The 70,343-nt window shown below is 40.2% G+C and overlaps 5 protein-coding genes and 1 long non-coding RNA gene across 9 annotated transcripts in view; 3 read left to right on the top strand and 3 right to left on the bottom strand.

Moving 5' to 3' along the window:
- The window catches only part of LOC109788157 (cell division cycle 20.1, cofactor of APC complex), a 6,748-nt gene extending 994 nt beyond the window's left edge, over positions 1-5,754 (top strand). Inside the window, exons 3-7 of one of the 2 annotated variants that reach the window (XR_003802950.2) lie at positions 23-354; positions 725-825; positions 1,110-1,166; positions 1,262-1,406; positions 1,914-5,754. Coding sequence is in view for 1 of the 2 variants with exons in the window: in XM_029269194.2 (XP_029125027.2) it covers positions 23-130 (108 nt within the window). In the remaining variant the exon portion in view is untranslated. Of the gene's footprint in view, positions 1-22; positions 526-724; positions 826-1,109; positions 1,167-1,261; positions 1,407-1,913 lie in introns of those variants that run through there. The other variant, XM_029269194.2, reaches the window with a different exon arrangement.
- An 8,070-nt stretch (positions 5,755-13,824) lies between these two features.
- LOC145955791 (uncharacterized) lies at positions 13,825-48,061 on the top strand. The gene is made up of 2 exons (XM_083070973.1): positions 13,825-21,274; positions 21,348-48,061. The coding sequence occupies exons 1-2, from the start codon at positions 20,993-20,995 to the stop codon at positions 21,621-21,623; spliced, it is 558 nt and encodes a 185-aa protein (XP_082927099.1). The 5' UTR covers positions 13,825-20,992; the 3' UTR covers positions 21,624-48,061.
- A 605-nt stretch (positions 48,062-48,666) lies between these two features.
- LOC114915369 (uncharacterized) lies at positions 48,667-51,065 on the bottom strand. The gene is made up of 5 exons (XR_014432485.1): positions 50,966-51,065; positions 50,728-50,783; positions 50,582-50,611; positions 49,753-49,818; positions 48,667-48,779 (listed from the first exon to the last, which is right to left on the bottom strand). It is a non-coding gene; the product is annotated as an uncharacterized LOC114915369 (long non-coding RNA).
- A 2,172-nt stretch (positions 51,066-53,237) lies between these two features.
- Positions 53,238-56,972, top strand: LOC109788159 (uncharacterized). 3 transcript variants are annotated; one of them, XM_029269191.2, is made up of 3 exons: positions 53,238-55,306; positions 55,387-55,725; positions 55,804-56,972. In XM_029269191.2, the coding sequence occupies exons 1-2, from the start codon at positions 54,466-54,468 to the stop codon at positions 55,488-55,490; spliced, it is 945 nt and encodes a 314-aa protein (XP_029125024.1). In that variant the 5' UTR covers positions 53,238-54,465; the 3' UTR covers positions 55,491-55,725; positions 55,804-56,972. The 3 variants fall into 3 exon arrangements, with proteins under 3 accessions (XP_029125024.1, XP_082927097.1, XP_082927098.1); XM_083070971.1 differs by having other exon boundaries at positions 55,786-56,972; XM_083070972.1 differs by having other exon boundaries at positions 53,327-54,404.
- A 1,557-nt stretch (positions 56,973-58,529) lies between these two features.
- On the bottom strand, positions 58,530-59,300 carry LOC145956332 (uncharacterized). Its single transcript, XM_083071916.1, has 2 exons — positions 59,097-59,300; positions 58,530-59,036 (listed from the first exon to the last, which is right to left on the bottom strand). The coding sequence occupies exons 1-2, from the start codon at positions 59,298-59,300 to the stop codon at positions 58,530-58,532; spliced, it is 711 nt and encodes a 236-aa protein (XP_082928042.1).
- Positions 59,301-61,561: 2,261 nt separating this feature from the next.
- LOC145956331 (uncharacterized) lies at positions 61,562-62,665 on the bottom strand. Its single transcript, XM_083071915.1, has 2 exons — positions 62,490-62,665; positions 61,562-62,408 (listed from the first exon to the last, which is right to left on the bottom strand). The coding sequence occupies exons 1-2, from the start codon at positions 62,663-62,665 to the stop codon at positions 61,562-61,564; spliced, it is 1,023 nt and encodes a 340-aa protein (XP_082928041.1).
- Positions 62,666-70,343: the final 7,678 nt, after the last annotated feature.

Genomic DNA, 70,343 nt, shown 5'->3' with positions numbered 1-70,343 from the left:
AAATTGAACTCTGTTGACACAGGCTCGCAGGTGTGCGCTTTGCTGTGGAACAAGAATGAGCGTGAGTTGCTTAGCTCGCATGGTTTCACCCACAACCAGCTCTCTCTTTGGAAATACCCTTCAATGGTGAAGATGGCAGAGCTCAAGGGTCATACCTCCAGGGTGTTGTTCATGGCGCAAAGTCCACATGGGTGTACTATGGCCTCTGCAGCAGGGGATGAGACGCTGAGATTTTGGAATGTTTTTGGAACGCCACAGGCTTCCAAACCAGTGCCTAAATCTGACACTGAGCCCTTTGCTCATGTGAACCGTATTCGTTGAATATGCATGTAGAATTTTTGCGAGCCCGAGACTGTGAGTTGTGCAGATATTCTAGACATTGTATTAATTTTTTTATTTTTTAACTTTCAATATTACCTTGAGCATTTTTTTGTACACATTATTTCTATCATGTTGTATTTCTAATTATGACTACCAGCAATAAGTATTTTTTTTTCCAGCAATAAGTATTTCTAATTATGACTACCAGCAATGTCACTGTGATGATTTTATTCTTGATGATTTTTAGTATTTACTGCTGGTATATTGTTCTGAATTCAATGGCAATGGTGATGGGTGTGGAGTACACCTGTTAAATGGACCATTCCATTTTTACTATTATCTACTTTTCGTGTTTCATGAAGTCACTAAGGGTGTGCTTATTGTGAATTTGTTGGAGTAACAGAGCTCTATTATGTTGGTAGTCATGGGATGGACATTATTTGTCCTCGTAGACAATCTAATTCTGATAATCACCCAGAGTGCATTAGTTCTGCTGACAAACAGGTACTAGTTTCAATGTTTTTAAGTGACATATGTTTCTGAATATATGTCTAAGGGTATGCGTTGATAAACTTTTTGAAACTAAAATTATCTTATGTATAACTTAATTCTTACAAGCTTTCTGATATTATCTCCCTTAAAAGCTAATTTTTAACTTGTGGAGAAGTTAATTTTAGCTTATGAGAACTTATTTTATTTGTTCTTCTTCTAGAAGTGCTTATGGAAAAGTTTAATCAAAGATGATTTAATGTGCCTCAATTTTGATTTATAATCTTTTGAAATTATAGGGTATTCAAGTCAATTAATTCCAACCTGCTGTTGAATTCCTCCCCATGATTGAAGAGGCATGTATATTTGAAAAATAAAATACAATGAAACACTTTTCAATCTTTTTTTCTGTATCGGAAAGTTGTATGCTGATCAACTAATGTTTGTGCAGGTACTTGAGTTGCTCAAGGAGTGTACAAAAGACATTGAAGGAGAATTAGTTGAGAACACCCATTGATGGTGTCCATTGTGTACCTGATGTTGTGGAGTTACTTCCACGTCAGCCAGATATGCAAAGAGCTCGTCTTCGCATTGTGGTAAATTTATCTATTTTTGTCTGCTATATCAGTTACATTGCCCAATACAAGTTGTAAATTTGGTGTGTAAGGTTGACAAAGTTGCCTTTTTAATGCATTTTTTAGTTTTGTAGGATGTGTGGTATAGCATAGGTATGGACCTATTGACTTTGTTTCAAATAATGCTACTTTGGATCAATCTTAGGAGAGTCTGGAAACATAATTGGATTTCTCTATCTAAAAAGAAATATAAAATTATGAACGTCGCTGGTTGTAGTCTTGCTCGTAAGTAGAATATGTTTTAGTTGGATAATACTGAATGATTTAATTTGTGCTCATCTTATAGAAACTTATCAAAGTAATCAATAATGTAGGATATTGACATCCTCATTATCTCAAAATGGCTTCATTTTAGTTTGTTGAATTTTCTCTATCTACTTTTTAGGGCACGGGACTTATATGATCAACATGATCATGAAGAAAGTACAACTGACATTTGTTTGCTTCATTTAATTTGGACTCACACAGGTTCATGAAGGGAGGAAACATGAAGTTCGTGAACTTGTAAAAAATGTTGGACTTGAGGTTAGCTTAAATCATATAAATTAAATCCTAATATGCTCTATCTAACTATCCCCAGAAACCGAAAGTTACAATGCTTAGGCATATGCAATATGCGAAACACGAAATTTAGTGAACCCAATTCCAGTCAAACTGGAGACTGTGTCTTTGCTTTAAATTTCTTAGGAGTTTATTTAATTTTGGTAATTTAGGCATAACTAATAGATATAAAGTGGTGTGATTAGAATTTTTCATGTTAGTATTGTCCACTTTTGATGCACATGGGTTTTCTCACATACATCATTACATATTATCAAACATCCAAATGGCTAAATCTTCAACATAGTTTCATGCTTTTAGAGGAAGAATATATTGGAAATTCCTTATTTATTGTATTTATACTTGTGTATATTTGGTTTATGTGATTGTTTATACTTGTGTGGTAGCTGTAAATTCCTGGCTGAGAATTATATATATTGGAAAGATTAAGGAAAATATGCTCAGAGGGTTTATACTTGTGTGGTAGCTATATATATGTTTGTTACAGGTAATCAGAAATAATCCAAAAATAAGCATGATTTTTTTTAAAATGCAATCTACATCGGTTCTCAAGAAAACCGATGTAAAAATGTATACATTTTCTACGTCGCTCTATCCTACATCGGTTTTAGAACCGATGTAGATGACTTTAGATAACCAATGTAGAATATGCATCTTGTAGTAGTGTTGCCACCGCGTGACTTTTAAGATCAGTCATCTTTTAACCGATCTTAAAATCCCGATTTTAAAACTAATTTTTGCACTAGTGCACCAACGCTAGTATTCTTTAACCACTTATGGTTCTCCAAGTATTCTCGACCACTCCTAGCCTGCCAACTTCACTCACCAGCGCTAGTATTCGTAAACCACTTCTAGTTCTCCAAGTATTCTCGACCACTCCTGGCCTGTCAGCTTCACTCACCAATGCTAGTATTTTCTTATCAGCCACTTCTGGCTAGAAGTGAGTATTCTTTGGCAAGCCCCTCCGGGCTTTACAAGTATTCTTTTCCTAGCCTCTTTAGGCTTTGCGATGTTGGCTAGAGAGTTTTGCTTTGAGTGTATACATAACTCTCACAGAGAGGATTGGGAAATTTCCTACACTCACTAAGGTTTGCTACCTTAGTTTTACAGAGATTTTAAGTGTGTGGGCTACTCTCATGGAGAGGATACATAAGTTTACAAAACTCACTAAGGTTTAGTCCATCACTGACATTTCGAACACCTTAGTCTATAGAGATAAAAATACAATATAACATTGTACATATGACTATGTATGCTCATCTCTGGTCTCTGTCTCGTGGGCTTGATATCACTCTTTTTCTTCCGATAAAAAAGCCAACCTCTTAAGGTTTGAGATAGTGATATATATATATGGTCTAGTGGAGATCTTCCCGTTACTTGATTTTTAATATGTCCATTAACGCGGAGCTTCCCGTTGCATATTTCCGTTGAAGTTGATATAGTCGTTCACGACTAGTTTGATCCTTTCATTTAATTCTCAGATTCGTGCATTAAATGTTGCTTCTCGTTTATAGACAATGCGTGAAGTTTCCTTACTCTGTTAGTAGCTGTGTCTGAATAAAGCAGAGTCCTAGGAAACTGTTTGTCCTTTTTTTATCCTATAGCTGTGGAACTTTTGTCCTTGCCTGAAAAAGTGATGTACTTTTTCTGACATATGCATGATTTAGTGTTTGAGCATGATCTTCTTATTTCTTCTTCTCTTCTAATAATTCGAATGACTTCATGTGTTCTTCTATGAGTGTAGACGATATTCAAATTCTCCTTTGAGGCTTGATTTCTCAGATGATTGCGTGACATTCTTTGTCTGCGTCTAGTAGTCGATATTTAATACTTCGACCTTTGTCTAATCATTAGCGTTTTCACTTTTCCTTTCGTCTTGGTCAACCTTGTATATGGTCAGACTTTCCATTTCTTCTGGAGTTTCTTCTTGGTCATTTGACCATCTTCTGTCTGAGTCTTTATGTGCTGCCTTAGATTGTGCTTGACATGGTCTTGTTCCTTTTTTGGCTTGTTGAGTGCTTATGTTGGCCTTTCATTTTGTAGCGTCTGATGCTTATGCCTCTTCGTCATTTTACCTGTTCTTATGTCTTTCTGAAACACTAACTCACTTGTTAAAGATAACAACATATATTATATTTGTCTCACTTAAAACCTTTTTGGGAATTTCTTCGTCTGACTTAACAATCTCCCCCTTTTTAATGATGACAAATATAATTAATCAAAATTGTTTCAAATAAACCTTGGAAACTTGAGACAAAAACTTGAAGACTTGAACTTGAACTTGAAGTGCTCGATTTTAGTTGTAACCCTGTTGTTTATTATGTTATTCATTAAACATAACTCTTTCCCTGAGTGTATGATTTTCCCCTTACTCGATTATCCCTTACTTTTTATTCAATCATTAACACATATTTGATTAATTTCTTTTCTATCTCCCCCTTTGTAATCATCAAAAAAAATTGAAACAGATGAAAATACTAAGAATGAGGTGTGAAAAAAAATGTGCATTGAATAACAATAAGTGTGTACAAAAGAAATGTAAAAAAATGTCCTTTTCCTATCATGACTAATCCTGCACGAGCTGTCCTATCTTCCCTGAATATGATCCTCAAGAAGGAGGGGGATCCTTGGGAAGCTTGGATGCGATCAGATTAAACAAGCTGTCAAACTTGTTGTCTAGGTCAGTCCTAAACCTGTTGAATTCCTCAACTGAGACATATTGCTGTGCTAGTTCAGGGGTAGATGGAGGGCAGACACAGATATTGGTTTAGCAGAAATAGTCTCGGATGTGTGTGATTTGGACCGTGCATCTTCGGAAGAGGCATCCGAAGGCATAGGCATACTAGGTTTCCATGGTGGGATGTCCTTGCACCACATATACTCAACCTTATGTCATGTGTCTGTGACAACCTTCCACTCATCTTTGTATAGATCGATGTCGCCACCGGCCCGAAACGGGCCTCGGCGGTCGCGAAGACGGTCGAGCTCGCTTTTATTTTAGTTTTGAAAATGTATTGGATTATTAGAACGACTTGTTCTCAAACTGAGACCTTGTCGATCTTATCCAATTTATTTATTAAATGTCTCACCAATCCATATTAATCCCAAGCGGGACCCTCCATGGATTAGTGGTTTTCGCAAAAGGAGGGTTCGTGGAGTCGCCACCAATGTTTTACTCAAAACATTGGAAAAAGGGATAAGGCAATTGATTTTATAAATCAACTTTGGCCATTACAACCAGAGTTGGGTAAGGGAGTCGGTTACGCGTGGGGAAGGTGTTAGCACCCCACAGCGCCTCTTTCGGGTTCCCTATGACAGATTATTTCTAAAATAACAGTGTAAAATTACTAAATTACCCCTATTTATTCTAAGCAATTATAAATTAATTATCTACATGATGACAGTTTAAATATGCACACAGAAAGCAGTAAAAGAAGGGATTTTTAGAAAAGAAACCTCTTGAAGCGTGCTTTTATATTTCGTAAAACTGGGAAACTTTTTGGCGTTCCCTCGCTCTACAAGCCCGCTCACTCCTTCCTATAAAATTTTGACTATGGAAATCCGGAGGATTTCCCTTCGACTAGGTTCGAATCTCCAAGCTAAGTGCTCGGAATTCCAGAACTTCGTCGGATCGACTCCCAGAGAGATTTCTAGGGCAGAACACTGCTCAAAAACCCCAGAATACTCAAGGAGGGAGTCAAAACTGAGTATAAAAGTGTCGAATGACGTCCAATTGACGTCATATTTATAGGGAGCAGGCCCAATACGGGCCTTGGAGCCAATACGGCCGTATTGAAATTTTTGAACTTCAATACGGCCGTATTGAGTTCAATACGGGGGTATTGAAATTCAGAAATTTCAATACGGCCGTATTGAGTTCACTGCGGCTGTATTGAAGCTTCAATACGGCCGTATTGATTTCAGTACGGCCGTATTGAAGTTTCAGAAACTTCAATACGGCCGTATTGAGTTCACTGCGGCCGTATTGAAGCTTCAATACGGCCGTATTAAGTTCAGTACGGCCGTATTGGGCTTCATTCCCTCCACTTCCTTATTTTAAGCTATTCTAAGACCTCTAGACCTACAGAGAACCCTCCTAGGGCCTTCCAGGAGTCCTTCTGGCTGATCTTCCTTCAGTCTTCGAGAGTCTTCAAGCTTTATTTCCGACCCGGACAATTTTAGGGGTCTACAGCTGCCCCCCCTTTACTTAGTCAAACGGTCTTTTTGGTGTATCGATTGACAAGTAAAGGAGTTGACCCAATTGTCCGGGTAATACGCCAACCTTCTGACTTGTAGTGTCTTCCGGTGGAAAATTGTTGAGTAGCCTCTCCAGGTTGAGTATTAGTCGTCGCCTCTCCAGGCTCATGCATACCTCGGTGCTCTCGACAACTGGGTAGCAGAGTATTGCCTCTCAGGCTTGTGTATACCTCGGTGCTCTCGACAACTGGGTATCTGAGTATTGCCTCTCAGGCTTGTGCATACCTCGGTGCTCTCGACAACTGGGTAGCTGGGTATTGCCTCTCAGGCTTGTGCATACCTCGGTGCTCTCGACAACTGTAGCTGAGTATTGCCTCTCCAGGCTGGTGCATACCTCGGTGCTCTCGACAACTGGGCAGCTGAGTATTGCCTCTCCAGGCTGGTGCATACCTCGGTGCTCTCGACAACTGGGCAGCTGAGTATTGCCTCTCCAGGCTGGTGCATACCTCGGTGCTCTCGACAACTGGGCAGCTGGGTGTTGCCTTTTAGGCTTTGAGATGATTTTTGTCTCCACAGTCCACGATGCTGCTTCGACGGTTTTTCTGATTTTGTGCCGCTGAGGGCTGGATAACGCAGGGATCCGTCTAGGGGATGTGCAGTCATTCATAGGTTCCTGTGCCCCAACTTGCATTGCATTGTTGGTACCCATGGGGAATTTCTGAATCCTTGGGGTGTGGACACAGATGCTCTCTCTTTGAGTTGAGCGATGCCTTATGTTTGGCTGACGTCCTTTGACGTTGGTGGAGTATCCCGGTTGTCCTTATTCGGGTATCTCTTTTTGATTTTCTGATTTTTGCTGCCTCTGTGTAGGCTGTTATCCGCTGGGGATTCTGGATGTTGATTTTGTCTCCACAGTCCACGATGCTGCTTCGACGATTGTTTTTGATTTTTGTGCCACTGAGGGCTGGATAACGCAGGGATCCGTCTAGGGGATGTGCAGTTACTCATAGGTTCTTGTGTCCCAACTTTCCATTGAGTAGTTGGCGCCCATTGAGGAATTTCTGTTTCCTTGGGGTGTAGACACGAAGATGCTCTTTCTGAGATGAGCAGTGCCTTATGATTGGCTGACGTCCTTTGGACGTTGGTGGAGTATCCCGGTTATCCTTATTCGGGTAACTCTTTTTAATTTTTGGATTTTGTTGCCTCTGTGTAGGCTGTTATCCGCCAGGGGATTTTGTCATTGGTTTGTGATTGGCCTCTTCTGTTAAGCAGATCATCTTGATGTTCAATGATAGGCTGAGAGCCGGATTCCACTTGGGGAATGATTATTGATCTTTTTATGATTTTTCCTTTTGAAAGAGTGCCTCTGAGTAGGCGAATTATCTTGATGTTTGATGATTGGCTGAATGCCGAATTCCTCTTGGGGAATGGTTATTGATCTTTTTGATTTTTTCTCTTTTTGAAGGGGTGCCTCTTGAGTAGGCGACTGGGGATTTGAAGTTCAGTGTTCGGTTGAGTGCCAAATTCCGCTTGGGGAATGGTTATTGATGTTTTTTTTTTGATTTTTCTCCTTTTGCAGGGATGCCTCTGAGTAGGCGACTGGGGAATGTGGGATCTTATGTATCCCAGAGTATTATTTAGGAAGCCTCTGCAGGCTTAGCCTCACTCAGCGCTTGAGTCAGAGAGCTATCTTCCACTGAGGAAGTTTTAAGTCCTTTGACTAGATATACTGCTTGGGTGATCGTGCTTCCATTGGGAATGTCGTCGATCTTGCTTTGATAGCTCTCGCTGGGGATTCGTTCCGTGAGCTTGAGTTGAGGTTTCTCTGGGGAGTATTATTTCTGCGAGCCTCTCCAGGCTCAATTATTCTTTGATGTGAAGTATTATTTTGGCGAGCCTCTCCAGGCTCTATTATTCTGAATGAGTATTGTTTCGGCAAGCCTCTCCAGGCTCAGTTATTTCTGAGAGAGTATTATTTCAGTAAGCCTCTCCAGGCTCAGTTATTCTGATGAGAGTATTATTTCAGCAAGCCTCTCCAGGCTCAATTATTCTGTACAGTTGGGGGAGTATTATTTCTGCAAGCCTCTCCAGGCTTTAGTTATTCTGAGGAAGTATTATTTCTGCAAGCCTCTCCAGGCTCAATTATTCTGAAAGAGTATTATTTCAGCAAGCCTCTCCAGGCTCAATTATTCTGAGAGTATTATTTCGGCGAGCCTCTCCAGGCTCAGTTATTTTGTACAAACTGATGAGTATTGTTTCGGCAAGCCTCTCCAGGCTCGGTTATTCTGCGGGAGTATTATTTCGGCAAGCCTCTCCAGGCTCAGTTATTCTGTGCAATCTGTTTGTTGGATTTTCTATATCCTTGCCTTTTTTCATTTTCGGCTTTTTCTGTATTTTGCCTTTTCTTCTGATTTGGCTTTTTCTGTATTTTGCCTTTTTTATGTTTTTTGTCATTTTTTGGCTTTTTTCTGTATTTTTGCCTTTTCTGTTGTTTTTCGGCTTTTTCTGTACAGAAATGTCTCAGTTATTATGAGAGAGTATTATTTCGGCGAGCCTCTCCAGGCTCAATTATTTTGAAAGAGTATTATTTCGGCGAGCCTCTCCAGGCTCAGTTATTTTGAGAGAGTATTATTTTGGCAAGCCTCTCCAGGCTCAGTTATTCTGAGAGTATTCTTTCGGCAAGCCTCTCCAGGCTCAGTTATTCTGAGAGTATTCTTTCGGCAAGCCTCTCCAGGCTCAGTTATTTTGAGAGAGTATTATTTCGACAAGCCTCTCCAGGCTCAGTTATTCTGAGAGTATTCTTTCGGCAAGCCTCTCCAGGCTCAATTATTTTGAGAGTATTCTTTCGGCAAGCCTCTCCAGGCTCAGTTATTTTGTATGACGCTGTTGATTTTCTGAATCTTTGCATTTTGTTTGCTGCTGTCATACACAAGCAATTTTTCCTATTTTTTCTAATTTATGTAGTTGCCTCATGACGAGGTCTTTGAAAATTTCTTTATGGCCAATACGGCCGCATCCATTTCAGTACGCCCGTATTGAGTTGAAATTTTGTTCATAACCCTGATTTTAGTACGGGTGTACTGAACATGGTACGGGCGCATTGTTTTTTCTGAAATTTATATTTTTTATTATTATATTTTTTTTTGTTTTTTCAATAAACAGAGAATAAGTGATCTTCCAGTACACCTATCATCTGTATGCATGTATGCAGTATGATGCACCTAATTCTATTTGATTCTTTTTTCAAAAGAATTAACCGATGCGTTTTTGTGTTTGGATTTTGCCATTCCTCCAGACGGACTATGCTCTGCCGATTTCTGTTACCGAGGAATGATGCATATTTGATTTTGGTGTCATCAACCAAATGATCCTTCCCTTTCTTTAGAAGATGTGTCAACCCTCCTATTGACCACTATATCTCCATGTTTCCACTAGATTATTCAAAAATCGTTGGGACAAGAGAGAAAAGAAGGAAAGGATATATTTTCAAAAGTTTGTGTTTTAGAGGGGATTATTTTATTTTTGAAAAATTGTTTTTGTAAGCATGGATGGCCAAGGTAGGCTTATTGTGTTTTAGGTTTGTTCGATTAAACACTTATGAGGTTAAGCACATCTTTGTTATTAATGATTGTGCTTTGACAACTTGGATAGCTTTTCTTGAGCCCCTTTGTTGAATTCAATTGATGGTACCATCATGGATTTATTATTATTCTTTTTCTTTTTTGATGGCTCTTACTTTTGCCTAAAACACCCATTTGTGGTGTCTTAGCGGGCTTTTGTTTTTATTCATTATTTTGTAACCCTAATTTTTGCCTAGGTCACCCTTTTGTGAGATTCCTAGCGAGTCTTTTGCTCTTATTTTGTAACCCTAACTTTTGCCTAGGTCACCCTTTTGTGGGATTCCTAGCGGGTCTTTTGCTCTTTAGGATTTCTTTATCCATGATGGCACTTATTGAGGCCAAGAAAAGGTGCTCCAAGTTGACACACACACTTCCACATAAAAATGATGTGGGTTTATTATTATTAAGATGATTTTAACCTCATTCATGTTTATTCAAACAGGGTTAAATAATGTGGTCTAGAGATTTATTGCAAGCAAGAAAAGAAGCAATAAAGAATTAATGAAGAATGATTTTATTATAATCATAATGGAAACATGTGCCCTATCGAGGCTCGGGGGTCGGGCTGTCCCCGAGGAGTGATCTCTAATAGTTACTGAGTCTATACATCCCTATCGGAAGGAGAAACATTTGACGACGACGACCGGCCTTGACGTTTGTGAACCAGCCTTCTTAAAGATCTGGCTTAAAGAACATCGAGAAGGATCTTTGTTCCTCTTCGTTTTTTGATCTTTATTAGGGTTGTATCCTAACCCTTGTTTCCCCGGATTGTCCTTGATAATGGGTAGCTCCGGGATTCTTTGGGAGTCCTTGCCTAAACCTTGTCTTGGCAAGTATCCGTTCTTTGTGAGCATATGAGCTACCTTCTTCATTTCTCGGGGAAACGTCTCAACATTGGCAATTTCCAATGCTTGGAAGGCGGTTTCCAAAGCTTCCTCTGCTGCATCCACATAAGGTATGTTGGATGGCTTGCTGATGAGTATGTCATCTTCAGCTTGTACAGTCACCAGTTTGTCATCCACTATGAACTTGACTTTCTGGTGGAGCGTAGAAGGAACAGCTTTCGCATCATGAATCCAAGGTCGGCCGAGGAGACAGCTGTATGCGGGAGTGATGTCCATCACTTTGAAATTCGACGTTGAAGATAGTGGGTCCAATTTGGATTGGAAGATTGATCTCTCCCACCACTTCTCTTTTAGATCCATCGAAGGCTCGAACGATCATGTTGCTCGGGCGCATTTGGATTCCCTTGATTGCCACTTGCTCGAGCGCTCTTTTTGGCATTACATTCAAGGAAGATCCATTATCTACCAAGACTTTAGCGATGTGATACTCCTTGCACTTTATAGAGATGTGCAAGGGCTTGTTGTGGTTTGATCCCTCGGCGGGGATTTCTTCATCGATGAAGGTGAGGTGATCATTAGCCTTGATGTGACTAACAATCCCCTCAAACTCGTCTTGGGAGATAGTGTGCGACACGTATGCCTCGTTCAAGACTTTCAACAGAGCTTGCCGATGCGGTTCGGAGCATAGGATCAACGACAACAGCGTAATTTTTGCTGGCGTCCTATGAAGTTGATCCACGATGGAGTACTCGCTCTGTCGGATAAATTTTAACAGCTCGTCTGTCTCTTCCTCGGATTCTTTTTCCTCGGTTTTCTTTTCTTCTTTTTCTTTATTCTTGGGGGCTTTATCATGAAGATCTTCGGGAGTGTAGATCCTACCACTCCTAGTCATGCCCCCAAGTCCAGCGATGTTGGAGATATCGCTGTCGGCAGAAGAGTGGATGTCGTATATCCACGGCACAGCCTTATTTGATTTGTAAGGGAAAGGCCTTGGAACTGTGATCCTTAATGGTGTCGGACCTTCCCCTTTGTCTGTCTTGATTACCAACAACGGAGTTGATGTGTGCTCGATTGGCACGGTTGTTGGCTTACACTTGATAACGAACGACGTGCGATCCATTCTTTGAACATACGCATCGACTAATCCTTTCTTTTTATTAATGTTTATTAATGGATTACTAGGAGAGATGTATGAATGACTCCTAGATCCCTCCATGATCTATATGCATGATATGAGATGATGGTGGTGAATATGCATGCATAGTATTTATTCAACTAAGCATTATCATGTTTTCGGGATGTCCCTAAGATGATGCATGATATTGCTTGGTTTGGATAAATAACCCTTTTTCTTTATTTCTTTGGGTATTTTGTATCTTTTTTGTATTTATTTTTTGGGTGAAAAGGGAAACTACCTATATGAATGTGATGAAGGTAGATGTTAACACCATGCAATGGAAGATCCTTATTCCTATTTATTTTTATTTAAAAAAAAAAAGGAATGTTGTATGTTTAAATAATGCAATGTATGCTCATACAATGTCACATAATCAATGCACAAACAATTCACTCATCCACGAACAGTCACGAGCGAATCACGAGGTAGGGGTATCCTGCAGAAAAGTGCATATTCAAGGTGGATCTAACTGTTCTCACCGGTCTGAGGCCCCCAAGGTGCCCCCATTATAGGGACCCAATTCCTCTCATCGTAGGTCGATGGAAAGCTCCAACGCACCGTCGGACTCAAGTTCATGGTTATCACCTTGAGTGATGTTTTCCGACAACGGTCTACGGGCACCTATAGACCCATTCGACAACCGGCCGTACTAACATCCACTCCCTATGGTTAATCACTCATGCCCCCGGGTATAGAGGGAACTGTTGTGTGCAAAGGTTTGTGTACAGTTTGTATTTCAAACAATTGCGGAATTTAAACATACAACAGTTATTTAAAGCCATATAATAAATCATGTTATTATACAAGCAAGGGGTAATGAAGTAATTTTAACTATTATTTGTTAAAATAATCTGTCACTAAATGGGACTGACTCTCGAAGCTTCCCCAGTGGAGTCGCCATCTGTCGCCACCCGGCCCGAAACGGGCCTCGGCGGTCGCGAAGACGGTCGAGCTCGCTTTTATTTTAGTTTTGAAAATGTATTGGATTATTAGAACGACTTGTTCTCAAACTGAGACCTTGTCGATCTTATCCAATTTATTTATTAAATGTCTCACCAATCCATATTAATCCCAAGCGGGACCCTCCATGGATTAGTGGTTTTCGCAAAAGGAGGGTTCGTGGAGTCGCCACCAATGTTTTACTCAAAACATTGGAAAAAGGGATAAGGCAATTGATTTTATAAATCAACTTTGGCCATTACAACCAGAGTTGGGTAAGGGAGTCGGTTACGCGTGGGGAAGGTGTTAGCACCCCACAGCGCCCCTTTCGGGTTCCCTATGACAGATTATTTCTAAAATAACAGTGTAAAATTACTAAATTACCCCTATTTATTCTAAGCAATTATAAATTAATTATCTACATGATGACAGTTTAAATATGCACACAGAAAGCAGTAAAAGAAGGGATTTTTAGAAAAGAAACCTCTTGAAGCGTGCTTTTATATTTCGTAAAACTGGGAAACTTTTTGGCGTTCCCTCGCTCTACAAGCCCGCTCACTCCTTCCTATAAAATTTTGACTATGGAAATCCGGAGGATTTCCCTTCGACTAGGTTCGAATCTCCAAGCTAAGTGCTCGGAATTCCAGAACTTCGTCGGATCGACTCCCAGAGAGATTTCTAGGGCAGAACACTGCTCAAAAACCCCAGAATACTCAAGGAGGGAGTCAAAACTGAGTATAAAAGTGTCGAATGACGTCCAATTGACGTCATATTTATAGGGAGCAGGCCCAATACGGGCCCTGGAGCCAATACGGCCGTATTGAAATTTTTGAACTTCAATACGGCCGTATTGAGTTCAATACGGGGGTATTGAAATTCAGAAATTTCAATACGGCCGTATTGAGTTCACTGCGGCTGTATTGAAGCTTCAATACGGCCGTATTGATTTCAGTACGGCCGTATTGAAGTTTCAGAAACTTCAATACGGCCGTATTGAGTTCACTGCGGCCGTATTGAAGTACGGCCGTATTGGGCTTCATTCCCTCCACTTCCTTATTTTAAGCTATTCTAAGACCTCTAGACCTACAGAGAACCCTCCTAGGGCCTTCCAGGAGTCCTTCTGGCTGATCTTCCTTCAGTCTTCGAGAGTCTTCAAGCTTTATTTCCGACCCGGACAATTTTAGGGGTCTACAATCGAGATTGAAAAGAGAGGAGTGGATGAAGTATCTCTTGCTAAGAGCTTCAAGATCATGCCCTCGTTGTCTATTAAGAAAGGCAGCAGATGTGTCGCTGAAGTGTATTACTTTGCATGGGGTCATCCAATGATACCCATGCAACATGAGGTTTTTAACCTTTTCTTCATCTGAGAGACCAGATGAATTAGCTTCCTATTTGCACTTATACATAAAGTTTTGATAAAACTTCTCTGCATCGTCTTCAGTATATATTGGTGCCCTGGTAGGATCTTGTTGCCAATTCAAGCTTACTCCTTTGTATTGGTGAATCACAACTTTCGATGGTTTGGGCATAGGTCCGAGATGGACTATAGACTCTTTCATTTTGTTCTTATCAAATGGAGGAAGACGAGGGCAGATACGATTAGGATAAACATAGATTTGTGTATTTACAGGAGTGTATAGTGATGGGGGTATGTACCATTGTAGAGGTGAATCTATGCCTAGACGTAGATGACTGATGGCTGCATAATCTGATGTCAAAAGGGACTGATAGTGTCCTATATGTACAGGGAGAAATCGAGTTGGTGGGTTGAAAAATTCTACCTTTGGTAGAGGAGATATATGCTTTCTTGAATAGTCGGAGGATGATGTTTTCTTTTTAGGGAATGAGGATGGCGACTGTTGTTGATGTAAAGGACGAATGAGTTGAGGTGTTCCTTGTGGTGGAGTTCAAACGATCTTGGACTTGATCACTCCTCCTGGGTATGTCTTCCTTTTGAAGGTTGGTGGAGGAAGAGTAGTTACGGCACCAGGTGGAAGAGCTAGATAGGTCGCAGATGGAGAGAAGAGTTTGTCTAGACAATATGATAGATATTTATACACTCCTTCCTCATATTTATACATCGGTACAGGTAGCTCATGGTGACCCACAGGAATGAAATCCTTTCCTGCTTGACCATGAGGATCAATAACAGTAAGTGCCGGGAAGTTCTTCAGTAGAAAATATGTAGAAGGAGGATGCCTGGGTTGATTTTCTGCTAGCTATGAAGTGGTCAGAGAGGATGAAGGGGATTTTTCTTTAATTCCAAAGGCAGGTGGACGAACAAGAATAGAAAATGGTGCCGGAGGAGGAGATTTCTCGAGATAGTAGTACTCTGGCCCACATGTAGGCTTGTTAGGCAGAATGGCTTCATACTTGTAAGTCTTCCCTTGCGAGTCACGCAAAGGGTTTCCTGAAGCATCCAGTATAGTTGACCCTTCTTTGAGCCACGAGTACACATGTCTGTAGTATCCTAGAGCATGTACAGTGTGCTTTTGTAAGACGTAACGTCTAGGCCAGTTGATAGGATAGCGCTCACAAAGCACACTAATTGTCCTGTCCATAATGTAAGGTCATGGCTTTGTTCTCATACCAACCCTATTTCTCTTACTGATATTTCTCTTACTGATGTTCTTATTATTAGTGAGATGGTCAGTTTTGAGGAGTTCTGCCCTTTTGCCAGAATCATCAGTTCTAGGAAAGATGATGGAGTACATGTCTGTCCCCTTATCCATTCCTACTGGTACCCTCGAGGCAAGTGGTTCTTTAAGGGAGAATGATGGAAAGAATGAAGGCATTGGAGGTAGGATCATAAGATCAGCTTTGATTGCCAACTTTCTCTTCCTCAATGCCACAGTATCTACAGTGACAACCTATAGGACAATTCAGGATTAAATAGGAATTACGAGTAGTTTGACAGGAGAAGAGAAAGATATGAAAATGCCACTTACAAATGGTGAATGTTCAGTGACAGGAGGAAGAAAAGTGTTTACAGGAACTTCAACTTGAGTTGAAGGAATTGTGACTTCAGCTGCAGGTTCAACTACCTTGGATTTTAGCTTTATCAACTTCTTCTTTTTGGGTTGATGAGGCGAAGAAGGAGGTAGTGGATCCTTTAGTTTCAATATCCTCCCTATAGTTACAAGATCTTCATCGTTAGACACTGATTATCTTTGTTGGTTGTGTAGCAACAACTAGAGGTTCATCAGCCTTAGGGGACGAAGGGTGTGGATGCTTCCTTATTGGGCAATCTACTTGTTGCTCTTCTCCGATCTCTTCTTTGATTTTTAAGATCGTCGTGGGGTCAATGATCTTGTAGCTAACGAGCATATTTCCCAGATTTGCCTTTCCGAAGACAATAGGTTGTAATCTCTTATTTCTCCCTACTGCCATGATCTTCTGCTTCTCCTCTTCCTTTCCCAACATGTGAAAGGCATGATAGACACCTTGATCCCAGAGAATCTTATTTAGGAGCATGGTGTGAACCACATAGTTTTTGCAATCTTTTAGACAACCTTTCCAATGCCTGAATAATGTTTGTGGTAGGTTGAAAGTGGTTCCAGACATCATGTGAAATAGGCAAAACTTATGAAGATCAGAGATACTATCTTTGCCTCCTATCTTATGCAGGATTGATTTGTTGATAGACTTTGGCTTTGTCACTGAGCTTGTTATAGACTGTTGGTCCTTCTTCACCTTCCTTATGAAGGGTTTTGGAGTTTAGAGACAGAGAGGATGTGTAGAAGTTTTAAGAATTTGAACGTGTAGAGTGAGGCAAGGTGTGTTGAGGAAGTTAAAAGGTTCCTTTTTTATTTTGAAACAGAAAGATATTTCTGTTATTTTTTTATTTTTTTTATTGTTTGTATGAGGTGGCATCCTTTTATCTGCCTAGTGCTGAGTGTCGCGCAATCCGCATTAATTGTAGGGTAAAGAATATAATTTTTAATTTAAATCCTAATTGACGTTTCAATTTTTTGTTTAAGTAAAACTGATTCTTTAAATGCTGAGAATGTTTGTCTCTGTTTATTCTGAACTGGTTCATTTGACTATTAATGAGAGTCATTAATTAAGAGTATGATAGTCCAAGAAAATTTTGGACGAAAAGAGAATATTTAGACGGTCGAAAGGTCATTTAGACTATTCGTCTGACATGGATTCTCAGACGTAGTAATTTCTTACTACATTCTGAGGAATATTCAGACGTAGTGGTTTACTGCATTTGTCCTCTTGTTATACTTCTAATCAAAGCTGGTTGAACAATGTATGGATATTCTAGTGCATAAGATGAATCTATTATTATGCCATATAAAGTATATTTCATTTGAGTGGATAAAATAATACCTATTTTTCCTGTGCTAGTCCTACACCTCTCTTGCTCTTCAGCCTTCCTTTCTTCCTTGATGGATCATAGTATTCTCCTGCATTTTTAGATGCTCAACCCAAGGGGTCAAGCTCTGATACCAATTGAAGTTATTGGAAAAACACATAGAAGGGGGGGTTGAATATGTAGAGTTTTCTTAACGTACGATTAATGTTTCTGAAGGGTTTATCATCCAACCTGGAAAATGTTTCGTAAAGATAATAATTGAAGTTCTTACATTTCCCTTTTCAAGATAGTTTAGTTCAAGGATAAGTAGCAGATGAAACTTTCAGTGTAATAAGCTTGTTAAGCAAAGTCAGCATCTTCATCTAAAAGTTGTTTTAAAGATGTATATAAACATTGGACGAAGTCTTTCACAAAGGTTTAATCAGTAAGGAAGATTTGCGTCTAAGTAAATAAGAAGATGCAATCATTTTATATTGGTTCGCTGAATCTAAGCTATGTCCAGTCTCCTTCAACTAAAGGATTCCACTAGATATGCAATTTAATACAAAAGTATTATCGACCACTTCTGGCCCGTTGACTTCACTCATCAATGCTAGTATCTTCTTATCAGCCTCTTCATGCTAGCATTGAGTATTATCGTCCACTCCTGGACCTGAGTATTCTCGACCACTCCTAGCCCATCGGCTTCACTCACCAATGCTAGTATTCTTAAACCACTTCTGGTTCAAGTATTCTCGACCACTTCTGGCCCGCTAGCTTCACTCACCAGCGCTAGTATTCTTAAACCACTTCTGGTTCTCCAAGTATTCTCGACCACTCCTGGCCCGTCGGCTTCACTCACTAACACTAGTATTTCCTTATCAGCCACCTCTGGCTAGCGGTGAGTATTCTTTGATAAGCCCCTTCAGGCTTTACAAGTATTCTTTTCCTAGCCCTTTTAAGCTTTGCGATGCTGGCTAGAGAGTTTTGCTTTGAGTGTATACATAACTCTCACAGAGAGGATTGGGAAATTTCCTACACTCACTAAGGTTTGCTACCTTAGTTTTACCTGTTCTTATGTCTTTTTGAAACACTAACTCACTTGTTAGAGATAACAACATATATTATATTTGTCTCACTCAAAACCTTTTTGGGAATTTCTTCATCTGACTTAACAATGGAAGGGTGAGGTAAAGGTTTTTGATGAAACGTTTGAGAGGGGGACTCTAGGTTTTGGCTCACTCCATGGGTGATGAAGGCCACTTCTAGAGTTTTCTCTCAAGGTGGAGATAGGTAGGGTTCTTGGCCGAATTTTGACCAAGAGAGACTAAGGAAAATATTAAGGCACAAAAGGCTCACTCAATATTATAATTTCCAAAGTATTTACAAGGATGCTAGCCTAGGGTATTTATAGAAGGGAGGTTGAATTTAGGGTTGCATTTGAGAGTGCATGACCGAAAAATGCAAGCCAAATGCACTTCAAATGAAACTTAAATTAACCCTAGATGCTACTTGGTGGCCAAGGATGGAATCTTTGGGTTTGGTTAAGCTACATCTAGGTGCATGATAAGACCATGCAACCTAGGTGCCCTCCACTTGGGCCTAAACCTTACCAAGTCCAAAAATAATTCCAAGACTACCAAAAAATACGTCTAGGCCTATTTTCTCACCTTAATAAAATATCCTAGTCCAAAAATAAAATCCTATAATCTAAGGCACCCCATAATACAAGCGTAAAATGAGAAATATAAGCTATGACTAAGATGCCCCAAAATACAAGGGTAAAATGGCAAATACAAGTAAAAATAAATCCTATGTCTAAGATACCCCATATCGCAACCCAAAAATTTTTTATCTTGCGACTAATGGTTTAGACATCCAATTGAAAATCTCATCAATTAGGGAATGCCCGGATACCAGACTAATCCTTAATTAATGGTTTTGAAAAATGAGTTCATGGAGTCGCCACCAATGTTTTACTTAAAACATTGGAAAAAGAAGTAAAATAAATCCTATGACTAAGATACCCCAAAATACAAGGGCAAAAATGGGAAATACAAGTAAAATAAATTCTGTTCTTACCGGAGATCTGTTGTAGAGGTGATCCGCCGAGTAAGATTTGTGAGCCTCCTTCGCGGGTACATTGGTGTTCCAAGATGGGGGTGGTACCTGCAAAAGAGACTCCGATGCTAAAGTTAGGGTTTGTATGAGTATGAGTCTCGTATAAATAATGCACGTACCTTAGTGTGAATTAGGGTTGCGTTGGGCCTTGGGCCTGAGATCAGTTATGATCTAATTAGATAGCGGATCTCGTCTAGACCGAGATCTCCTGAGATCAGTTATGATCTGATTGGATTGCGGATCTCGTTTAGACTGAGGTCTCCAAATGCGTGTTCCGAGGTCATTCCACGCAGCGATGCCGAGCTCGAGCTCGGCATGGCGGTACGGATAGTACACTAGCCCCCCGAGCTCCGAAGACCGTGGGTCGAGGAGTTTAAGACCGAGCTCGTCAGGGAGCAGTGACCTTTCACGTACGTCTTCCTGCCAAGGTGCCATGTGTCATATTTGTCGCTTCGTTCTTGAGAACGTGTGGGGGCGCGTTAATGAGGAGTGGCGGTTACGTAATGATGGTCGTGTTTTCCATAGTGGGGCTCATTAAATGAGTTGCCAGTTATGCTTTCTTTCTCCGACACGTGGCATGACCGTTTGAATTTAGGGAGTCTTTTTTTTCTCTTTCTCTCGCACCTCTTCATTCACTTTACTCTTTTCGTTTCTTCTTCTTCCTTAGCTCCTTGCGCACGCTGCTCCCTGGGTTTTCGCTCTTGCTATTCCCCTTCTCGTTTCCGGTAACCCCGTTGTCATTAGGGTTGTTTTCTGAGGGAGAGTACCAGGTACTTCCTTTCTGTAATCTTCTTTCTCCTTCTTGTCAAATATTCTCTCTTTCTTGATGGTTGGAGAGGGTGGTGTTAAATCCTCCGCGCCTGCCAAGGGCAAAGGTAGGGCGCGGGGCAAGGCAGCAGCCACCAGAACGGCCGCCGCCAAGAAGAAGAAGGTGGAGAACTCGCCTAAAGACCTCATTCCAGGCATTCCTGGGTACGATTGGGTTCGGCGTGAGATGGGTGAATGTGATCTGGAATGATCCGGCTTGAGGTCAATGTGATCTGGAAATCGTATAGAATTTGTGCCCCTTCCATCTCCTGAATGATCCGGCTTGAGCCTTGTTGGGCCGGAGAGGGTGCGTACATGGGGAAGACCACTGACCCTCCCCATTTCTATGTCTTCCAATGCTTCTTTAGGGATTTAGGTGTCTGCCTTCCTTTCACTCAATTCAAGTGCGATTTTTTGAATTTTATCAACTCGGCTCCTTGCCAGTTGCACCCAAACAGTTGGGGTTTTTTTAGGGCTTTTCAGGTCTTGTGTTCAGCTCTAGGGATAGAGGTGTCTCCTCCCGTCTTTCTTCATTTTTACCAGCTGAAGATAGGCGTTCCGCCTTACAGCATACTATCTTTGAGTGGGAGTAGGGATGGAGGTTTATTCACTCTTTACTCCCAGTCATACAAAAATTTTAAACAAGAGTTTTTCTGGGTTGCTCTTGTGGACATCGACCCGTTGGAGGACAGGGTATTCTATTTCGACGGGCTGCCGAAATTCCCCTTCTATTGGTGCCCCAAACTGTCTAGGTTTCACAGGGTGGGCCAATTGAAATTGACGGCTTCGGAGGCGGCCGCCATTGAAAGTCTTACAACGCTTCCTCGCCCGCTGGATTGCAAGCTCGTCCTGTCGCTTGCAAATTTGGCGTACAAGGAGAGGGGCCTGGAGAGTGAGTATCTCGTCCTCTTTAGATTGTTAAGGTTTGTGAGATCCTCTTTTGCTGATGTGCTTTGTTTTTTGTGCTTGTAGGTATAATGGGCAAGAGTAAATGGCGTGAGCTGAAGTACCGCTACAACGTTGCCGAAATAGAGGTCCCTGAGCCTCAAGAGGAGGAGATTTCCCCCATAAAGATCAACCGAAAAAGAAAGAAGGGTGAGAAAGAGGTCGGGGGGACCTCTACCCCTTGTGGGACGGAGGAGGTGACCTCCAAGGCTGCTGATGCCGGCGCAGTCGACCTTACTGGGAGTCCTCCGCCTGGGAAGGCTCCCGAAACGGCCACTGCAGAGACTGTTGAGCGAGCTGCTCCCTCTGCCGAGGTAAGTGTCTTGCTTTTTTAAATTTTCTTCTATGCTGGTTTTGCTTGGTTTATTGAGGTATTGCACTTTGCAGGCAGGGATAGCTGCCGAGGTGGGGGCCCAGGTTGCTGAGCAAGTCGCCCAGGCCACCGTGGTGAGTACATCGCTTTTCGTTTTTTCCCTCTATCTTGTAGGTTGTTCTTTTTGTTTCATGGGGCCAGTTTCTGCCTCCGTCGAGGCTCGCGGCAAGGGGCTGAGTTTTGAGGTCCCCACCACTACGCCTGCAGCTTCGGTGGCACCGTCTAGTTCATCGCAGGAGGCTTCCCAGAGCCAATACTTAGCTCATCGCTTCGGGAAGGACCGTATGTAGGTGCGATTGGATCACGTGAGCGCCTTCATTGACATGAACTCGCTGTGGAGCGCGGGGGTGACTGCCGAGAAGTTATTCCCGCAAGGCTCGCTTAGCTCGGATGACCAGGGGTTGATAGACGAGGTCGGACACGTGGAAGGCTTTGACGTTGCCCAGGTTTTTCTGCAGAGGACTATGGCGATTATGGACCACTGGAAGCATAAGTGGTCCAAACAGCAGGAGGACCTGGTTAGGCTGAGGAACCGAGTTCAACCTCTGAGGGACGAGAAGAAGGTCCTGCGGGAAGAGATCAAGGTTCTGAGTGCCGCCCTTGGCGAGGCAAAAATGCAGGGGGCCGAGCTTCGAGCAACAAGGGGAGATCTCGCCAGGGTTCAGAAATTGTTGGAGATCGCCCTGTGCTCTAACGAGAATTATGCCTCCCAGGTGAGTGAGCTGCAGGGGCTCGTCGGCTGTAGGGGCTCGTCGGCTCGTCTCGAGGTCGGGTGCGTCTTTTGGAAGATGAGGTGACGTCTTCCCGGGGCCAGGTTCGCTCTTTGGAGGATTAAGTGACATTTCTGAAGAGCGAGCTGGTGGCGGCGGCGTCGGGTGCATCTTTTGGAAGATGAGGTGACGTCTTCTCGAGGCCAGGTTCGCTCTTTGGAGGATGAAGTGACATTTCTGAAGAGCGAGTTGGTGGCGGTGACTGAGAAGCGCCTCTACGACGAGGTCGTCCTCAGAGGCAAAGAGGAGGAGGTCGCCTCTCTGAGGGTGGAGCTAGCAAAGCTAGAGGCGGAGAGGGCGGTGCTGGAGAAGAAGCTGGAGGAAACCGAGCGGTCTGTCTTGTTTGAGCATAAGCGAGGTTTCCTCAAGGCAGCTCGCCAGGCGAGGCTTCTTGCCCCGGGGTTCAACTTCTCTGCCATGCACGTGGAGAAGGTTGTCCGCTTCGGCAAGCTAGTAAAGGAGGATGACGTTGAGGACAGCTCCAGCGAGAATGCCTCTACGTAGGCTAAATGTGTAATAGCCTAGTTAAATTTTTGTTGCTTTATTTTTCTTATTTGAATTCAAGTGTGGGACTTTGAAACATTGCTGTATATATGTGTATTTTTTGTCTATTTGCTGTTGCGCTTTTCTTTGCCTTTGATTTTTTCCCGTTTGTGCATTTGGGGACACACGTTCAATGTTTGTTGTGTACTTTTGTACTTTGTGATACCTGACCTTAAACATGCCGGGGTTCGAATTTGACCTCGGCTTTTCGCTTAGTAACTTTTAGTGAAGGTTCGAATTCGACCTTAATCCTGCCAGGGTTCGAATTCGACCTCGGATTTTCTTTAAGTAGTTTTTTGTGAAGGTTCGAACTCGACCTTAATCATGTCGGGGTTCGAATTCGACCTCGGATTTTTGCTAAGTAATTTTTTGTGAAGGTTCAAACTCGACCTTAATCATGCCGGGGTTCGAATTCGACCTCGACTTTTCGTTAAGTAGTTTTTTGTGAAGGTTCGAACTCGACCTTAATCATGCCGGGGTTCGAATTCGACCTCATATTTTTGTTAAGTAGTTTTTTGTGAAGGTTCGAACTCGACCTTAATCATGCCGGGGTTCGAATTCGACCTCGGATTTTCATTAAGTAACTCTATGTGAAGGTTCGAACTCGACCTCCGATTTTTGTTAAGCAGTTCTTTGTGAAGGTTCGGACTTGACCTTCAATGAGAGCAAAATAATTTGGTTCGAACTCGACCTCTATTTAGCATAAAACATAAAATAATGCGGAACTAAGAAAATATGAGTTGAACGGAATGAGTCATTTTATTGATTGTGTAAGTGTGCCTCGTTAAAAACCCTCTCAGCCAAAACCCATTTTTCTATTTTTTGGGATAAAAGACTGAGGCGGGAAAAGAGTGCACAGCTCATTCGTACAAATTTAGCTGAAATAGAACTTGAGATGCGTAGCATTCCAAGTTCGCGGTACAGGTTTTCCGCTGAGCTCTTCTAGTCGGTACGCTCCATTTTCCAAGTCTTCTATCACTCGGAGTGGGCCACCCCAAGTAGGTGCAAACTTCCCTTCTGACGTGTCTTTCCGTGCTTCGCCTAGAAATCCCCATACCAAGTCGCCAACTCAGAAAGAGCGAGGTTGCACTCGCGTGTTGTATCTTCAGGAAGCCCGGAGTTTGCAGGCTTCTTCGTGGATTTGAGCTTCGTCTCTGAGCTCATCGACCAAGTCGAGGTCGGTTGCAAACTCTTGAGCATTTTGCTCGCTGTTGAAAACTTGGCATCGGTGGGACGTCTCTCCGACCTCCACAAGGAGCATTGCGTCAGCTCCGTAGGTCAACCTATAAGGTGTCTCTTGCATGGTTGACTGGGGGGGTGCAATGATATGCCCAGATGATGCTTGGGAGATCGTTGGCCCACTGTCCTTTGGCGTTCCCCAGCCGCTTCTTAAGTTCCCGGAGGATGACCTTGTTGGCTGCTTCGGCTTGGCCATTGGTCTGGGGGTGTTCCACTGAGGTCGAGAGATGCTTGATACCGAGCTCGCGAAGGAAGTCTTCGAATCCCTATGCGATGAATTGCCGACCATTGTCAGTAACGAGGGTGTGAGGGATTCCGAATCTGCAAATAATACTCCTCCAGGTGAACCTTTGCACATTTTCAGTGGTGATTTTGGCGAGAGGGCATGTCTCGATCCACTTGGTGAAGTTGTCAATCACCACTAGGAAGAACTTGAGCTGTCCTTTCGCGGGGGGGAATGGCCCGAGGATGTCCATTCCCCATTGGGAGAAAGGCCATGCCGACATCATATGGTGGAGAGCTTCGGGCGGTTGCCGATGTGTGTTTCCGAACTGCTGACACTCTTTGCATTTTTGTACGTAGTCCTGGCAATCTAATTTCAGAGTGGGCCAGTAGTATCCAGCTTGGAGTACTCTGGTCGCCATTGAGCGAGCTCCAGAATGCATGCCACATATGCCCCAGTGAATTTCCTCAATGACGTGGGCTGCCTGAGGCGTGGTCAAGCACTTGAGCAGTGGGATGGAAATGCCACGCTTGAATAGCTCATCCCCGATAATGACGAACTTAGTCGATCTCATCCTCACCTTCCGAGCTTCGTCCTTATCCTCGGGCAAGGTTCCTTCTTTCAAGTAACTCCAGATGCTTGTCATCCACCCTGGTCTTCGCTGTCGCTAGCGTTGACGACTTTGTCGTCCAAGCTAGGTGAGTGCAAAATTTCCTGAATGATAGTCCAGTGTTGTCCAGGCTTTTTGGTGCTGGCGAGCTTTGACAGGAGGTCGGCTCTGGCATTTTGTTCTCGCGGCACATGTTGTATGGTGAACTCGTTGAAGGACAAGATCTGATGGGATGCGATGTGGTAGTACCGTTGTAGAAGGGTATCCTTTACCTGGTACGTCCCACTAAGCTGCTCCACCATGAGTTTCGAGTCACTGTTGTAACTCACTCTTCGGGCTTTGAGGTCGCAAGCCAGCCTTAGTCCTATGAGAAGTGCCTCGTACTCCGCCTGGTTGTTGGTTACCTTGAAGCTGAACTTGAGGGATTGCTCCAAAGTGACCTGGTTTGGCCCTTCCAATATGATACCTGCACCACCGCCCTTAGAGTTGGAGGACCCGTCAACGTGTAAAGTCCATACCTAGGGTTCCTTGGCAGTAGCAGGCGTGAGCTCGGCTACGAAGTCGGCTAGACATTGAGCTTTTAGGGCCCCGTGACTTTCGTACTAGATGCCGAACTTGGACAACTTGACTGACCATGCAATCATTCGCCTGGCGAGCTCCGGCTTTCTCAGGATTTTCTTTATGGGGTAGTCGGTTTTGACTGTCACTTGGTGGCTCTGGAAGTAAGGTCGGAGACATCGGGCTGCGATGACGAGTGCCAGTGCCAATTTTTCGATCATTTGGTACCGTTTCTCCGCATCTTGGAGGACTCGGCTGATAAAGTAGACCGGCGTCTGCACTTTCTGATGTTCTTGCACTATTACCGTGCTGATGGCATTTTCTACTACAGCCAGGTAAAGGAGGAGGTCGGTTTTGTGATCCGGCCTCTGTAGAATCGGCGGAGTCGTGAGAAAAGTCTTGAAATTGCGGAAGGCTTCTTCGCACTGATCCGTCCACTGGAAGTCTTTTGGCTTCCGTAGCAGAGTGAAGATTGGCCTTGCTTTCTCTGCGAGTCTGGGGATGAAACGGGACAGTGAGACTAACTGTCCAGCCAGGCGTTGGACTTCTTTCACCGTTTGCGGACTCTGCATCTCGATGATGGCTTTGCACTTCTTAGGGTTGGCTTCAATTCCTCTGTTAGTGATCATGAAACCAAGGAACTTGCCTCCCTGGACGCCGAAGATGCACTTCTTCGGGTTGAGACGCATGTTGTGTCTCCTGATCTGGGTGAACACCTCGGCGAGGTCAGTAGTATGGTCAGTGGCCGAGGTGGTCTTGACCGCCATGTCGTCGATGTAGACTTCCATGTTTCGCCCGATCTGCTGGTGGAAAACCTTGTCCATCTGTCGCTGGTAAGTGGCCCCTACGTTTTTGAGGCCGAAAGGCATTACCCGGTAGCAGTAGTTGGTGTGGTCGGTGATGAAGGATGTATGCACCTCGTCAGGTGGGTACATCATTATCTGTTGTACCTAGAGTAGGCGTTGAGGAAACTAAGGAGGGCATGCCCGGATGCTCCGTCGACCAGCCTGTCAATGCTCGGCAAGGGGTATGAGTCCTTGGGGCATGCTCTGTTCAGGTTGGTGTAGTCGACGCACATGCACCACTTCCCCGAGCTCTTCTTCACTAGAACCACATTCGCCAGCCATGTGGTGTATCTGACTTCACGGATGAAGCCGGCATTCAGCAACTTTTGTGTCTCGGTGATGATGGTCTCCTACCTTTCACCACCAACCTTCCTCTTTCTCTAGGTCACTGGCTTTGCCTCCTTGTGTGTCGCTAACCTGTGATAGATGAAGTCAGCATTTATACCTGGCATGTCGGCACTGGACCAGGCGAAGAGGTCGGCGTTCTTGAGGATCTCAGCCTCGAGCTGCTGTCGCAACTCCGGGCTCAGCTGCCTGCTAATTTTTGTGCATTGCCCGGGGAGTTTCCCGATCTGGAGGTCGTCAAGCTCGTCAATGGGGCTTGGCCGCTTGTCATGGTAGTCGGATCTCGGGTCGAGATTCGCGATTTCCACATGGGTGATGTGAGCCACGGTGGGGGGATCCTTCTTGCTTTGCTTGCAAGATGAGGAGATCTTCAAACTCTCGGTGTAGCACTACCGAGCCGTTTTCTGATTCGCTTTGACGGAGATGATTTTACCGTCGCTTCCTGGGAATTTCATGGTGAGGTGTGGAGTGGACACCACTGCTCCGAGCTAATTCAACGTCGACCTCCCGATGATGATGTTATAGGAGGTATTGGCCTCCACTAGGAGGTATCGGACCATGATTCTCCTTGTATCCGGAGAGGTTCCGAAGGTGGTCAGCAGGTCCACGTACCCCCGAGTGTGTACTCGCTCTCTTGCAAAACCGACTAGGGGCTCTGTGTGAGGTTGGAAGAGAGAGTGGGGGATGTCTAACCTGAGGAAGGTCGGCCAATACAGGACGTCTACCAAGCTCCCTTGGTCTATTAGTGTCTTGTGAACCTCCCAATTAGCTACCTCCACAGCTATGACCATGGGATCATCTTGGTTGGGACTAACGCCAGCATAGTCATTGTCGGTGAAGGTGATTGGCGGTGAGCTCTGGTGCGAAGCTGAGGTAGCAGAATGGACACTATTGATATTGCGCAGATGTCTCTTCCGGGCCGAGTTGCTGGTGTCTCCTGCGAAACCACCTGCAATTGTATTGATTACTCCCCGTAGGGGAGCTGACCCTGTTTCCTGGCTTACCTCGGCTTGCACTGCTCCGCTGGCATTTTGCTGAGAGCTAGAGGGTTGGTCCGTGCGAGCTCCTGAACCACGACCTCTACCTCGTCCTCGTCCACCATAACCTCCTCGGTGACCCTGTCGTCGCTGGACATATTGGCCGAGGTGGCCTGCCTGGATGAGCTCTTCAATACGGTCTCGAAGTGTGCAGCACTCCTCAGTGGTGTGACCGTGATTCCTGTGATACCGACAGTGCTTGGATTTGTCGGCACTGTTGGGGGTGTGACCTGGCGGTGGCAGGGTGAGCAGGTTGTTGTTACTGGCCTCCTCCAGCATATGTACTCGGGGCGTGTTCAGGGGAGTATAGAAGTCATATCTCCCCCCTCTGTTTGCCCTAGTCGGTTTCTTGAACTGGCTGTCATTATTGACCTTGATCTTGTCCTTGTGGCCCTGTTCTGGGTTCATTGGTCCTTTACCGCGAACCTGGTCACAGAAAGCGGAGTGTTCCTCCATCTGGATGTAGCCTGCAGCGCGGGCGCGAAGCTCGTCCATGTCGTGAGGAGCCTCATGACAGGTTATCGACGAATGGCCCGGGCTTGAGTGCCATGAGCATGGCATGCAAGGCGACCTCGGGGTTCAGATTTCTGATCTTAACCGAGGTGGCAGCGAATCTCTCCATGAATGCCCTGAGTGGCTCGTCGTCGTTCTGTCTGAGACTGGCCAGGGCGGCTGAAGTGATGTGGTGAGGCCGGCTCGTTGCATATTGCACCGTGAATCGCCTGACCAGAGTGCTGAAACTGTCGATTGACTCAGCCGGAAGCTGGGTGTACCAGTTGAGCGCGGGCCCTTTGAGCGAGGTCAAAAAAACCCTACACAAAATAACATCATTGTTAGTGTAGAGGTTTACCTGTGTCGTATACAGGTCGATGTGCTCATCGGGGTCTGTCGTGCCATCATAGCGATCGAGGTGGAGAGGTTTCCACCCCTGAGGGAGTGGTGTCTCCATGATGCCATCCACAAAGGGATGACGTCGGAAGATTGCTTGACCCCCCGTGACATGAGTAGGGGCCTTGCTGAGTTCATGGGAAGACTTGTTCGTCGGTGCATGAGACCGATGTGTGGCAGGTCGTGGAGTCGATGCCCTAGTCGCAGTTCGGGGCTGAGAGACCGAATGCCCTTCTTTCTCGTGGAAGTTGCTCGCTTCAGGAGGATGATCAGAGGGTCTTCGAGGGAGCTGGGCGCGAATCCGCTCGTTTTCAGCGCGTAGCGCCGCTAGGTCAGCTTCATTGGCGGTCCGCATTGCGGCTAGGTCGATTTCGTGCTTGGTACGCATGTTTTGCAGATCGGCATCGTGTTGTTGCCGCATCTATTCGACCTGTTCGATCAGCCTTCTCAATGCCGCTTCGTTATCCATGGCGGTTGTGTGATCCGCGTCGTCTGTTGCGCGTCTACTATGGCTTATGGTGAATACCATAAGCGTGGCCGATAAGAGCTGTCTTGATCGGCCCCACGGTGGGCGCCAAATGTTCTTACCAGAGATCTGCTGTAGAGGTGATCCGCCGAGTAAGATTGGTGAGCCTCCTTCGCGGGTATGTTGGTGTTCCAAGATGGGGGTGGTACCTGCAAAAGAGACTCTGATGCTAAAGTTAGGGTTTGTATGAGTATGAGTCTCGTATAAATAATGCACGTACCTTAGTGTGAATTAGGGTTATGTTGGGCCTTGGGCCTGAGATCAGTTATGATCTAATTAGATAGAGGATCTCGTCTAGACTGAGGTCTCCTGAGATCAGTTATGATCTGGTTGGATTGCGGATCTCGTTTAGATCGAGGTCTCCAAATGCGTGTTCCAAGGTCATTCCACGCAGCGATGCCGAGCTCGAGGTCTCCAAATGCGTGTTCCAAGGTCATTCCACGCAGCGATGCCGAGCTCGAGCTCGGCATGGCGGTACGGATAGTACAAATTATATGCCTAAGATACCCAAAATACAAGGGTAAAAATGGGAAAAATAAAGACAAGGGCAAAATAGGAATAAAAATAAATTCTATGCTAACAAGGCTTAGGAGAATGATCTATATTATTTAGATATGAGAAGCATGTCTCTAGGGGTGTTAGCTCCCCTATTCTCTTCCAATCTCTTATCCATAGACCTAGTGATGGGTTTGAAGTCAGTGGAAAAACACATAGAAGGGGGGTTGAATATGTGTGTGTGAAGGTTTAAGGAAATCTTTTCACATAAAAGTCTTTTTCATGTTTCATACTGACGTTTTCAAATTCAAGATGCATCTCTCGTTTACTTTTAATATAACATTTAAAAGTGTTTTGCATCTACAAGTTTTATCGTCTGCACGAGAGTGTTTCTTGTAGTAATAAGTTAAACAAGAGATGTTTTCAGTCCGAAATTTGTTTTAGAGTGAAATATGCAGTGAGTAATATTTTCAGTATGAAATACAAAATAGATAAATTTGCATCTGAGAAGTGAAAAATAGTGCAAAGATTTTTATACTGGTTCGTTCAGACTGAGCTACGTCCAGTCTCCTTCAATTGAAGGGTTCCATTAGATTTTCAATTAAGTACAAGTATTATCACCACTTCTAGTTTGTCAAGTATTGTCAACCACTTCTGGCCTGCCAACTTCACTTGTCAACACTAGTATTCTTTGTTCAGCCTCTTCAGGCTCTTAGTGAGTATTCTCAACCACTCCTAGTTCTAGAGTATTATCAACCACTCTTGGTTCACCAACTTCACTCATTGGCACTAGTATTCTTTGTTCAGGCTCTTAGTGAGTATTCTCAACCACTCTTGGTTCCTGAGTATTATCAACCACTCCTGGTTCGCTAAATTCACTCATTAGCGCTAGTATTCTTTGTTCAGCCGCTTTAGGCTCTCAGTGAGGATTATTGACCACTCCTATCCCGCTAACTTCACTCATTAGCACTAGTATTCTCTGTTCAGCGTCTTCAGGCTCTCAGTAAGGATTATCGACCACTCCTGGCCCGCTAACTTCACTCATTAGGGCTAGTATTCTTTGTTCAGCCTCTTCAGGCTGTCAAGGAGTATTCTTTGACAAGCCTCTCCAAGCTTATACAAGTATTATTTCCCTAGTCTCTTCAGGCTTTACAAATGATAGGTAATTTATTTTGAGTTTGTGGTTTACTCTCACAAAGAGGGTACAAATATTTACTACACTTACTAAGGTTTATGTTCCTAAGTTACGCTTAGAACTCCTTAGTCTACAAAGATAAATACAAAATTGTATATTTGACTATGTATGCTCTGTCTCTGATTTCGTTGCTTCTTGGGCTTGGATTCACTCTTCGCCAACCTTTCCAGGTTTGGAGTCATGACATATTTATAGCCTTTGTAAAATCTGCCCGTTACAAGTGTCCGTTGAAGAAGAATGTAGTCGTTCATGACTAGTTCAATTTCTCATTTAATGCACTTGATTTTGCATTAAATGTTGCTTCCTGTTTATAGACATTACGTGAAGTCTTCTACGTTTTTGTTAGCTGCAATGTCTGACTTTAACTGTGACCTAGGAATTTCTTGTCCTTTTTTGGTCATCGTAGTTGCAGAGGCGTTGTCTTTATCAGAAAAAGTAATGTACTTTTTATGACACATGCATGCTTTCACTTTTGGACTTGCATTTCTTCTTCTTCTCTTCCTTTCATCACGCAATCATATTGAGAGCTCTTGTATGATTGTAGATGATGCATGAATTGTCCCTTGAGACTTGATTCTTTAAATGCTTGCATGACAGTCTTCATTTGCGTCTGGTAGTCCATGTTCATCTCAAGACTTGATCTTTGTTTGAGCATTTGTCATCAATGCTTTTACTTCCTTTGGTCTGGTCAATATTATAGATGGACAAACTTCTCTTCCGTTTGGAGTTCTTTTCAGTTTGTGCTATCCTTCGTCTGATATGGTTTTTTCGGAAAACTTCATTTATTCTGGTGTTGATGGCAGACAGGCTTATATTTATTGGTTTCAATAGGACTCCTTACGACCATTGTTTCTATCTACTATTATCTAAAAATAATCAAGTTTTCGTAAAGCAATGAAAAAAGCCATTGAATTAACCGAACAAGTGGGTACAAAAGGAGTTCAAATACAAATTGCAAGACATATCAATGGAAAAGAAATTGGACGTGTTGTAGTTGACTTTTGTCTGATTTTTGACCAGCCTTCATCTGAATCCTTATGTTGTATTTCATCTTACATTTGACTTTGCTTTGTCTGATTCTCGCGTTGTGCTTTGCCTTGATTAATCTACGTCTGGTACTTGAAGAAGTTTCGTCTGGAGTATGTATGGACTTCTTCTAGTTCTTGAATGTGCTTCGTCTGAAGCTTGATCATTTTCCTTCTTGTTCTAGACTTGGCTTCGTTTGACCTTTCCATCTAATGCTTGAAGCTTTCCTTCCTTTATCTTGGTTCTAGTATAAGAAGTGGCATATGCTCTGTTCTTCAACTTGCCTGTACTTATGTTTTTCTGAAACACTAACACACATGTTAGAAATAACAATGTATTATATTTGTCTCATTCAAAACTTTGTTGGAAATTGCTTCGCCTGACTTAACAATCTCCTATTTTTTATGATGACAAGTATAATTGATCAAATTGTTTCAGATAAAATAAATCAAAGTAATTTGTATATCTTAGCAAGTTCGCATATTATTAATATACTACGGCTCTCCCCATTAGTATATGCTTTCCCCCTTACTAGATTGTTTCTTAGTCATATCTGATTCATATATCATATTTGATTAATTCTTTTCTATTTCTCTGCCTTTGTAATCATAAAAAAGAAATAGATGAATCTCTAAGAGAGAGTTGATACCAGGATAAATAACATAACAGAGCGAGATCATACATATCAAAACCATAACTTTGAGCAGAGCATTCCATACATCAAAATAATAACTTCGGATGAAAAATGTATATTGAATTGAATTGAATTGGAAATGTATACAATGAGAAGAATCTATACAACTAAAAAAATAAAAATAAAAAATACATCTGATTATTCTCCCCCTAACTTGGTTATCCCTAAGCCAGTTTATACATTATTCTATCCTCCCTAATGTGATCATGAAGACGAAGGTGGATCCCTGGGAAGCTTGGATGCCATCAAGTTAAACAAACGATCCAACTTGTTGTCCAGGTCTGCTTTGAATTTGTTGAATGTCTCTATAGAGACATATTGATGTGCAGGTTCAGACACAGATAGAAGAGCCTTAAGAGGGGAAAACGCTGCGATTGACTCAGCGGAGATAGGCTCAGACATGGGCGATTCAGATAGTGCTACATTAGAAGGAGCATCCCAAGGCATAGGCATGCCTAGTTTCCACGAGGGAATGTCCTTGCACCAATTGTAGATGGGAGCTTTATACCACAAGTCTGTAACTGCCTTCCATTCATCCTTATAAAGGTCTAAGTTGAATAGTGCAGAATGGATGAAGTACTCCTTGCTGTGAGCGTCCAGGTCTGGCTCGCGTCTTTTATTCCAAAGAAAGGTGATAGATGTGTCAGAGAAGTACATTAGCTTGCATGGCGTCATCCAACGATATCCACGCAACATGAGTGTCTTTACCTTTTCTTCATCTAAAATACCAGACGAACTGGCCTCTTGACTACACTTATGCATGAAGTTCTGATAGTACTTCTCAATGTAATCTTTAGTGCTTTAAAGTGCATTTGCAGGATCCTATGGCTTGTCTAAACTAACCTCTGGATAGTAACGAACCTCAACCCTTGATGGTTTGGGCATTGGTCCGAGATGAAGTGAGGGATCCTTCATTTTGTTCTGATCCACTAGAGGAAGACGGGGGCAGATGCAGTCAGGTTAAACAAAAATTTGGGTGTCGTTTGTGGTGTATAGTGAGAGAGGTATGTATAATTGTATAGGTGTATCTATACACAGGCGCAGATGGCCAATTATTGCAAGGTCAGACACTGAAAGAGAGAAAAGGTGACCTATATTTACAGGAAGGAATTTAGTGGGTGTTTTGATGAATTCTATCTTTGGTAGAGGGGATGGAGGCTGCCTTGGACAAATGGTTGTGGTGGATGGCATTTTCTTCTTTCATTTGGGTGGTGAGGAAAATGGTTGTTGATGCAAGGGAAGGATAAGTTGAGGAGTGCCCAATGGAGGAGTCCATGCAGTTTTGGACTTTATTACCCTTCCGAGGTAAACTTTTCTTCTGAATGTTGGTGGAGGAAGAACGGTGATTTCATCTGGTGGGAGTGTTAGGTAGGCCTCAGACAGAGTGAAGGGAATGTCTAGGCAGTATGGTATGCACTCATATACCCCTTCCTCGTACTCGTACACCGGCCTAGATAAGTCTTGTTGGCACGGTGTAGATGAGGCTTCAGCTGTTTGACCGTGAGGGTCAGTGACAGCAAGGGCTAGAAAATGCCTTAGAAGATAGTACACAGATGGAGGATGTCTGGACTGATCTTCAGGCTTTTGTGGAAAGAAGGGAGGAGACTTTTTCTTGAGTCCAAAGGCAGGTGGACGAGCAAGCATAGAGAAGGGAGCTGGAGGAGGAGGTTGCTCTGAGTGGTAGTACTCTAGTCCGTAAGTTGGTTTGTTGGAGAGGATTCATACTTGTAGGAGTTTCCTTGCGAATTGCACAGAGGATTTCCTGAAGCATCTAATATGGTGGAGCCTTCTTCCAACCATGAGTACACAAGTCTATAATACCCCAGGGCATGTTTAGTTGGCTTCTGCAATACATAACGCATAGCCCAGGTGATGGGGTACAGTCCACAAAGCACACTTATGGTTCTGTCCGTGATGTATGGACGTTGCTTTGGACGCAGAACGATTTTATTCCTCTTCATTACGTCCCTATTTGTAGTGAGGTGGACGCTTTGAAGCAATTCCACTTTTTCGTCTGGGTTTGTTGCACTAGGAAAAATGAGGGAGTATAAGTCTGTCTCTAGATGCATCCCTTCTGGAATTAGCAGATTCAAGGTTTGCCTAGACAAAAATGAAGGAAGAGGCCTTGGAGGCACGATCAAATGATCGGCTTTGATTGTCGTCTTTCTCTTCCTTAGGGAAAAAGTATTTACAGGGATGAGCTGTAAGGAAATTGATTTAGATAACGTTTAAGAAAGATGGAGAGAAAGGAGTCATAGGAGTATCACTTATAGATGAATAATGTATAGTGATAGAGGGGGTAGGATCGTCCACAGGAACTTCAGACTGAGATGAAGGGACGATGATTTAAACTTCAGGTTCAGCAACCACCTTTTCAGCCTTAGGAGGAGGAGCACATGTCGACGCACTAGTTCAGTAACCACCTTTTGTGCTAACCTTATGACCCTCTTCTTCTTAGGGTAAGGTGGTGCTAGAAGAGGTAGATGAGCTTTTCTTTTCAATGCCTTCCCGATGGGTTAGTTATCCTCTACATCAGACGCAGAGTCTTTGTCTGATTCGGATTGGAGGATAATTCTCCTCTTTGCTGGTGGTGTAGCAACAACCAAAGGTTCATCCACCTTGGGAGATGGAGAGGGTTGGCGCTTCCTGCTTGAGCGCGTCAAAGGTTGTTCTCCTCCGATCTCCTTCTTAACCTTCAATGCTAGTGTGGGGTCAAAGATGTTGTAGCTTACTGGCATCTTCCCCAGGTTCACCTTCCCGAAGACAATGGGGTTCAGTCTCTTGTTTCTCCTCATCACCATGATCCTCAACTCTTCCTCTTCTTCAAGGGTGAAGAAGGTATGGTAGAATTTGTGGTCCTAGAGGATTTTATTGAGTAGCATGGTGTGAACCACGAAATCTTTAATATCTTTCAAGCACCCTTTCTAGTGTTGAAAGAGGACTTGAAGGAGGTTGAAATGGGGTTCCAGTCATCATTTGGAACAAGCAAAAATTATGCAAGTCTAAGACGTTGTCCTTGGCACCTACCTTGTGAAGGATAGACTATTTGCTAGTACACCTTAGCCTTATTTTCAAACTTGCTACAGGCTATAGGTCCTCCTTCACCCTCCTTGTGAAGGACCTTAATGACTTGGGACAGACACCTGCATCATACATCCACCCCTTGTGGTAGATGGTGCTTGTCTTCTCTCACCCAATGGCTTGTGTGATGGTGGTAGGATAGACTCTGACGGTTACTCGAAGTACCATTCCTTTAAAGAATCCTTGAGAGGCCTTTAAGGAATCATAGAACATCTTCACCAGACCAGGGTATACAACCTCCTTGATGTTGAAATACCCAAGGATTCCACAGTCTTCCAAATCCTCGTAAATGGGCATTCCCCATTCCTTCATCTGGCTGATGTTGAAGTGATGTTCCAGATAAATCACTGGCTTTACCTCCGTAGAGAAGGTATGAGCGCAATTAGTAGCTTCATGCATTTTTGCGGGGATGGTCACAGTTGGAGCATTCTCAGTTGGGGCGGCCATTCTAGTGAGTGAAGAAGGTTTGAAGGGATTAGGGTTTTGGGTTCAGAGAAAACTTTGAAAATTTGAAGTGTATAGTAAGATAGTGAGTTCGAGGGAAGATATAGGGTTTTTGAAATAGAAAACTATTTCTGTTTTTTTTTTTTTTTTTGTTTGACGTGGCGCCCTTTTGCTTGCCTCATGCAGAATGACGTGTGTCATGCACAGCTCGCATTTAATTCTAGGTAAGGGATTTGTCTTTTCAAATAAAAACCCCAAATGACGGTTTTGTTACTCATTTATTTAAGAGTTTTATCCTTTAAATGCAGAGAATGTTTGTCTCTGACTACTCTTGACAAATTTTACGTTTAATAATGAAGGTCATTCATTAGGAATATGTCAAACTGAATTTTCAGACTCAAGAGAAATTACCCAGACACTTCAATAGACAAAGATTCTCAAACGCAATAATTTCTTACTGCACTCTGAGGAATATTCAGACGCAATGGTTTACTATGTTTGTTTTCCTATTGTGTTTCAAACTAAACTGGACAGTAAATATATTAATATTTTAGTGTATTTGATGTGATCTACTCTTATGACATTTGGAACATGCTTCATTGAAGTAAATGAGTTGATACCTATTTTACCTATACCAGTTGTTTGTCTTTCTTGCTTTTTGACTTCCCGTTTGTCCTTCGTTCTTCCATGGATCGTATTCTACCCCTGTAATGTGAATTGCTCAACCCAAGGGGTCAGGCTCTGATACCAATTGAAGTTAGTGGAAAAACACATAGAAGGGGGGTTGAATATGTGTGTGTGAAGGTTTAAGGAAATCTTTTCGCATAAAATTCTTTTTCATATTTCGTACTGACATTTTCAAATTCAAGATGCATCTCTCGTTTACTTTTAATATAACATTTAAAAGTGTTTTGTGTCTGCAAGTTTTGTTTTCTGCACGAGAGTGTTTCTTGTAGTAATAAGTTAAACAAGAGATGTTTTCTATTTGAAAGTTGTTTTAGAGTGAAATACGCAGTGAGTAAGATTTTCAGTATGAAATATGAAATAGATAAATTTGCGTCTAAGAAGTGAAAAATAGTGCAAAGATTTTTATACTGGTTCGCTCAGACTTAGCTACGTCCAGTCTCCTTCAATTGAAGGATTCCACTAGATTTTCAATTAAGTACAAGTATTATCACTACTTTTGGATTGCCAAGTATTGTCGACTACTTTTGGCCTGCCAACTTCACTTGTTAAGGCTAGTATTCTTTGTTCAGCCTCTTCAGGCTCTCAGTGAGTATTCTCAACCACTCCTAGTTTCTGAGTATTATCAACCACTCCTGGTTCGCCAACTTCACTCATTGGCGCTAGTATTCTTTGTTTAGCCTCTTCAGGCTCTTAGTGAGTATTCTCAACCACTCCTGGTTCCCGAGTATTATCAACCACTCCTAGTTCGCTAACTTCACTCATTAGCACTAGAATTCTTTGTTTAGCCTCTTCAAGCTCTAACTGAGGATTATCGTCTACTCCTGGCCCGCTAACATCACTCATTAGCGCCAATATTCTTTGTTCAGCCTCTTCAGGCTTTTAATGAGGATTATCGACCACTCCTGACCCGCTAACTTCACTCATTAGTGCTAGTATTCTTTGTTCAGCCTCTTCAGGCTCTCAGTGAGTATTCTTTGACAAGCCTCTCCAGGCTTATACAAGTATTCTTTCTCTAGTCTCTTCAGGCTTTACAAATGATAGGTAATTTGTTTTCTGTGTGTGGTTTACTCTCACAGAGAGGATACAAAGATTTACTACACTCACTAAGGTTTATGTTCCTAAGTTACACTTAGAACTCCTTAGTCTACAAAGATAAATACAAAATTGTATATTTGACTATGTATGCTCTATCTCTGATTTCGTTGCTTCTTGGGCTTGGATTCACTCTTTGCCAACCTTTCCAGGTTTGGAGTCATGACATATTTATAGTCTCTGTAAAATATGCCCAATCCAAGTGTTCATTGAAGCAGAATGTAGTCGTCCATGAGTAGTTCAATTTCTCATTTAATGCACTAGATCTTGCATTAAATGTTGCTTCCTGTTTATAGAATGTAGTCGTTGAACCTATTTATATTGGTCTTATTCAAAACTTTGCTGGAAATTGCTTCGTCTAACTTAACAGGGTGCCATATGAAGCTCCAAGGATGGTCCTCCATCATCCCCTCCTTCTTGAGAAGGATTTGACCCCATGCAATTCATCCATCAAATCATCTAACTTAGGGATTGGGTGCCTATGTTTTATTTAATGATGGCTTTTTATAAGCGGTGCTCATCCTCCATTGCCATCTTTCTTTGGCACCAAAAGAATGAGGATGGCACAAGGGTTAAGGTTCTCTTGAACCTAGCCCTTCCTTCTCTCCAAAGGGAAATCTCTTTTCTTTTTTTTTTCTTTTTTGTTTTTGTTTTTATTTTTCTCCTCTTCGCCTTTCTTGGCTTTTAATTTGAGTTGGTCCTCACTCACTTGAGAGGGTGATAAAGGACACCACACAAACTTCTTACCTAAGTGTTGGAAACTTATTTTATTTGTGAGAGCATCATGGATTGTTTTCTTGTCAAATTGCCATGGCCTCCCAAACAAGACATGACTAGCCTCCAATGACACTATGACACACAAAACTTCCTCTTTATATTTGCCAATGGAGATTGGTATGCTTGCTTGTTGGTTTACTACAATACCTCTTTCTTCATTGATCCATTGCATTTTGTAAGGTTTAGGATGAGGTTTTGTAGTTAAGGCTAACTTATCAACAAATCTAGTACTACAACAATTTGAACTAGACCCACTATCTACAATGAGAGAACAAGTGTTTTTTAAAATTTTGCATCTTGTGTGAAACAAGTTCTCTCTTTGAGATTGGTCAATCTCACTAGATTGATTGTTAAGGATCCTTCTAACCAATAATAAGTCCCCTTCACAAGGTAAGATTTCTTCCTCGGAATCTATGGCTTCATCTTCACTACTAGAAGAAGATGAAGTAGCTTCATCAAGGCTACTATAGTGATCTTGGGCTTTTAAAATCATATTTTTCTTTGTAGGACATTCAGAAGCAATATGTCCTCTTCCAAGACACTTGAAGCACTTAATTTCACTTGACTTAGATTCTTTGGAAGGTGATTTGAGAGACAATTTTTCTTTTTCCTTTTCTTCTTTGGAATAAGGTTGGGAAGAGTGACCCTCTGATGAAGTCTTCATTGGAGAAAACTTCATGGATGCTTCAAAACCTCTCCTCGGATCCTTGGATTGATGCAAGGATTGGAACTCAAGAGGGAGAAGCAAATGTAGCCAAGGTTAGCCTTCCAATTCCGGTTAGAAGGTAAGGTTCCTAACTCTACAAAGAGAGGAGCTCAAGTAGAGAGAAGGAAGGGAAAGCTAGGAGTGACTTTCAGTGGGAGAATTTGTGTAAGAAGAAATTCTCAAATATCATCCAAAAGTGTGTACAATGGCCGACCAAAGTGAATATATAGGGTGAGTAGTGTGATGAGCACGTTTGGCTTGACTCAAGGTTAAGTTAAACCATGGTATGGTTTAACTTAACCTTAGGCGCCAAAATTTGAATGTTTAAATTCAAATTTTGGTGCCAACCGGTTACCACCCATGTGCACTCTCATTTGGATGTAATTTGGTATCCATTTGAGTATCATTTCGGACACACCATGTGCATGTGTGCACATGGCCGAAATGCATACTAAATGTCATACTAATTACATGCAAATGAACATGAACATGCTAACCTAGATTAACCCTAAATTCAGATTGCCATGAAATGAAAAACTCCTAATCTAGATGTCCGAAATACAAGGCCCAAAATGTAATACAAGCCTAAAGGCCCAAACCTATACTACTCCTAATCTACTTGGGCTTGAGTCAATGCCCAACTGAAAAGTACTATGGGCTTCTCTTGAGCATGGGCCCATTCTTCATGTATCCTCTTGGCCATAGCCCTAGTAGTTGGGCCTTTGGCCCATGGGCCTCCTCCATCATCCCCTCCCTCTTGAAGAGGATTTGTCCTCAAATCCAGAGAGTCCTCCTCTTGGTCAGCAAGTCCTGTAAAAAGAGATAAATCAGATATGTTGAAACTAGGACTAACCCTATACTCAAAGGGAAGATCTAGGACATAGGCATTATTGTTTATTCTTTTGAGGATTTGAAAGGGTCCATCCCCTCTAGGACTAAGTTTAGACTTTCTTTTGGAAGGAAACCTATCCTTCCTAAGGTGGAGCCAAACCTAGTCACCTTCATTGAAGATAACTTCCTTTTTACCCTTGTTATTATATTTTGTGTATTTTTCAGTTTGGGATTGTATATAATTTCTAACCCTCTCATGCAAGTTCTTAACAAATTCAGTCCTAGATGTTCCTTCTTTATGGATAAAAGAAGCAACATCTGGTAGGGGTAATAAGTCTAAAGGAGTTAGAGGATTGAAACCATAAACAATCTCAAAAGGAGACATCTTGGTAGTTTTATGAACCACCCTATTGTAGGCAAACTCCACATGAGGGAGATAGTCATCCCATGACTTTTTATTGCCCTTGAGGATTGCCCTTAACATAGCTCCAAGAGACCTATTGACTACCTCAGTTTGCCCATCAGTTTGTGGGTGACATGTGGTAGAAAATAGAAGTTTAGTTCCTAGCCTTGCCCACAAAGTTTTCCAAAAGTGGCTAAGGAACTTAACATCTCTATCCGAGACTATAGTTTTAGGTAACCCATGAAGTCTCACTATTTCTTGGAAGAATTATTTAGCAATATTGCTTGCATCATCCATTTTGTGGCATGGAATAAAGTGTGCCATTTTACTAAAACGGTCCGCTACCATAAAGATGGAATCCTTTCCTCTTTGGGTCCTAGGCAAACCAAGGATAAAATCCATGGAAATGTCTACCCAAGGAGAATTGGATATTGGCAAGGGGGTATATAGTCCATGAGGTTTTGTGGTAGATTTAGCTTGAAGACAAGCTATACATCTACTACAAAAACTTTGAACATCTTTTTTCATATGAAGCCAAAAGAATTTCTCTTTCAAAAGTAAAAGAGTCTTCTCAATCCCAAAATGCCCCATGAGCCCACCCTCATGGCTCTCCTTGACCAAGAGTTTCCTAATAGATCCTTGGGGAATACAAAGTTTATTTTCTTTAAAGAGAAACCCCTCGGAAATATAGTAACCTTGATAAGGCTTTTGAATACATAAGGTATAAAAGTTGGCAAAATCAGGATCTTTCTCATACAATTCCTTTATGTCATCAAACCCTAGTATTTGAGATCCTAGGACATTTAACAACACATGTCTTCTTGATAAAGCATCAACTACTACATTTGTAGAGCCTTTCTTATATTTGATGACATAAGGAAATTGCTCTGGGTACTCAACCCATTTTGCATGCCTTTTGTTTAATTTACCTTGGCCCCTCAAGTATTTAAGTGATTCATGATCACTATGAATGACAAATTCCTTGGTTACAAGATAATGCTCCCAAGTTTGAAGGGCTCGAACTAAAGCATACAACTCCTTGTCATAGGTAGGGTAGTTCAAGGCAACCCCATGAAGTTTTTCACTGAAATAGGCTATGGGGTGGCCACCTTGTAACAACACAGCTCCTATGCCAAGACCTAAAGCATCACATTCTAGCTCAAAAGTTTTGCTAAAATCAGGGAGAGCTAGAACAAGTGCTTGAGTGAGTTTTTGCTTAAGCTCTTGAAATGCTAAGTTATGTTTTTCTTGCCAAAGAAGGACCACATCCTTCTTCAGCAACTCATTGAGAGGTGAAGCTAATGTAGAGAAGTTAGGAACAAAACGTCTATAAAACCTTGCCAATCCATGGAAGCTCCTAACTTCACTCACATTAGTAGGAATAGGCCATTCTTGAATGGCTTTGATTTTCTCGGGGTCCACATGAACCCCTTGTTTACTCACCACAAATCCTAAAAATATAACATTATCCACACAAAAAGTGCACTTATCTACATTGGCAAACAAGTGATTGTCTCTAAGCACAAGTAAGACTTGTCTTAGGTGATCCACATGATCACTTAGACTTTTGCTATAGATTAAGATGTCATCAAAATAAACAACTACAAATCTACCAATGCAATTCCTAAGGACATGATTCATCAGCCTCATGAATGTGCTAGGTGCATTAGTAAGCCCAAATGGAATTACTAACCATTCATATAATCCAAACTTAGTCTTAAAAGCAGTTTTCCACTCATCACCTTCCTTAATTCGAATTTGGTGATATCCACTTTTAAGATCTATTTTGGAGAATATGGATGACCCATGCAACTCATCAAGCATGTCATCAAGCCTAGGAATTGGGTGCCTATATTTTATGGTGATGTTGTTGATGGCCCTACAGTCACAACACATCCTCCATTTTCCATCTTTTTTTGGCACCAATAAAACAGGCACAGCACAAGGACTTAGACTCTTTTGAATCCAACCCTTATCCAACAAATCTTGTACTTGTTTCTCTATCTCTTTTGTTTCTTGAGGATTTGTCCTATAAGCTGGTCTATTAGGTAGACTAGCTCTAGGCACAAAATCTATTTGATGCTTTATTCCCCTAAAAGGTGGAAGTCCCATAGGGCCTTCACTAGGAAATACATCATCAAATTCAATCAAAAGTTTTTGGATTTCAAGAGGTAGAGAATTTTCCAAAGACTTTGTGGCAGTGCATGTGAGTGTTCCTCTACACATGAGGATATAAGAAGATGGTTCAAGTAAGATAGATGTTTTTTGTAAAGTTTTTGTTTCAAGTTTCTCTCCTTGAACTATCTCTAGAGAGGGAACACTAGTCTCTCTAGAATCCTCTTGATTCCTAATTTTTAGAAGTTTTTTTTTTCCTTCTTTTTTTTATTTTCCTCTCTTTTTTCTTGATCACGTTTGGTCTTCATTTGTACTTGATCTTCTACCACTTGTGAAGGTGTTAGAGGATGAAGCACAAATTTCTTACCCTTATGAGTGAAAGTTATTTTGTTAGTTAGGCCATCATGATGTGTTTGTTTATCAAATTGTCATGGCCTTCCCAACAAAATATGACAAGCTTCCATGGGAACCACATCACATTTAACTTTATCTTGATAGTTCCCAATGGAAAACTCTACTTCCACTTGTTGGTTAACCACCATATCCCCATCATCATTGAGCCAATGAAGTTAATAAGGTTTTGGATGGGGTGTGGTAGTTAATCCCAACTTTTCAACCATCCTAGTGCTACAACAATTGCACCATGATCCACTATCCACAATTAGAGAAGAAGCTTTATTAAAAATGTTACACCTTGTGTGAAAAATTTTCTCTCTTTGGGATTGTGTATCACTAGGTTGGTTATTGAGAACCCTTCTCATCATAAGAAGTTCCCCATTGTAAGGGTAAGTGACCTCACATGATTCTTCCTCAATTGCTTCTTCTTCATCTTCACTTGAAGATGAGGAAGTAGTAGCTTCATCTTGGCTACTATAAATATCTTGGCCCCTCAATATCATGACCTTCTTGTTAGGGCATTGAGAAGCAATGTGGCCTCTCCCAAGACATTTAAAGCACTTTATATCACAAGATTTGGTGCTAGTGTGTGAGGTGTTTTTCTTTTCTTTTTCTTTTTCTTTTTCTTTACCTTTGTCTAGATTTTTGGAGGAGTCAAAAGTATTTTTCTTTTCAAAAGTTTTACCCTCCCTCTTGTAGTCTTTCTTAGAATAAGAAGATGAGTATGAGCTTGTTTTGAAATTTTTCCTCAAAACTTGTTGTTCAACCTTGATGCAAAGTTGAACCAAATCATTTAAATCTTTGTAAGGTAAAAACTCAACCTTATCTCTTATTTCCAAAGTGAGACCACTCAAAAATCTAGCAATGGTAATGTCTTCCTCTTTTCTAATTCCAGCCCTCATCAAGTATAACTCCATTGTTTGTCTATATTCCTCAACAGTCATGTTTCTTTGATGGAGTCTTTGGAGCTTATTGATAAGCTCCCTAGTGTAATATGAGGGAATGTGTCTCCTCCTCAAAGCACTCCTTAACTCATTCCAATACTAGATTGGAGGGTCATTGTGGAGGCGCCTATCCCTAACAAGGGATGTCCACCAATACATGGCGTGGCCTTGGAAACTCAAGGTGGCAAGAAACACTTTTCTTTCTTCACTCACTTGATGGCAAGTAAAGATTTGTTCAACCTTCATTTCCCAATCAAGGTACCCCTCCACATCATCTTTCCCGTGAAAATAAGGAAGATCTACTATAGATTCCCTAACTTTGGGGGTCCTATGGGTTCTTCTCGGAGGTGGTTGAAAATGATCTCCTAAGGCTAGGCTATCATTATGCATGGACTCTCCTAGGGCTGAACTATGGAATTGAGAACTTCCATGTCTACTTCGGTGTTTATTGTGTAATCTTTCTTCCTTTTCCTTTAATAGCCAAATTTCCTCTTCCAAGAGTGCAAGTTGGGCCTCTCTTTCAAGTTTTTCTTTAAGTCTATGCTTGGCCTCTTGCTCTCTCCAAACCTTTAGTGATCTTAATTCATGTGCTACTTTTGAAATGTCATTGTAGTCACTTGAATTACTATTAGTTTGGGGAGTAGAAAATTCTTCCATTATAGGTGAAAGTTTTTGTTTTATGAAAGACTTTTTGAAAGCAATTTTTGAAGGTTAAGACTAAGTAATTAGAGGACTAAGTATACAGATTGAACTTTGGAGGGAGGTGAGCTACTAAGAGCCACTTAATAACCAAGCCTCTTCAAGTAAAAATTACTAATCCCCATTGTAGTTAATCCTCACCTAAAACCTTTTTCAATGAAAATATTTGTGATTTTAATGTGATGATTAATCTAGATGAAGCAAATGATTAAGGACAAAGTAAATTGCAAAATTTAAAAACTATCTACACAGATTCCTAAGGTGAAAGCTTGAGAGGTACCAAAGACCAATCAAGGACCACTTCCACCAAGTCTACCGAAAATTAGGGTTCTTAAGGAGAGATGGTTGTGTACCAAAGACACTTCCAAGACACTCCAAAAATGGCCAATTACAATTAAAAACAATGCTGAACAAAAAAGTAAACAAAGTGGCTTTCAATGAAACAAAACAGCCACCGAGTTTAGTGATGGAATTAGAGACCACTTTTGTAAGGAAAATCAAGTTAGTGACGGAAATTCCGTCTCTAATTCCGTCTCTAATTCCGTCTCTAATACTCTGTTTTTTTTTTAAGCAACACAATTTTGAAATCTTCTTCCAATTGATCTTAACGGCTTTGGTAAGGTGCAACAGCCACAAATTTTCCAGGAATTTGAAGTGTTTGTTGATTTGTTTAGTAGCCAACCGAGAGTGTTCTCCTTTGTCACCTTTCCTCAATTCTATCTTAGTCCTCTTTTTATGACCTTTGCAAAACTAGTTTCTAATGAAATATGTTAGGTCAACACTAGGCCACACTTTGAGTTCAATGTCAAGCACAAACAGCCAAGACACTTTAGTGATATCCAAGACAAGAATAGAGTAGAAGAATAGAAGATTAAGATGAACAAAGAAGATGACAAAGCTAGCACAAGAAGGAATACTCCTAGATAAGTTCTAGAATTATAATGAAAAATCAAAAAAATAACTCAAGAATTCAAGCTGAAAATTCATGTCATACACTTCATGCTACATAATAAAACCGAGAAACAATAGCAAATCATACAATCTCCTTTTGGATTTTTACTTGAAAATTTAGGTTTGCTATTTTTTTTTATATATATCAAATTTATTTTGAATTTTTCTTTTGATTTTTCTTGATTTGATTTTCTTTCTATTCTTTTTTTTTATAGGAGATGTCGTTTACCTTTTGAATTTTGAAAACAATAGCTCTCGGTCACTTCCTCAATGTGCACTAAAAACCGGTTTCAAATTTGAAAGCAAATGCAACTCAAATTAGGTCAAAATGTGATGCACTTTGCACATGCATTTTTCACTTGTTTTCCTTAATTCACATGCCACGGTTTTTACCTTCAAATTTGAATTTCAAATGTCCAGCCAATTTTCCGGCAATCAAATAAAATTTTCAAAAGGTTTCACTCACGAATTGACACAAGAGAATTTAGAAGACAATTTGAATCAAAGGAAACCTAAAGCTAAGAAAACTACTAATGATCTAGTAGTAGTTCATGAACTCAAATGAAAATCAAAATTATGGAGCACAACTAGAAACAAAATGGATCCGGCCAAGTCCACAAGTTCAAATCAATTGACACAAAAAAAATAGTAGAACAAGCATAGCTAGGATTTTAGAACATACAAAGAACTACACATGACACTAGACATAGGATTCAAAAAAATTAAAAGACTCAAGCAAGCATATGACAGAAAATTTGCAATCAAGACTCAAAGAAATTAAAAAGCACCAAAGCTGAATTTCCTAAAGCACATTTGTAAAGCATGATTCATAGGATAGCAACAAAATCAAAAAGCATTTATGAATCATTCAAGCAACCGAAAACTAGATCCATCAATTTTAAGACACAAAATTAGATCTAGTGAAGGAAGCAACTCAAACAAGACAATGACACAAAATTCAAACGGATCAAACACCAACAAATCAAAAGATAAGATACTTATCTCTTGAAGACCGAGCTCTAGATACCACTTGATGAAGTCTTCATTGGAGAAAACTTCATGGATGCTTCAAAACCTCTCCTCGGATCCTTGGATTGATGCAAGGATTGGAACTCAAGAAGGAGAAGCAAATGTAGCCAAGGTTAGCCTTCCAATTCCGGTTAGAAGGTAAGGTTCCTAACTCTACAAAGAGAGGAGCTCAAGTAGAGAGAAGGAAGGGAAAGCTAGGAGTGACTTTCGGTGGGAGAATTTGTGTAAGAAGAAATTCCTAAATATCATCCAAAAGTGTGTACAATGGCCGGCCAAAGTGAATATATAGGGTGAGTAGTATGATGAGCACGTTTGGCTTGACTCAAGGTTAAGTTAAACCATGGTATGGTTTAACTTAACCTTAGGCGCCAAAATTTGAATGTTTAAATTCAAATTTTGGTGCCAACCGGTCACCACCCATGTGCACTCTCATTTGGATGTAATTTGGTATCCATTTGAGTATCATTTCGGACACACCATGTGCATGTGTGCACATGGACGAAATGCATACTAAATGCCATACTAATTACATGCAAATGAACATGCACATGCTAACCTAGATTAACCCTAAATTCACATTGCCATGAAATGAAAAACTCCTAATCTAGATGGCCGAAATACAAGGCCCAAAATGTAATACAAGCCCAAAGGCCCAAACCTATACTACTCCTAATCTACTTGGGCTCGAGTCAAAGCCCAACTGAAAAGTACTATGGGCTTCTCTTGAGCATGGGCCCATTCTTCATGTATCCTCTTGGCCATAGCCCTAGTAGTTGGGCCTTTGGCCCATGGGCCTCCTCCATCACCCTCCTTCTTAAAACTCTTGGAATAAGAAGGAGTGGAGTCTTTTCGAAAAGACACATTGATGGGTAAATGAGGGAAGTCTTTATGAACTATCTTTAACCTTGATTTCTAAGTGATGTGAAAATTTTAGGCATACCAAAACATGTCCTCCAGTCGAGACTAAGAAGTAAGATTGGTCTAGTCCATCCTTCTAGTGTCAATGCTCCAACAGTAAGTTCACCGACATCATTAGAATTACTATGTCCGAGATATTACTCGATTTGCACCTTATTTGATCATCATGATTTTATCTTTGAAAATGAGTCTCAATAGTTTAAAGAAGAAATGAATTTATAAACTATCATTAACTTCACTTAAACATTAACTTCAATTTCAGTACAACAAAATTTAGTATTACCAACAATTATTTCACTAAAAGAAAAATGACTTATGCCTACACACAAAAAATGTCACTAAAAGTCTAAATTCCATAGGTAAAGGTATCATCGACTTTGACCTACAGACATTGAAGTTGTCAACTTTGAGGGGGCATATAGCTACAACTAGTAGCCTATCACTATAAGTTTTACCTACAGAGATAATTTTACCTACAACTACATTTGACTGTCACTATACGTGCTACCTACAATTTGCAATATGCGTGGGTAAAAATCATTGACTTTTATTTACACTCCCTACTATAGGTAAACACCATTAAGTTGTACTTACATGTTATGACTGTAGGTAAAAGTCCTTAACTTATTCTTACATACTCTGACTATAGGTAAAAGTATTTTTTATTTTATTTATTATTATTATTATTATTATTATTGTACCTATAAATAAATATATATATATATATATATATATATAATATCTCTTATAGAGAATATGTGTACTCTATATGAAGTGTAGTTCAAATTTTATTATTATCTTGTATACAAAAAATGACATTAAAGTATAAAAAAAAATTCAAATTTCATTAACTGATATATTTAATTTAATATTTTGTTCTAATTTCATTAAATAATAAAAACTATATATACAAAACATAAAAATAAAAAAAAAGGAAAGGATAAGTAGATGACTTATTCACATACTAGTCTAATATGGAGATTCTATATCAGTGTCAACAACCAGTAATTGTTATCATGTTATTCTAAACATCATGTATGTATTATATTTCAAGTATCATTGTTCATAGAACTAGACATATAAGTATCCAAACTATGTTAAAAAGAATGACAAATTCATGATGCTAAAGTTGCTAATTAGAAATAAAAAAGGAAAACATATTGCATTGATAAATGTCATTCTGTAAGTATTTCTATCTATGTTGATCCACTGCATGTAAATCCTTCACCAATCCTAAAAAAAAATATGAAAAATGCCACTTTTGCAGCTTTGTGGCCCACCAGACAATCCTCGTTCATTTATGGCATCAGCCATGTCAACAAAAGGACCAAGAGTGTACCAGGACCTCCATACTCCAAGTGCAAGAAAGTGCTAAAAATCTGTTCAATTCAACATATAATCACAATTCACAGCAGGTTAAATATGGACAATAATATTTCATCATAATATTAGATATAAAGCCTCGGGAGCCTTAAAAATGATAATAGCATATAATAGCACATAGCGGCCAGCCTAAAAAATGATAGAACAGTATATAACACATAGCAAGATGGTCACTATTTTTTATATACAGATTGAATAATTTACACCATAACATTAAAGAGATAAGTTATGATATACACTGAGAGCTAGAGAGGTGAGAAGAGTAAATTTTGGCAAACAATTATATACGGATGGTCAAGGTTGATTTAATTAATTTTAATCTTAGCTGTCCACTTCAATTATACAGTTAAGATTTGCTTCTTTCACACACTCATCTTTCACTGATTTGTTTTTGTGCCAGTTCTTCAGATCAATGAACACGTGAAAACATATGATCTTCACATCTAAAAGGCTTTAAAGCTTGCTTGTCAAACAGTGAATTGCTGTAAACTGCATTATTTGGTTGTTAGCTAATGGACAAGGGTGGTTCTGGTGGCAAGCTAGCTTTCAGTTTGAAACAAAAGTCAAAGCTGGTGCCACCCCCTGTTAAGTTGAGTGTTGATGAGGATGAAGAAGAAATTGAAGCTGGGTATGTTTAACTATAAAAGTCCAACTATTGAGCGGCGCAGAAAAAGAAATGGTTAGAAAAGGGAGCACAGTAAAAAATTAAAGAACTTAAGTTATTTTTAAGATAGTTTAACAGTGCATTGAACTGCACTTTTAGAGGTTCAGTTTTTTAAAATTAATCTATAAAATGGTTCGATTTAATTTTTAATTAAATCAGTTTAATTTTTTTAGTCCAATATAGTACAGTTAATTGACAGTTCAGATCAATACAGTTAATTTTGTCCACCCTATGTAAAACGATAATAAAATTATAAAAAATAAAATAAAATGTTAAACAACATAAAATGATCAACTTTTAATAACCTCCCAGGAATCGAGGGTTCATGCCACTGATTCAGCATAAAAAGGCATCCACAATTGGTGGGTCACCTACGATAGAAGGTCAAATAAAAAATCTAAGTGCATGTAAACACTGGTTTAAGAATGATGCATGTGTTAATTCGAATTCATACGTAGTAACAAAAACAGAAAAAAAAAAAAAAAAACACATGCATAAACAGTCATTAGATTCCTGTTAGAAATGGATGGAAAAACATTGAGTCCAATAAAGTTGAATTTCCACTCGAGAAATTGGAGCAAATTACTTAGCTCAGCAATAATTCCTCCCAAGATCCAAACCTAGTAGCTAACCATCCTTGACGTGACGTTTAATCAAAGAATGTTTTGTGAACATACATAGTAAAAAAGTTAAAAAAGTTGTCGACAAGAACAAAACAATTGAATATTTTCGTTTGTTACAGCAAAATCTTTTGTGGACCAAAATGTTATTTCAATCTTCCTTTTCAACACGAAATCTTTTCTTTGCTATTTTCCGCATATGACTTTAGGGAATGAAACAGCTAGATATATAACAGCGAGATTTCAAACATTTAGACACTATTTTAAGTAAATTTAAACCAGGTTTTATCAGGGCTTGATGTTTGATAACATCATTAAGCTGGAATTTCCTACATTTTTCATTTTTAATCTCAAGTTTGAGCTTTTGTCTATAAATTAAATCCACATTTATTAAAAATAAAACTATAATGGAATATGAAGACATGTCATTACATGACAGATTCAAGTATACAAGATCAAATATACAAGAAAATGCAAATTAACTTGTCAAAAAAAGAGCAAATATATTACACACCTGTTTCTTCCTCTGCCTTCTCATATCAACCTATATTCAGAACCAAGATTTCAAAAACCAATAAAACAATCAGATTCCAGGAAAAAATGTAAAAATCTTCAACCAGGAATTAAAAAAAGAGTACGAGATAAAATTCTATAAAATACCTATTGACAAACTGGTGAACATTCGAATACGAGATCCGTGAGTGCTTCTTCGACATCTGTTAGCAAACTCAGTGCCAATAAACAAATCCTACATTAGAATCAAGAAGAAAAAGAGTACGAGATAAAATTCGAAAGTAAAGCGCAATGAAGTAGAGGACTTGGGATTATATGAACCAAAAACCTAGATTAGAAGAAAAAAATAAGCTGTAGGAGATATGCAAATTCATGATGAAGAAACCTGTGAACGGAGACATGATTCGATACTTAGAACGGAGACATGATTCAGAACGGACACGAGCGAGGAATGGGTGCGGAGTAATTCAAAACGGAGACCTATGAAGAGAACTGGATTTTGTGGCTTTTGGGGTTGAGTTGGGCGGCTCTGATGATGGGCCTCACCATACATGGCCCAGGTCTATTACTTCTTTTATTTTGTACACTTCCTTTGTATTTTTTTATTTAATTTCTTTTTGTCGTAAATACTTCTTTCTAGAAATTAGGTTTTTGAATTAAATTTTAACATTCTAAAAACTATTTCAGAATTACATTTGGGTTGCGATTAGGGGTGATCAAAAGTTTCCTACCTTACAAAAAATGGTGAAAGAAATACATTTCGGGTTGGTATTATTTATGGGGTATCGGAAATAAAGGATATGTTGCAAGATGGCTAACTTCGTGTGGGTGTAGTGCAGGTCGAAATAAAGTACCTTGTCGAAATAAACCTTAATTATTTAATTCCAATTTTTAATTATATATTTTATATTGATATTGGTGTTCTATGAAATTAATTAGTCTTATATATAATTATTTATTTGTTTTACATGGATTTTTATTTATATTAAATAACTGTAGGTATAAATTTTGTAAATTTTTTACCTACCTAAAATAGTAGTAGGCATAAGTCTTTGAAGGCTTTTACCTACATTGACAATTTGTTGGTAAAAGAACTTTAAGTTGTATTGAGTTTTGCCTACACCAAACAAAAGCGAGTATAGATTTTTGAGTTATACCTACATTAAACATTTGTAGGTAAAATTTTTTTTTTAGTTTTACCTACACTAATTCAGGTCTATAGGTAAAAGTGTCTGTAGGCACATGTTATTTTTTTTGTAGTGTTTAATGACAATAAATTAATTACCTCTATTTTATTATTTAATAAAAATATTAATGACTATTATATAATGACTACTAAAAATATATTTACATCACATCAAAATTTACTATTAGCGACAATTATTTGTTAGAAAAAACTTGAGTCTCACATCAATTGGAAATAAAATAATTAAAGAGTATATAAGTGAATGATAACTCTCACCTTACAAGTATGTTTTATAAGGTTGAGTTAGGCTTATAACTTACTATTCTAAGTTGGTATTTAAGAGATAAGATAATGAAAAAAAATTAAAGAATATATACTTAGAAGATTACCTTAATTAGAAATAAGGTAACTAAAGAGTATTTGTACTCATCTTACAAGTCCTACATAGACTAAAAATAAGATAATTAAAGAGTATTATAAATCTTTTCTTAAACTTTTAGCGATAATTTTAAATGTCAGTAATAAATGACACAAAAAGTTATACACTTTTCCTGACCATTATGAGGGTCTTTACCAGCATATAGAATAATTGCCGGTAAATATTTTAGCGCACTCCATACAATGGCTAATGTGTGAAATGTCAGTAAAAGATTTTGTAACGATTTTTATTGCCACTAAAAATTATATTAAATGTCATTAAAAGTTCATTTTATTATAGTGTTTTTAAGTGATATGAAACTTTTAAATATTAAGAAGAAAAAAAAAATCAATCACGTTCATATCGTACCTCTAAATACAATAGTACACAAAATTATTTTCCTACATATCACAATTGATATGAAGACGTTCTCACATTGATTGCTGGAAAAAGAAACTTGAAAACAAAATCTTTCTCGCTGAAATATTGCCACGTCATATAATAAGCAATGGTGGATAAAGAAACACATCGTAGGGGGGCCGTGGTATTCATTAGATCCAACAAGTGTAGGACATGAACCTGGAAACACACCCAGGATTTGAAGTCAGGCTTATACTTCTTTCATCGAATGCACGTCCCTATTTCCAGACATTTTTAAATTCTCTTGTCTACCTAGGTCCCATGTGACATTGATGGCTCCCCAATTTGCATCCACAAGAACAAACCCCAGATGAAAATATCTTTCGCTCGGGCGCCAACAGAAATTTAAAGTCACATTTTTATTCATGTTGACTCATTCAGAAAGTCCTGATGGTGAAAGGCTATGTATACGTGTATATGTGGACACATTCTCCATGTAAGTATGGGTATTAGAATTCGATATGATATATAAATACCATGATTTCTATATATAAAAAAAAAAATACATTTGCAACAACGTATATTAAACTTGATAAATTGATGTAGTGGTCATGTAATTTGTACTCTCATGTTATAAAGACTTTCTATTTAAAAAGGATTTGGTATTCAATTCATGTCATAAATACTTTTGTAAAACTAGTGAAAAAGTAACCTATTAAATCGGTTGTTTTGGACCTAAACAATTAGTTATATAATTAATTTTGTTTCTTTTGATTTTATATATAACACCTTTAAAATTGGATAATCACCGATTTTAAAAATAATATTCAAAATCGATTCTTCAACAACTAATTTTGTATATTAGTGTTGCACACAAAAGATCCACCCCGAGGTCCTTTCCGAGCTCGACCAACTCCAACAAGCAAGCTTTTAGGTGTCAATATGTACTTGCTTAAATCCAATGTGTTCTTACAAGACTGAGGTCGGACTTTCAACTCGGGTGCTTCTCTTCGTCCATGCTGATCTTGTAAGGTATTTGCTGAAGTTGGCCTGGGAGATTAGTTTGCCTGGGAGATTAGTCTGCCTGGTCGATCTCTGCTTCGCACGTCTGGGATGTACCTGCAAAAAGGACTCCGACGATCAAGTTAGTTGTTGTACCCAATCTCATGTATTGCTTATATCATTACCTATGGTGGTTTTCCGTGTAACCGTGTAACTGCCGTATGGTTATCTTCTGAGAGTAGTTTGCGGTTTAATTGTATTCGAGATCGTCAACATGCCGAGGTGTCTTGTTAATATCTTTTATCCCATGTGGCATACTAGCGTTTCATGTATTTATCCTAGCTTGTCCAAGGAATCACCTCGGCTGAGTTGACCTTTGAACTCGGTTAATCTCGGCTCGAGTCAGGTTGGTACATAAGCCCCCCAAGCTCTGAATGAGGGAGGAATGAAAGAGGTGAGAAAAAGAAAGACAGATCGTCCCACGAGAAAGGCGAAAAGGCAATATAAAGAATCAGAACGGTGCAAGCTGAAAGGCTACACGTGTATGAATAAGAAGGCGTATCATTATAAGTCCAACAGCTGTATTATAGGGAAGCGTGAGCAGGTACGGCATTTAATCATGACGATTGAGTGGTTTAAGGCAAGTCATTGAATGTGTAAGATTTGGAAGCACGCGAAACGTGTTACCAAAGGGTTGCGGTGCTCCAAGAGATAACGAAGAGTTGGAAGAAGTAAGGTATATATATAAGGCTGGACGGTGGTTGTGTACAATTATCCGCCATATTCGTTGCGAGAGGAGCCATTCGTGGAGAATAGGATACTCGAGGATAGAAATCTCCAGGAGCATACACATCGCAGGTATCAAGCGTTTTACTCTTGATCTTTATATGGTATTGGGTGTTGAATAGGGATTGGGGAAATGGGTAAACCGAAAGAGAAAATCACTGGTAGTAGGGCAAAGGATGCAAGCGTTCAAAAGAGGGGTGGGAACAACAGGAAAGATTCCCACCCTAAGATTCTTGTTACTAGGTACAAATGGGTGAGGGGAGATGTAGGTAAGTATGAGAGTAAGGTTAGTAATGAAATGGAGGCTAGTTTGTTGCAGCATAAATTGAAATTTTGTCTCCCTCCATATTTAGAGCAACTTTCCATTGAACCGTGTTCGTCTGAGGAACGTATATTTTTCAAAGTGTCAACATCTCCTCCCCATGTATACATGTATCAATGCCTGTTTAGAGATTTGGGTGTGGTAATCCCTTTTACCCCATTCGAGTTTGAATTTCTGAAAAAGATTAATGTAGCACCGAGTCAATTGCATCCCAATAGCTGGGGTTTTGTACTCATATTCCAAATATTATGTTCAGTAATGGGAATCAAACTGAGTTTGGGGGTTTTCATGCATTTTTATCAAATAAAGTTGGGGGAACCACCCTTTGGGTGGGTGTCATTGAGTGGAAGCTCGAATGTGGGTTTGTTTCAGATCTTCTTGCAATCATATAAAAAATTTAAAGAAGAGTTTTTTAAAGTACAATCTGCACATAAGGACGCAACCTCAGACACGATTTTCCACTTGAATGGTGAACCAAAATTTCCTCTAAGTTGGAAATCACAACCCATAAGATTTTATGGGTCAAAAGGTTTAGTATTATCGGCTGCGGAGAAGAAGGATATAGAGAAATTGGAAGTGCTAGCTCGGCCGTTAGAAAGTAAAGCTATTCTGCTGCTTGCAGGATCAAAAAATCCGCAAGACGATCTAGAGAGTAAGTATGATAAAACAATATCTACACTTAATGAAAAGTATGTGTATAACTTATGGTATTATGCATTGTTTTATGTGCAGGTATTATGGGACAGAGTAAATGGCGAGAATTGAAAGCAAAATATGGGGATAAAGATGTGGAAACAGAAAAAGTGGAGGCAAAGAAGAAAAAAACAACGGGTTGAACAGCGAGTTGGGGACAAAAATGTGGACTCAAGTCGTCCGGGGCCTGTTCAAGCTGAGGTTAAGATGGGAGAGAAGGATACTGATTCAAGTCGGCCCACTGGCGGCTTAACTCATCCAACTGCTAGTTCAAGTCATCCAGTTGTTGCCGATGTGAATATTCCAAGTTCCTCAACATCGGAGATTGGTCATGAAAAGGGAGTTAAGCCAGTCGTTGTGATTCTTGATGAAGAAACGGTGAGTATTCTTGTATTATTGTTGGAAACAAAATTGCTATAATATGATAACATATGCTAGTTTCCTTTTGTTTTGTAGACATTGAAGTCTAAGAAAACAGCTAATTCGATTTCGCCTGATGACACGATGTCGGAACTACAAAAAGTAATTGCCTAGCTTGGTTTCTCATCTCCAATACCACAAGGAGGATCTGCTAAAGGTGATCAAACTAGTCGACCTTGGACATTGCACCAGAGATATGATTCCAATAATCCCCTTGGGAGATTAGATCACGTAAGCATCTCTCCAGATGTTACTTTATTTTGGAATGCTAAACTGACAGCGGATGCCATTTATCAAGAGGATCCTGCTCGCATTGCCGATAAGGCATTGATTGAAAAAGTAGGTCCTGTACAGGGGTTGGATTCAGTGGAAGTATTCTTGCAGAGGTCAATTGCTGTGGTTGATCATTGGAGAAAAAGGTGGGGGGAAACATAGAACAGATGGATAGGTTGAAGGCGAAAAATTCAAAAATCGGGTTGCTGACCGCCGAGTTAAATGATAAGAAGGGGAAATTGGCAGAGTCAACTAAGGCATTTGAGATATCAATTCGGTCAAACAAGTCGTACTCAACCAAAGTGGAAGAACTCTTGAGTAAAGTAAAGAGAATAGAGAAAGAGAGAGAACAAAAAGAAAAAGAAAATGTTGAGCTGAAAGTGAAGCTTGAGGAAAACAGTCAAAGAGAAAAAAGAAAATGTTGAGCTGAAGATGAAGCTTGAAGAGAAAGATCGTATGAATTTGAAATTGCAAGATGAGTTGCAACGGTTGAAGGAGCAAAACAAAGCTTGTCAAGAAGTGATAGCTGCGGATGTGGAAAAAGCTACTGAACTTGAGAAGAAAAATAATAAGTTAAGTTCAGAACTTGAGGCTACCGAGTTGCATGTAATGGAGGAACATAGAAGAGGGTTTGCCAAGGCACTTCGACAAATCAAAGTAATAGCCCCAGAGATTGATCTTCACGAGTTGGATATCAACAAAGATGAATTGAAAGGAAAATTAATCAGTGAGGATGACCTGCCTGATGACTTTAGCAGTGAAGATTAATATTATAATGAAGTTGTAATAGGATATTTCATATGATGTGTTCATTTTGAGTAGGTGTACTTTAGTGATATACACTATATTTTATGTTTTGTTGGTTTCGAGTAATTGTGATTTGATGACATACACTTTAGCTTCAATGATAAGCAAGTTATTATATACGTGTAGATTTCCTTCGTAAAGATAAAATGCTCGAGTCTTAAATAATAATTGACATGGTATGAAACAGAATAAATCATATAAATAGTGTGGGCTCACATTTGGCCAAATGCTGAGATCGTTAGCTTAAACTTGGCTAATTTCCAGATTATAGTTTACGTCGGCTCAAATTTGGCCAAGTTTATAAACATTGGTTCATACTTGGTCAATTTCCAAATCAGGATTAACGTTGGCTCAAATTTGGCCAAGTTTATTAATAATCAACTCATTGGCTCAGAATTCGCTGAGTTTATTAACATTGGCTCAAATTTGGCCAAGTTTTTAATCATTAACTCATTGGCTCTGTATTGGCCAAGTTGATTAACATTGGCTCAGACTTGGCCAAGTTTATTAATCATTAACTCATTGGCTCAGAATTGGCCGAGTTTATTAACATTGGCTCAGACTTGGCCAATTTTCAAAGTAAAGATTGGCGTAATCGTAATTAATTAAAAACGGGGAAGGAATTAAATTAAAGGAAGAGAGAATGACCAAATTGAAAGAAGAGAGAATTTGTAATATAGAGTTATATGTGCATTACATCTCTCTTGCTGACCTCAAGTATGCCTCATTAAAACCTCTTCAGCCAAAACCCTTCTTTTTTATTGGGAAAAAAGACTGAAGTAGGAAAAAGAGTACATTACCTGGGTTTACACATTTCAACTATAATAAAATTTCAGATGAGTAGCGTTCCAAGTCCTTGGGATGACTTTACCACTCAATTCCACAAGTCTGTATGCACCATTTTGCAGACATTCTAAAATACGGAAAGGGCCTTCCCAATTAGCTGCAAATTTCCCCGCTGATATATCTTTTCTAGCTTCTCTGACAGCTCTCCAAACAAGGTCCCCTTCTCGGAAAGATCTCGGCTTAAGCTTGGAATTGTATCTCCGAGATGCTCTGAGCTTGCATGCCTCTTCCTGAACTTGGGCGCACTCTCTGGTTTCATCTATGAGATCGAGATCAATTCTCAGCGCTTCTGTATTTTGAGTTGTATCAAAAGTTAGTCTTCGGTGACTCGGTTCCCCGACTTCCACTGGTATCATGGAATCAGACCCATAAGTTAACTTGTATGGGGTTTCTTGGGTGGTAGTTTGTGGTGTGCAATGATAGGCCCACAAAACACTAGGTAGCTCGTCCACCCATTCTCCTTTTGATGAGCCAAGTCTTTTCCTGAGTTCTCTAAGGACAACCTTGTTGGCAGCTTCAACTTGACCATTCGTTTGTGGATGTTCAACCGAAGTAACTTTGTGATTAATTCCGAGTTGCCCCAAAAATTGCTCAAAATTTTTATCAACAAACTGCTTTCCATTGTCAGTGGTTATAGCACGAGGTAAGCCATACCTACAGATAATTTTCTTCCATGTAAATCTTTGAACATTGGCCACAGTGATCTTTGCTAGGGCTTCAGCTTCAATCCATTTTGTGAAGTAATCAATGCCAACTAATAAGAATTTTAGTTGACCTTTGGCTACTGGAAAAGGACCAAGAATATCCATCCCCCACCAGGCAAAGGGCCATGCTGACTACATGGAATGTAGAGTTGTTGGGAGTAACTGGTGTAGATTGTCGAACTCTTGGCAGGCCTTGCATTTCTGTACATATGACTTACAGTCCGACCTCGTAGTTGGCCAGAAGTATCCAGCTCGGATAACTCTGGCAGCCATGGACCGAGCTCTAGAATGCATGCCACAAATTCCACGATGGATCTCATCCATTACATAGTTGGCTTGATCTGTGTCTAAGCATTTGAGGAGAGGCATGGAGAAGCCTCGTTTGAACAATTCATCAGCTTCAATGGTGAAGTGGCATGACTTGTTTTTAATTTTGGATGCTTCCACCTTACTATCTAGCAAGACCCCATCTTTAAGATATTTCCAGATATCGGCCATCCAACCTTGTTGACAGGGATTGTTGGCAAAGATTGCTGTAAATTGACAACTAGGGGCAGCTATAGTTTCTTGGATGATAGTCTTATGTTGGTCAGGACGTTTAGTGCTAGCAAGCTTTGATAACAAATCGGCTCTGACGTTCTGTGCTCATGGGATGTGTTCTATTTGGAAAACATCGAAAAAAGCTGTTAGACGAGATACCATAAGATTATACCTTTGAAGTTGGGGCTCTTTAGTCTGATAACCTCCTCCTACTTGTTCGGTGATCAACTTGGAATCACTGCAACACTTTAATCTCTTTACACCAACGTCTTTGGCTAGTGTTAAACCTGCTAACAAAGCCTCATATTCAGCCTGATTATTAGTAGCTTTGAAATCAAACTTAATAGCAAGTTCAAGCATCATGTCGTTTGGTCCTTCAAGAATAATGCCAGCACCACTGCCTTTCACATTAGATGATCCATCTACGTGCAATGTCTAGATTAGTTCATCAATAGGTGGAACAGGGGTGAGCTCAGCAACGAAGTCAGCTAGGCATTGAGCTTTGAGTGGTCCTCGGCTTTAATACTTTATCCCGTACTCGGATAGCTCAACTGACCAAGCTATCATCTGTCCAGCCAAGTCAGGTTTTCTGAGTATTTTCTTAATAGGATAGTCCGACTTCACAATGACTTGATGGCATTGGAAATAGGGGCGAAGTCGGCGGGATGAGACCACCAATGCCAAAACTAACTTCTCTATTGTCTGATATCTTCTCTCGGTGTCTTGTAGTACTCGGCTGATGAAATAAATGGGAGTTTGCTTTTTGTTATTTTCTTGTACAAGTGCTGCACTGAGAGCATTATCAGCCACTACAAGGTATAGTAGGAGATCAACTTGGCAATCTGGTTTGGACAAGATGGGTGGAGCTGACAATAATTGTTTGAAGTTGGTAAAAACTTGTTCACATTGGTCATTCCAATAGAATTCTTTAGGCTTTCTAAGTAAATTGAAGATCGGCTTGGCCTTTTCTGCCAGCTTGGGAATAAACCGAGATAACGAAGCAAGTCGTCCTGCCAACCTCTGTACCTCTTTGTGATTTTTGGGACTTCTCATGTTTATCAATGCTTGGCACTTGTCGGGGTTTGCTTCAATTCCTCTGCAGGTGATCATGAAGCCTAAGAATTTGCCTCCTTGAACTCCAAAGACACATTTCTCAGGGTTTAATCTCATGTTATGTTTTCGTATTTGCTTGAAAATTTCTTCAATATCTTGGACATGATGCTCGATGGATTTTGTCTTAATGACCATATCGTCAACATACACTTCAAGGTTGCGGCCGATCTGATTGGCGAAGACCTTGTCCATGAGTCTTTGATAGGTGGCTCCTGCATTTTTGAGTCCAAAGGGCATGACATGGTAGCAGTAATTAGCTTGCTCTGTGATGAAAGCAGTGTGCTCTTCATCTGGAGGGTACATCAATATTTGGTTATAGCCTAAGTAGGCATCTAGGAAACTAAGCATGGTGTATCCTGAAGCTCCATCAACCAATCGATCAATGCTGGGAAGTGGGTAAGCATCTTTTGGGCAGGCTTTGTTTAAATCAGTGTAATCGACACACATGCGCCATTTACCATTGGATTTTTTAACCATCACCACATTGGCTAACCAAGTGGTATAGTTGATTTCTCTGATGAGCCCTGCATTCAAAAGTTTTTGTGTTTCAGCTTTGACAGCTTCTCTTCTTTCACCTCCGATCTTTCTTTGTTTCTGAGATACAGGTTTTTCTTCCCTGTAGATAGCTAGTCTGTGGCATATGAAATTTGGATCTATCGCAGGCATGTCTGCACTAATTCATGCAAAGAGATCAGCATTTTCAGTAAGTATTGACATGCTTTGACCTTGAACGTGAGCTTCAATGTGCTTTCCGATTTTGGTGCTTTGGTTTGGTTTTTTGCCAATTTGAAACTCAATTAATTCATCAATGTGGTCAGGTCAGCAATCATGCATATCAACTCGGGGATCCAGGTCAGCCATTTCCTTTGTACCGACATGGGCGACAACAGTAGAGGTTGACATCTCGTGTTGAAGATTGGTAGGTGCAATCTTCAGGCTTTCAGCATAACATTTCCTTGCTACTTGTTGATTAGCTTTGAGAGTTATTATATGTCCGTCTGTGCCCGGGAATTTCATAGTTAAATGGGGTGTTGACACAATTGCTCCTAATTGATTTAAAGTTGGTCTTCCAATTAGGATGTTTTAAGAAGTGACAGCGTCAACCAACAGGTATTTCATCAAGATTCTCCTTGAATTCTGAGCTGTACCAAAAGAGGTTAATAATTCAATGAAACCACGAGTATGAACTCGCTCACCTGCGAACCCAACGAGGGGCTCGGAATATGGTTGGATCATATGATGAGGAATGTCAAGCTTCAAGAAAGTCGGCCAATACAGAACATCGGCAGAACTACCTTGGTCAATCAATGTTTTCTGGACCTCCCAATTAGCTACCTCGACCGAGATGACCATTGGATCATTTTGGTTTAGGCTGATGCCTTCATAGTCGTCATCGGTGAAAACAATGGGAGGAGTCAGTGTTTCTGGCTTAGGTTCCGAGTTATTGCAATTGTTGACGTTTTGGACATTGCGTAGATGTCGCTTCCTGGCAAAATTGGAACTTCCTCCCCCTACAAATCCACCAGAAATGGTATTGATGACTCCGCGTATGTTATTTCCCTCAGAGGATTTACCCATGTGTTGCGGGTCTGCGCTATTTGTGCTTGGTTTGCTTTCCTCGTGTGCATTTGTCTGGTGGTAATTGTGTTCCTCATATCGGCCTTGGTAATTTTGGTATTGTCCTTGATATCGGCTGGGATATCGGCCGCACCTCTACCATGTCCTCGGAAGCCTCCTCGAGAAGTTTGCCCGCATTGGACATACTGCCCAAGTTGGCCAGCCTGAATAAGTTCTTCAATTCGGTCTTTGAGACTCCAACACTCTTCTATTGTATGCCCGTGATTTTTGTGATAACGGCAGTGCTTACTCTTGCCGGCGTTGACCGAGTTGTGTGCCGGTGGGGGTAGAGAGATCAAATTTGCATGGTTAGCTTCCTCTAAAATATTGACACGAGGAGCATTATTAAGAGGTGTATAAAATTCATACCTGGGACCTCGTGATTGACGAGGTCTTTTTGATCTCGGGTCAAAATGAGTTTTCGACTTCTCCCTAGTACTTGGTTCTCCCTTGGTGGTTAAGCTATCTCGGACAGAGTTGCAGAACTCGGCGTGTTCCTCCATTTGAATGTATCCAGCTACACGCGCTCTGAGTTCATCCATGGTTGCCGGTTGATGTCGGCAAAGACTATCGACAAAAGGTCCAGGTTTGAGTGCCATAAGCATGGAATGAAGGGCGACCTTAGGATTAAGGTTTCGGATTTTGATGGAAACGTTGGCAAAACGTTCCATAAAATGCCTGAGGGATTCATCATCTTGTTGTCTCAGGTTAGACAACGCTGCCGAGGTGATATGATGAGGCCTGCTAGTGGCATATTGGGCAGAGAAGAGGCGGACCAAAGTATCAAAATTATCTACTGATCAGAGTGGTAGTTGTGTGTACCAACTAAGGGCAGCCCCTTTGAGTGAAGTTGGGAATACACGGCACATGATGGCATCATCATTCGTATAAAGGTTGATTTGGGTAACATATTCATCGATGTGCTCATCAGGATCAGTGGTTCCGTCGTATCTGTCAATGTTTAACGGTTTCCAAGTAGGTAGGAGGGGAACTTCCATTATTCCATCAACGAAAGGGTGTCGTCGAGTGGAATGTGGATCATGTTCAGGATGACTGATGTGAGTATGTGCAGATCGATGAGTTCGAGTGGGTTTTGGTGGGTATGTAGGATCGAGAGAAGATTGATGTTCTTCTGTAGTAGGTGGAACATGGCTAGCATGATGAGTGTATGGTGGTGGTTGATTTTGTTGCCATTGGGCTCGGAACGCAGCCTATTCGGCACGTAACTGTTGCAAGTCGGCTTCATGTTGTTTACGAAGGTTTTCCATCGCTGCCGCATGTTGTTGTTGCATCAATTCTATCTGTTCAAGTAACCGTCGTAGGGCCGGATTATCTTCGATATTCGGTGTATTTGGACGTGGTATACTTGTTGCTCTGTTGGTCTGACTTCGGGTTGAAACCATAAGGGTGAAGGAGTAAAAGTTTTACCAGGCCCTCCTTCTAGCGCCAAATGTTCTTACAAGACTAAGGTCGGACTTTCAACTCGGGTGCTTCTCTTCGTCCATGCTGATCTTGTAAGGTATTTGCTGAAGTTGGCTTGCGAGATTAGTCTGCCTGGTCGATCTCTACTTCGCACGTCTGTGATGTACCTGCAAAAAGGACTCTGACGATCAAGTTAGTTGTTGTACCCAATCTCATGTATTGCTTATATCATTACCTATGGTGGTTTTCCGAGTAACCGTGTAACTACCGTATGGTTATCTTCTGAGAGTAGTCTGTGGTTTAATTGTATTCGAGATCGTCAACATGCCGAGGTGTCTTGTTAATATCTTTTGTCCCATGTGGCATACTAGCGTTTCATGTATTTATCCTAGCTTGTCCAAGGAATCACCTCGGCTGAGTTGACCTTTGAACTCGATTAATCTCAGCTCGAGTCAGGTTGGTATAGAATGAAACCACGTACATTGTAATGGTTGGAGCTCCTAGAACAACAAATTGTTATTATTTAAGCCATTTAGTATGTTATATTTAAAATTAATTAAAATTTAATCGATTTAATCAATCTGTCATATAAAATTAGTTGACCTCATAACTGATTTTGTTTGTATATAAAAATCAGTTATTTGATAACCAATTTTAGATATGATGATCATATTTACAAAAGTATTATCCTGCTATATATTAAATTAGTTGTAAAATAATTAATTTATCATGTAACTGCCCTTAGGATTACTCATTATCTAGTGAGTTGAGATGTGCATAGCTAGATAAAAAAATATATATTAAAAAGTGATTGTATTTATAAATTGTCATTTTTTTATTCTTTCTAAAATCACAAGTATTTGTATTAGTTTATCAATTTCTACTTGATTATTTCTATTTTTTAATCATTAATTGTTTTTATCTTAATCTTCACAAAAATTTTACTAAAAAATATGATCATTAATAAATTTAAAAGGAAGTTCATTGTTTACTTTTGTGTCCATTTTGTGAAGAACTAGAAACTAACTCATATATTTTTCCATTCTTATCATGTTGTGGCAGTGTGGAACCAAGATGAAATTTTGTCAAAGATATAGGATGTAACAAATAGCACGGAGAGCTTCAAGAATATTATTTTTTAGACTCTTGCAAAGTTTGCCTGCAATAGGAAAACAGAAATTGATTTATGGGTTTCAGTGTATATGGAAAGCGAGAAATGATAATGTGTGGAATAATGTGAAGTTTACAACAAATTTCCCTTTTAACCTGGTTATGCAAATGATTTGTAATTGGAAGTTTGCATTGGGAAAAAATGCGTACCTGTAGATACCGAATTTCATCTAGGCTGTCAAGGCTAAGGATAAAGGACTGCTAGAACGACATGAGTGGCCCCTAAGGGTTCAATAGAGCACCAAAATAGACCAGAACAACAATAGAAGGCCCAAAACAACTACATAAGGCCTAGAAGCTTGAAGGTAGGATTTTAAGCATGGAATGAGTCGTTCCCAAATTAAAACAAGTTGTTCCAAACCATAAATTTGGTCTAAAACCCTGGTTGGGAACGATCTGTTCCCAATCCAAAATGAGTCATTCCAACCTATAAAAAATAATGTGTAACCCTAGTTGAGAACGACCTATTCTCAAACCAGAATGGGCGATTCCCAACCTAAAAATTTGCCTAAAACCCTAATTTGGAATGGCCCCAGACCGACCATTCCGCGCCTTCAGGTGCCTATAAATACATGTCCAATGCATGCATTCCGATACACACTATTTAGTCAACCTGGTCCTAGAAAAAACTCTTTCTTTTTTCTTCAGTATTTCTTGAGTGTTTGTGAGGCCTTTATAGAGTGAAAGGCTGCCAAAATGCATCTATGTACCAACATATGAAGATTTATTCTAAAAAAGCTTGGTGCAGAGGTATTTCATCAAATTCTCTTCCTCTATTTATTTAATTGTTTTATTAATCACGCCATAGAAACACCATTCACCATGTAGATATTTAATTTGTGAGTAATTAATAAAAGGGGTAAATATTCAAATTATTATTTATTATTATGCTAAAATCGTCATAGGGTACTTAATTAGGGCGATGTAGGGTACTTAACATCTTCTCTACACGTAATCAGCCCTCGAACCTAATTATGGCTATCAAGACCATTATTGATTTTCAAAATCTTTTCCTTTTTCCAATGTTGTGAGTGAAATGTCGATGGCGACTCCTAAGAACCTTTTTCAAAAACCATTAGTGAAGGATTAGTCTAGTCTTCAGACATTTCTAAACGAATGAGATTTTCAAACGTGTCAAAACCATTTGTGGGTAAAATCAGAATTTTTTCGAGTTTCAACAATACCATACTCCAACCTTCACTCATCTTATTTCATCTTAGGAGAAGCCTTATGTTGGAGTACTAAAGTGCAACATCGATGTTGCCATTTTTACTAATTTTGGACACTACATAATGGGACTTCCATTTGTGATCATCATGACAATTTATTTTCATCTTTAACTGGTTGGTATTGAGGTAATATTACACCTTTGGAGGCAGAAGCAATGAATTTTTTCAATACATTGACATGGATTAAATCTATGAATCTCACGCAAGTTGTTAAATTTGATTGTTAGAAAATTGTCAAGGATGTAACATGCAAAAGAAAATTCATGAAAAATGAAGTTGGCTCTATTTTGATGAAGTACGATGAGATTTTGATTAGAAAGTTGAATTGTACCATCAAATTTGTTAGCAGATCAGCTAATTGAGTCGGTCATGCTTTAGTTCGAGCACTAGTACAAAAGAGGTGTATTACGTCAGATATTTTGAGCTTTTTACGTCAGAAAACGTACCGACGTAAAAGCAGGAGACGTAAATTTTACGTCGGACTTGCAAAACCGACGTAAATTAACGTCGGACATTACAAAATCTGACGTAAAAAAGTAGTAAAAAAAACAAAAAAAAACATAAGAATGCAAGCAGAACGGCCCGTTCTGAAAGCATAATGGCCTGTTTTTCTTGGAGAACGGCCCATTCTCCAAGTAGAACAGGCCGTTCTGCTTGGAGAACAGGTCGTTCTTCTTGAAGAACAGGCCATTTTGCTTGCAGAACGGGCCGTTTTGCTTGCAAAACAGGCCGTTCTGCTTGTAGAACAAGCCATTCTGCTTCGTAGAACAACCCAAAAGAAAACGCCCACTACCTATACAAATAGAACAACCAAAAAATCGAATAAAATAGATAGCCAGAGTAGCAATGCGAAGTAGAAAAGTGCTAACGAAACCTTGATTCATACATGAAGAGCAGCAACAATGTGCGAATGAGTAACAAAGAGTTCATCCCTCTGCAAAAGACAAAAAAACAATTCAGTAATAAAGGAGAGGGAGAGGATTTACAGAGAAAAAAAATGAAAAGTGTTGAAGAGTGAATGCACGCGGTGTGCCTCGCGCTCTCTTATTCAAATTTGCGTCCTTTTTTACGTCGGACCTAGTAGGGTCCAACGTAAAATGTCAAATCTACGTCGGACACAACATACCTTCGACGTAGATTTGACTTTTTACGTCAGACCCTACCAGGTCCGACGTAAAAAAGTTCGCAAAAATTACAAAAATGCCACCGCGTTTTTTTAAGTCGGATTTTCGTATTTCTGACGTAAAAAGCGTGACGTAATATGCTGATTTTCCACTAGTGGAGAGTCTAGATTTTATGTTCGTCTACATGTTCATGAGTTTGTACCCTTGGTATTGAATCTATTATCATAAATGAATGTATATGATTTACTTTGCTCTAAATAAATAAATTTAAATAAAAAAAAGTTATATGAGGACTCATCAAGTTAGCGGAAAAACACATAAAAAGGGGGGGTTGAATATGTGTGTGTGAACAAAGGTATTTTTAAAATCATTTTCGCAAGAGTAATGATCTTCGTCCAATGTACTTTTAGAAGTTAGATGGTTGTGCAGAATTTTCTTAACACAAGGTTATTGCGTCTGAAAGATTTATCGTCTCTGAGAAAAATAGTTTATAATAATAATTAAAGTTCTTTCATTTTCCTTTACAAGATAGTTTCATTTAAGGATAAGTAGTAGATAAAAATTTTTAGTATAATATGTTTGTTAAACAAGATTTGCATTTTTGTCTGAAAAATGGTTTTAATGAGGAATAGACATTAGACGAAATTTTCAACATGATTTGCCAATTAAGAAGAGTTTGTGTCTGAAATATAAATAAAACAGTGTAATCATTTTTATACTGGTTCGGTCAACTGAGCTAAGTCCAGTCTCCTTCAACTGAAGGGTTCCACTAAATATGCAATTAAGTACAAAAGTATTGTCGACCACTTCTGACCCGTTGACTTCACTTATCAACACTAGTATCTTCTTATCAGCCTCTTCAAGCTAACATTGAGTATTATGGACCACCCAAGTCATAACCACTCCTGGTCCAAGTATTCTCGACCTCTCCAAGCCTTGAGTATTATAGACCATCCCGGTCACGGCCACTCCTGGTTACGAGTATTCTCAACCACTCCTGGTTGGCTAGCTTCACTCATCAACTCTAGTATTCTCAAACCACTTCTGGTTCCCTAAGTTTTCTCGACCACTCCTGACCTGCCAGCTTCACTCATCAGCGCTAGTATATTCTTATCAGCCACTTCTGGATAGTAGTGAGTATTATGGACCGTCCAGGTCAGAACCACTCCTGGTCCAAGTATTCTCGACCACTCCTAGCCCACCAGCTTCACTCACCAATGCTAGTATTCTTTAATCAGCCTCTTCAGGCTCGCAATGAGTATTCTTTGACAAGCCCCTCTAGGCTTTACAAGTATTCTTTTCCTAGCCTCTTCAGGCTTTTCATATGATAGACGTACAGTCAGGTTTGAGTGTTTGGGTTACTCTCAAAGAGAGGATACATATATGATCTACACTCACTAAGGTTTGCATTCTTAGTTTTTACAACGATTGAGTGTTTGGTTTACTCTCATGGAGAGGATACATAAGTTGGCACACTCACTACGGTTTGATCCTAAGATGTACATATTTGAAACTCCGTAGTTTACAGAGACGAATACATTAAGGTACATTTGACTATATACGCTTTATCTCTAGTTTCGTTACATCATGGGCTGGATATCACTCTTTTTCTTGCTTAAACCATTTCGGGCCAAATAGCCAACATTTTAAGGTTTGATGTTGAGACCTATATATAGTCTTGTGAAATATGCCCATTGGAAGTGTCCATTGAAGTAGATATATTTGTTCACGACTAGTTTGATCTTCTCATTTAATGCTCAAATTCTTGCATTAAATGTTGCTTCTTGTGATAGACCTTGCGTGAAGTATTCTTTGTCTTGGTAGTAGTAGTGTCTAAGTTTAGCAGAGACCTAGGAACCTTTTTGTCCTTTTCTGGTCTTATAGTTGTGAATTTTTTTCCTTGTCTGAAAAAGTAATGTACTTTTTCTGACACATGCATGCTTTTAGTTCTGCGCTTGATTTTCTCCTTTCTTCTTTTCTTCTCAAAATTTTGATGACTTTGTATGTTCTCTTGTGAGTGTGGACGATATTCAAATTGTCCTATGAAACTTGATTTCTCATGTGGTTGCGTGACCATTTTCGTCTGTGTCTGGTAGTTTATATGTAGCTCAAGCCTTGACCTTTGTCTGAGCATTTGTCATTAACACATTGACTTTCCTTTCGTCTAGTCAACTTGTATATGGTCAGACTTTCAAATTATCTATGACCACCTTTCGTCTAAGTCTTTATGTCTCACTTTAGGTTGTGCTTGACGCGCTTTCGTCTTGTTCTTGATTTGGCTTGTTGGATGCTTGTGTTGGCCTTTCGTCTGTCTTCTTGTATCATTTGATGCATATGCTTGTTCTTCATTTTCCCTGTACTTATGTTCTTCTGAAACACTAACACACTTGTTAGAGATAACCACGTGCATTATATTTGTCATACTCAAAACCTTTCTGGGAATTGCTTCGTCTGACTTAGCAATCTCCCCTTTTTTGATGATGACAAATATAATTGATCAAATTGTTTCTGATAAGATTAAATCAGAGCAAATCATACTTTTAGAGCAAGTTCGAATCTTGTCATATTACAACTCTCCCGCTTAGTATATGCTCTCCCATTTTCTAGATTTCTTAGTAATGACTGATTTACATTCCAATACTTTTAGAGCAAGTTCGCATCTTATCATATTACAACTCTCCCCTTAGTATATGCTCTCCCCTTTTCTAGATTTCTTAGTAATGACTGATTTACATTCCAATATTTTATTAATTTCATTTCTTTTCTATTTTCTCCCCCTTTGTAATCATAAAAAAGAATGAGTCGCTAAGGAAAGTGTGGAATTTATTAGGATGAAATAAATCAAGTTTATAACATAAAACAATAAGATATTTAGGACAATAAATTTGAAAGAGAAAGGTGTATTGAATGGAATAATGAGTGTGTACAAAAAAGATCATTCAAAAGGAAGTACAATTTGTTTTTCTCCCCCTAACATGACTAACTTGGCACATTTTGTCCTATCTTCCTCAATATGATTATCAAGATGGAGGTGGATCTCTGGAAAACTTGGATGCAATCAGATTAAACAAGTTGTCAAACTTGTTATCTAGGTCTGTTCTGAACCTGTTGAATTCTTCAATTGAGACGTATTGTTGTGCCGATTCAAAAGTAGATGGAAGTACCTCCAAAGGAGCAGACGCAGAGATCGGTTCAGCAGAGATAGGCTCAGACGTTTGTGATCTAGACTATGCAACTTTGGAAGAATCATCCCAAGGCATAGGCATACCTAGTTTCCATGATGGAATATCCTTGAACCACTTATACTCAACCTTATGCCATGTGTCTGTGATCGCCTTCCACTCATCTTTGTATAGGTCGAGATTGAAAAGAGAGGAGTGGATGAAGTATCTCTTGCTAAGAGCATCAAGATCAGGCCCACGTCATCTATGAAGAAAGGCAGCAGATGTGTCGCTGAAGTGCATCACTTTACATGGGGTCATCCAGCGATACCCACACAACATTAGAGTCTTGGCCTTTTCTTCGTCTGAGAGACCAGACGAACTAGCTTCCTAACTACATTTGTGCATAAAGTTTTGATATAACTTTTCAGCATCATCTTCAGTGTAGTTCAGTGCTCTGGCAAGATCTTGTTGCAAATTCAAGTTTACTCCTTTATAGTGATGAACCTCAACTTTTGATGGTCTGGGCATCGGTCCCAGATGTAAAGCAGCTTTTTTCATCCTATTTCG

Source organism: Cajanus cajan, chromosome 3, assembly GCF_000230855.2.
Source record: "Cajanus cajan strain Asha chromosome 3, NIPB_CcT2T_4, whole genome shotgun sequence".
NCBI classification, from domain to species: domain Eukaryota; kingdom Viridiplantae; phylum Streptophyta; class Magnoliopsida; order Fabales; family Fabaceae; genus Cajanus; species Cajanus cajan.
This window is presented reverse-complemented; position numbering and strand designations above follow the sequence as displayed.

What these genes read in the sequence shown, in the direction of transcription:
- LOC145955791 (XM_083070973.1), top strand. Translation starts at nt 20,993, where the DNA reads ATGGGCAAGAGTAAATGGCGTGAGCTGAAGTACCGCTACAACGTTGCC. An exon ending in GAGCTGCTCCCTCTGCCGAG is followed by an intron (nt 21,275 to 21,347) that starts GTAAGTGTCTTG and finishes TGCACTTTGCAG; the next exon opens with GCAGGGATAGCTGCCGAGGT.
- LOC109788159 (XM_029269191.2), top strand. Translation starts at nt 54,466, where the DNA reads ATGGGTAAACCGAAAGAGAAAATCACTGGTAGTAGGGCAAAGGATGCA. An exon ending in TCCGCAAGACGATCTAGAGA is followed by an intron (nt 55,307 to 55,386) that starts GTAAGTATGATA and finishes TTTTATGTGCAG; the next exon opens with GTATTATGGGACAGAGTAAA.
- LOC145956332 (XM_083071916.1), bottom strand. Translation starts at nt 59,300, where the DNA reads ATGATGCTTGAACTTGCTATTAAGTTTGATTTCAAAGCTACTAATAAT. An exon ending in TTCAAAGGTATAATCTTATG is followed by an intron (nt 59,037 to 59,096) that starts GTATCTCGTCTA and finishes CCATGAGCACAG; the next exon opens with AACGTCAGAGCCGATTTGTT.
- LOC145956331 (XM_083071915.1), bottom strand. Translation starts at nt 62,665, where the DNA reads ATGGAAGTTCCCCTCCTACCTACTTGGAAACCGTTAAACATTGACAGA. An exon ending in AAAGGGGCTGCCCTTAGTTG is followed by an intron (nt 62,409 to 62,489) that starts GTACACACAACT and finishes TGCCACTAGCAG; the next exon opens with GCCTCATCATATCACCTCGG.